The following is a 72089-nucleotide window of genomic DNA, read 5'->3' on the forward strand; positions in this document are numbered from 1 at the left end:
GCGAAAGAAGGAAAACCAACACTGAAAATTTGCGAGGGAATAGAGATACGATAGTGTAAAGGGACAAAACAAGAAAAGAAGTAATGGAACACGGAGGAATGGATGCAAGGGAATAGGAAGAGAAAAGAGATGAATCATGGGACGAAGGAGAAAGGAAGGAAGAAAATAGGACAAGAAAGGAGAAAGACAGAAGGAGACTGAGACAGAGGGCAAACCAAAATAAAGAAAGAAATGTAAGAGAATAGAGAGCATAGGCTGCAAAGATATAGATAAAAGATACAAATTAAAATGCAGTGAAACATGAAAGACTAGAGAGAGAGAGAGAGAGAGAGAGAGAGAGAGAGAGAGAGAGAGAGAGAGAGAGAGAGAGAGAGAGAGAGAGAGAGAGAGAGAGAGAGAGAGAGAGAGAGAGAGAGAGAGAGAGAGAGAGAAGGGAACTTCAATAACAAAGAAAAGTAAGGAAACCACAGTGCCAATGGGAATAGGGATTATCCGTAGTTGGCAAAACGACTTCATATCAGGGCGCCTCCAAGCACACACACACACACACACACACAGCCATATCCATGCGCCCTGAGGGAAGGATGAGGGGGCCCCATTCCGCCACTTAAACGTGCGGCGAGTATAGTTACTTATAATTCGGTAGTTAAATCGTTAGTTTAATAGATAATTAAACAGTTATAGTTAATTTGTTAGATCGTTAGATGGTTAATTACTAGAAGTTAGTTAGTTGGTTAAGAAGGTAGTTAGGTAGGTAGCCACAAGGGAGTGGTAGTGGTGGTGGTGGTGCATGGTGGTGGTGACGGTGGTGGCGGTGTTGTTGTTGTTGTTGGTGGTGGTGGCGGTAGTGGCGGTGGCGGTGGCAGGGGTGGTAGTGGTGGAAGAGCATGGCAAGGAATTTTGGTATATGTATAATTGTATTGGTAGAGTCGGTTCCACGATAGCTGGCCCAGATTTTTCTTCAGGGTTGGACCCGCGGACTTGGCGTCATTGCTTGAGTGACGGTCTCCGCGCCGCTCATTGGCTGTTGTTACTAGATCTAAGCTGCGGCAATTTCGTTTGCCATGACATATCCTAATATCTTTCACTCTCTTCTACATCTTAAAATTAACATTATTGGTATATAAATGTAGGTATTCTTGTAATCGCTCTTTCTTATGGCTTTTTTTTTTTTTTTTTTTTTTTTACATCAGAGGACACGGCTCAAAGGCAACAAATAGGGTACAAAAAAAAGTCCGCTACTCGCCGCTCCCATAAAAGATAAAAGTAAAGCATAGCCAAAAGAGAGGTCAATTTCGGGTGGAGAGGTGTCTTGATACACTCTTCTTGAAAGAGGTCAAGTCATAGACAGGAGGATATACAGACGAAGAAAGATTGTTCCAGAGTTTATCAGTGAAGGGGATGAGAGAATAGAGGTGCTGGTTAACTCTTGCATAAGGGGTTTGGACAGTAAAGGGATGAGCATGAATAGAAAGTCGTGTGCAGCGAGGCCGCGGGAGGGAGGGGTCATGCAGTTAGCAAGTTCAGAAGAGCAGTCAGCCTGAAAATATCGATCCAAGATAGAAAGAGAGGTAACATGGCGGCGGAATTTAAGAGGTAAAAAACTATCAGTAAGAGGAGGAGAGCTGATGAGACTAAGGTCCTTAGACTCCACTCTGTCTAGGAGAGCTGTGTGAGTGGAGCCTCCCCACACGTGAGATGCATACTCCATACGAGGGCGGACAAGGCCCCTATAAATGGAAAGCATCTGTGTGGGGGAGAAGAACTGGCGGAGACGGTACAGATCGCCCAACCTAGAGGAAGCTGATTTAGTAGGAGAAGATATTATGAAATTTCCAGTTGAGATTTTGAGTTAAGGATAGACTGAGGTTGTTTAGTGTTGAAGAAGGTGATAGCTGAGTGTTGTCGAAGAATAGAGGAAAGGTGTTTGGAAGATTGTGTCGAGTGGATAGGAGGAGAAACTGTGTTTTTGAGGCGTTGAAGGACACCAGGTTCTTCTTGCCCCAATCGGAAATAATAGTAAGGGCTGAGGCTAAGCGTTCTGCTGCCTCCAGCCTGGAATCGTTTAATTCCTATTGTGTGGGTCTTCTATTAAAAAAAAAAACGTTGATTAATACAGAGTGGAGTCATCGGCGTAAGAATGGATAGGGCAGTTCGTTTTTGGAAAGAAGATCATTAATGAACAACAGACAGAGAGAAGGAGATTGGACAGAGCCCTGCGTGACACCACTGTTAATAGGTTTAGGGGAAGAACAGTGACTGTCTACCACAGCAGAAATAGAACGGTCAGAAAGGAAACTGGAGATAAAGGTACAGAGAGAAGGACAGAAGCCGTAGGAGGGTAGTTTGGAAAGCAGAGATTTGTGCCAGACCCTATCAAAGGCTTTTGGTATGTCCAGCGCAATAGCAAAGGTTTCACCGAAACGGCTAAGAGAATGATCAAGAGTCCGTTAGGAAGGCAAGGATATCACCAGTAGAACGTCCCTTGCGGAACCCATACTGGTGATCAGATAGATTAGAAGTGAAAAGGTGCTTTTGAATCTTCCGGTTAAAGATTGATTCAAAGGCTTTTATAGACAAGAAAGTAATGCTATAGGACGGTAGTTTGAGGGATTGGAACGGCCACTCTTCTTAAGCACAGGCTGTATGAAGGCGTACTTCCAGTAGGAAAGAAAGGTAGATGTTGACAGGCAGAGACGAAAGAATTTGACCAGGCAATGTGTCAGCACGGAAGCACAGTTTTTAAGGGCAATAGGAGGCACTCCATCAGGTCCATAGGCCTTCTGAGGATTGATGCCAGAGAGGGCATAGAAAACATAATTTTTAAGAATCTTAATAACAGGCATAAAGGAGTCAAAGGGGAGGGGGTGAGTAGGAGGAATATGGCCAGAATCGTCCAGAGTGGAGTTTTTAGAGAGAGTTTGAGAGAAGAGTTCAGCCTTAGAGATAGATGAGACGGGGGTGCTGTCGTCTGGAGTAAGGGGAGGAGGGAAAGATGAAAGAGTTAAGTTGGAGAAAATGTTTTTGGCTAGATGCCAAAAGTCCTGGGAAGAATTAGAAAGAGCAAGGTTTTGGCATTTTCCATTAATGAACGGGTTTTTGGTCAGTCGAAGAACATATATTACCCACAAATAATAAACAAATTTCAGGAATAATGAAAGGACGATGAAAGAAATGAGAAGGTTCTTGCCTTAGGCCAATGTTCACGTTATGACTCCGTAGCATCACTATGGGAGGAGGTGGTAATATGGACCACTTTTTTATTTCATGCGAAAACACCGATTTTCAAGGGAAAAATCTGTATTGGCAAATTTTATTCACTTAACACATTCAGAGTTATAGTGAGGAAAAACTAAATCATTCAAATGCTACAGCTTTTTATTCAAGAAGATCCAAAAATGCGTGTCGTAGAAAGTGGGGTGGTAATATAGAACAAGGGTGCTAATATGAAACAATTAGAAAATAACAAAATAATATATTCCTCTTTGTGAATACATAAATAAAACTTTTACAGTGAAAAGGGAAGTTTAAGAACAGAAGTCACGAATGGAAAAATCAGTTTCACAGCCACTATAGGCAATGCAAGACATTAGCCCGTCCCTGGCACGCCACACACTGAACCCGTAGTTCTCCTCATTTGGAATTTGTGATTATTTTTCATATGAGGTCTTTAAAGCCTCCTTGTATGGATAGGAAGTTAAGAGAGATGGTTTCAAAGCTTTGCGCCCTCTATTTGACACCTTATTTGCCTCAGGAACTGGAGACATGATGTGTGGGGAGGTGAACCCTGGAGATATGGAATGGCGGTAATATGGAACATGCTGGTCCATATTACCACCCAACGACATTTTCATAATTAGTTAGCAGAAATTCTAAACTAATTTGTTTTTCCTAAAAAACTAACTACGTCATTTTAACAAGTGATGGTATGACAAATCCGTACACTATATATCAGAGTCCATATTTATTAATTTATGTAGGAAAACAGTTTTCGAATCTTAACTTAAAAAAAAAAAAGTTTCACTGAGCAAGAATTAAATAATTGCCCCTCAGAGCGCCTAACCTCGAGCGAGTGCCTCAAAAAGCACTTTGGTGGCCTATGAGGAACTAATGTCATGTTTTAATTGTCAGTTACCAATTGACAGCAGCACGTAGTTTCTGAGATATGGCCTGTTTCATATTACCACCCTAGTCCATATTACCACCTTTTCCCCTACACATAATGACTAAGCCAGGACTAAAAATATACCTAGAACTCTTACAATAAATGAACGAACGTTATTGTGTAGACTGTAGCCTAGCCTTTCGTAGTAGTAAAAAGTAGTAAAAAAAAAGTATAGCCTCAACAGTCGCTTCATTCGCTGGAATTATCCGTTTATGTGCAGTTATGACTTAGTTTTGTTATGAATGTCTTTTCAGATTTATTTATAATAGTTCTAAAGGTACATACTTATCAATAAATATATTATTGCATTATTTTTTATTGGTGCAATCTGTTACCTTACTACTCAAAAAGGGTTTTGGTAGGAATGCAGTCAATTTTATGCTCATTTGAACAAGATAAAAATTGGCCAATGAGCGCGCAGTACCATCACCCATTCAATGATACCAAATCCGCGAGTCCACTCCTGAAGGAAAATCTCCGCTAGCTCTCGTGGAACCGACTATAGTAGCAGTGATAATTGGAGTAATTGTAGCAGTAGTGTAAGTTGTAGTATTAGTATAAGTAGTAGTACTAGATATAGTAGTAAAAGTAGAAATAATAGTAGTAGCAGTAGTAACAGTAGTAGTAGTAGTAGTATAGTAGTAATCATAGCAGCAATAGTAGCATCCACGTCAGTCCAGCAACCACTTTACACCCTCTAATCCACCTTGTAACATAAAGACGTTCATCCACTGCCTACCACCCACTCATTGCCTCACCTATCCATCATCTGTCCCATCATGCCAGTTACAGTCATACACCAATTCACTCACCCGACCTATCCACCCACCCATCCACCGTTTTCCACCTCCTCACCCCTCCACCTACCCTTCCACCCCCTCACTTACCAAACCTATTCACCCAAAGCACTCATACTATACTTTCCCCCCCTCCCCCCCCTCCTTCCCTGACTTGCCTGCCTACCTGCCTGCCTCGCTACATGTGTGCAAGCGTTCCTCACTAATCATCCCTCCTTACCTGGCCGAGGACTTTAATCATGCCGGCACCTTTGCTCAACGAGGATCAAACAGGTGCACTAATACGGGTTATTATGATGATTGACGAAGCACCGGCGCGCTAAACAACACCTACCACCCCGCTACCTCCACCGCCACCTGCGCCTCCGCCTACACCTTTCCTTAACCAGCCCTCCACCTCCACCTGCTCGTCCACCTCCTTCAGCTCTGTCCCAGTCCTTTCTCTATACATCACCTTTAGTTCCACCTCCTCCACTTATCATCCACTACCAAGCTTCACTTCATCTTTCTTCTATTTACGTTATTATTCCACAGCCTCCAACCTCCACCCATCCTCACCTCACCTTCACCCACCCTTCTTTCATATCCACTTAAACCTACACCTCCACTTCGCCCGCCCTTCCTCCACAACCTCCAATTTATCCACACTTTCTCCACTTACCACAATATTTCATTCACTTTACCTTCCTCCAACTCCACATCCACCCATCTACTTCCACCTCTTCCTCCACCTCACCCACACTACACCTTTATCCTCCTACACCTCAAGCTCCACTTCGCCCACTCCTCCACTTCTCCTCCTCTTCCTTAACCACTTAGAAGTTCGTCGCTATTCCTTTTTTTTCTCTCTCTTTTATTATCTCTCATTCATCTCTCTTTCTCTCTTGATCTTGACTTTTTTACGTTAATTTATTGCCTCACTAGGGTCAGTATTTAGTTTGGTGTCCTATTTTCTTTCTCCTTTGTTTCTCCTCGTAATCTTCTCGAGGTTTTTCTCCTTTCTTATGTTGTTTGTATCTTGCTCTTCATAATTCTCCTTCCGTGGCTTCTTTTTTTTATCCATCCGGCATGTGTCCCATCTTCGTCTGTATTATGTCTTTCCACTATATTCTGTCTTTACGTCTTTCCACATTTTTCGTTTTCCATATTATCCATCCACCTTCCTTCTTTCTCCTCTTATCCTTCCATTTATCTCTTCCTTTTTTTTCAGCAATTTTATTTTTATTTCTCCCTTCAACCTCCTCCTCCTTTATCATCTTCCAGATTTCCTCCTCTTCTTAAACATATACATTTTACCTTTGCTTATATTTTAGTCCTCATTTTCTTCCATTAGTTCAATCTTTACTCTCTCCTTTAATCCTCTTCTTCCATTTTTTATTCTTTCCTTTTCTTCTTACACCTTCATCGTGCAGCATATTTTTATCTTTGTACCGTTTTCGTCTCCCAACTTATTAATTCATATTTCCTTCCTTTTAGTTCTTCGGTTTTATATTTTTCATCTATCCTTATATTCTAATACTTGTCCTTCTCCATCCATTCTCTTTAAAAGTTTCTCTTCATCCATCTTGCCTTTTCTACTTATCTTCTTACATCTTCAATCCCTATCTTTCTTCTTTAATTTCGTCTGAAATAATTTTGTCTTTTTTTATCAATCGGTTTATCCTTTGTTTATCGTTCTCTGCTCCCATCCTGTCTTCTCGTATCCTCCTTGACTTAATCGCCTCCTTTCATTTCTTGCGTTTTTACTTTTTTTTTTGTCTGTTGCTACTGTCTTTTCGATACATTTTTTTTTTATCTTCCCCTCAGTTATTCTTTCGTCGTTTCTGTCATTCTTTTTTTTCTTCTCTTTCCGTTTCTCTATCAAGTCCTTTTCGCCCACCTCTCATTGCCTTTGTTCTAGTTGTTCATTGCATTATTTTCCCCCTTATTCTTCTGCCCCGTTTCTCTTCCTTTGCTTCCTTTTCAGATTCTTCTTTTTGTATTTACTTCGCCTCAGATTCAGTTTCCAGGAAGAACAGATAAAAAACATCGTCACCAGACTCGCAAAGATACTTAACAAGAGCGCTGAAAGACACACACACACTCTCTCTCTCTCTCTCTCTCTCTCTCTCTCTCTCTCTCTCTCTCTCTCTCTCTCTCTCTCTCTCTCTCTCTCTCTCTCTCTCTCTCTCTCTCTCTCTCTCTCTCTCTAAGGGATAATCAATTTTTTTTAGAATTCAACCTCGTTTTTAATTTGGTATGTGTGTGTGTGTGTGTGTGTGTGTGTGTGTGTGTGTGTGTGTGTGCCTACTTCCATGTATCCATGAGTAATTGTACTTTAAAAATTACAACAAAAACAACTGCATAGCTCCACACATCCATCACTGCACCCCCCACCCCCTTTTCCCTTCCTCCTGCAGTGTCAAAATTGGCACCATTGTGTGGCGTTGGCCCAGTGAATTGATGGCATACATTGTAATCGGTAATGTATTCCCTACCAACTACTACTACTACTACTACTACTACTACTACTACTACTACTACTACTACCACCACTACAGTGCAACCACTCAGCTAGATCCACAGCAGCTGCTCCGTTCACAGCCGGGTGGTAAGGACGCTGCTAACTGGCTGTCGGTTGGCGTGGTGTCTCACGTCTCCGCCAACCAACATACTCACGTGGGGTCAAAACATATTTATATATTTTTCTACAAAGGAAAAACAAATATTGTTTACAGCATTGCACTTAGCAGTAATTATACAATTAATACACAGCTTCCAAAACTCGCGAGGGTGAAAAACTGAGTAATCAAGGTACGTATGTATGTAAAATAAGACGAGATATTGAAGTATTTGTTGGAATATATTGCATCTTGATTATATATATATATATATATATATATATATATATATATATATATATATATATATATATATATATATATATATATATATATATATATATATAAAGTTCTTCGTCTCATCAGCTCTCCTCCTCTTACTGATAGGCTTCTACCTCTTAATTTGCGCCGCTATGTTGCCTCTCTTCTATCTTCTATAGTTATTTTCACACTGACTGCTCTTCTGAACTTGCTAACTGCATGCCTTCCCCCATTCCCGCGGCCCCGCTGCACACGAGTTTCTTCACATGCTCATCCCTACATTATCCAAATCCCTTACGCACGTGTTAAGCCGGCGTCACGCTGGACCAAATTTGGCGAGCACTAGCTGTTGCTGGCAGCTTTTGCTCGCGGGATGGCTTGCTCACGAGCTTTTTCTCCTACGTTTAGCTCACCGTTTGGACGGGGAGCTGCTCGGCGAGCCGCGAGCAGGCAGTCAAATGAGCTCTTCGGTGCACCGATAAGTGAATAATATATATTGCCTAGTGTATAGGATCCGTATACCCATGATATTAGAAAACTTATTCACATACTATGTTTGTAATATTGTATAATAATGTGAAAGGTAGTGTTGGTTATATTTTGGTTTCTGGATCCCTAACCTAGACAAAGACCGCCCAACTGAAATAAACACTCGCCATGGCCACCTTCGCTCCTAGTTCTAGAGTTTATTGGTCCTCCGGTATTGTGCATCCTTTGATATCTAGAGTCAGGGAACATCCCGAGTTGTACGACCACAGCCATCCACATTTCTTTAAGTTTACGCTGAAGGAAGTTAGATGGATTGTTGTGCACACCATGGGTCTCCCTTCCCTTCAACAGTGACCGAACTCAGACTCGTTTTTTCTTCTTCTGCGCTCGTTGAATAACAGCAAGTAATGCCGTCACAGCTACACATTTAGCCGTAAAGCGAAGCGTATATGTAGTAGGCGCCATGGCTGAGGCTTTGTTTACAATGTTGCCAGCCGCTCGTCAATCGGGTGTGTGAAGACACCAGGGACTTGTTCGAGAGCAAAAGCTGCCAGCAAGAGCTCGTGCTCGCCAGATTTGGGTCCAGTGTGAGCAAGTTTTAACCAGCATCTTCACTCTTTCATCTATCACGCTGGTAAACTCTGGAACAATCTTCCTTCATCTATATTTCCTCCTGCCTAGGACTTTAATTTTTTTCAAGAGGAGGGTATCAGGACACCTCTCCTCCCGAAATTGACCCCCTCTTTCGGCCACCTCTTTGGAATATTTTTTGGAGCAGCGAGTAGCAAGCTGTTTTTTTATTACTGTTTCCTTTTTTTGTGCCCTTGAGTTGTCTCCTTTTTTGTAATATATATATTTTTCTTCATACGACCTTAATCCTACTGTTTTGCAGGATCGGCCGCTCGAGTTATCTTTCGCCACCTGCTTCTATCCATTGTATCATCTTCTTGCAGTCCTAGTATATCCATGTCACACTTTATCACATCTCTCCATCTTATTCTTTGTCTTCCGATACTCCTTCTTCCCCTAACCCCCGCCATCGTTGCCTTCTTCACTGGTTCATCATCATCTCTCCTTTTCACGTGTCCAAAGTATCTCAGTCGTGCTTCTCTCGCCTTCTCCTTTATATTACATATTCCACACATTCTTCTTATATTTTTACTTTGTCTCCTCTCCAACAGTGAGATGCCAGCTATCCACCTCACCATCCTCATCTCCGCTCTCTCCAAAATGCCTTCTTCTTTCTTCCTTAAGGACCATGTTTCTGCACCATACAAAAGTACTGGTCTCTGCACACTTTTGTATATTTTCATTCTCAGTTTCAATGGTATTTTCTTATCTAAGGTCATCCTGCTCACTTCCCTCCATTTTTGCCATACATCTCTTACTCTTTGCCTCACTGCCTTCTCTGTCCCTCCTTCATCTGCAATTACTGATCCCAAATATTTAAATTCATTTGTCTGTTTCAATCTTCTGCCATCCTCCGATGTTACACTTATTTCTTCATGCCCTTCCCTACTGCTTACCATTACCTCCGTCTTTTGTGTGTTTACTTTCATTCCCTTTCTCTCCAGGTTACCTTTCCATATCAAATATATCTGCTGTAGATCGTCCTCTGTATCCCCAATGATGGCTATGTCGTCGGCGAATAACAACTCCCACAGGTCATCATTTTCCCTTATGTCCATTGTTATTGTGTCCAACACAGTAAGAAACAGAAAAGGACTCAAAGCTGATCCCTGATGGAGTCCTACTTCAACTAAGAAAGACTCTGCTTCTCCATACTTCGTCTGCACTGTTGTTTTAGCTCCCTCATACATCATCCTCATCAGTCTTATCAGATTTTCTGGCACTCCTCTCTTTCTCAAGCTCCAATACAATACTTTTCTAGGCACTCTATCATAATCTTTCTCCAAGTCCACAAAACACCAATACACTTTTTTGTTTCCTTCTAGATATTTTTCCTGTACCTGCCTTACAATAAATGCTGCATCCACAGTGCTCGATCCAGTCATGAATCCGAATTGTTGATTGTGAATTTTTACCAACTCTCTCAGTCTACCTTCTATCACTCTTTCTAGTATTTTCAGGACATGCTCCAACAACTTAATACCTCTGTAGTTTTCACAACTCAATATATCTCCCGTCTGCTTGTACAACTTAACTATTTTACTTTCTTTCCAATCTTCAGGCATTTTCTCTGTACTCCAGATATTTTCTAACAATGAGTATGTCCACTCCAGACCAAGTTCTTCTAATGCTTTAATCAGTTCTAGTGTTACCTCATATTTCCCTCCTGCCTTGTTAGTCTTTCCCTTTCTTATGGCTTTCTCCACCTCCTCTTTTTTTGTAATCTCTCTCTCTCTCTCTCTCTCTCTCTCTCTCTCTCTCTCTCTCTCTCTCTCTCTCTCTCTCTCTCTCTCTCTCTCTCTCTCTCTCTCTCTCTCGCTCTCTCTCTCTCTCTATATATATATATATATGTATACACATTTATATAAATATATATATATATATATATATATATATATATATATATATATATATATATATATATATATATATATATATATATATATATATATATATATATATATATATATATATATATATATATATATATATATATATATATATATATATATATATCTATATATATATATATATATATATATATATATATATATATATATATATATATATGCAACAAAATCACTTGGTAGCGCGTGATTTGTAAATATTTCCTGGTGACCACTGAGGAAGTCAAGGAAACACGAACATCCCGAGCGTTTTCGTGTATTACATCTTCAGAGGAAAGATACAGGACTGAAGAGTACATGGGCTTATATACAGAAAGAACATTGGTCTGGTTCTTATATGGTAACTCCGCTTAATACTTTAGTTTCCTATTTTTTATTTAATTAATGGTACAAAATCTATTGGTATATTTTGTATAGTTTTAGTACATTATTTTTCACAGGAAACTTGACAATAGTAGAATAATACTTATAAAATAATCATTAGAATATCACAAGGTAAGATATTAAATTATTAAAGTATATAGACAGGACAATCAGTTCGTCATCTGACAACCCAGAAATATTGGCGTAGAAATCTTTTAGGGACAAGTGAGGTCAGATGGTGATCCCAGGTGTGTCTATTTGTTCGTGTGTGTGTGTGTGTGTGTGTGTCACTGAGCGACTATTTTCCTCCACACTCGGAACATATCACTGTTTTAGTAAATAAAAATCAGTTTAACGGTTTTATGTAAAAAAGATTAACGTAGTGATCAATGTAGATTCTACAAAACATACATATGAAACATATAAAACATACAAAACATACAACCTTGATTAGTCTGCGCCCAATCTTATCCCACTGTTATCTGCACAAGGGAATCATTTCATCGTTTCCCTGTTTCGTTTTTGTATTTGATTTGTATTTGTATGTTTTATGTATGCTTTTGTATAATCTACATTGATCACAAAGTTAATGTACTCACATAAACCGTTAATTGATATTTGATTTACTAAAATTGTAATATGTTCCGAATGTGGAAGAAAATAATCCCTCAGTGACACACAGAGGGAGGCGGTGGCTAAGGGGTCAGAGTAACGGCCCCGTGTTCAGGAGGACGCGAGTTCAATCCCCCCCCCCGGTGCCACCCAGCTGGGATGTTTCAGCCGCCGCCGAGTGGCTCAAAACACTACCCACATGCTGTCCAGAAGACCACCTATCAACCCGGACTCTAGATTCTAGGATCAAAGATGAGCTCTGGGAGGGCAGCATGAGCCAGTGCAAGATGGCGCCACTATAAACACTCGCCTGCGCCAGAACGGGCTGGGCCGACCATCAGGACCCACCGGAAAGAAGCCTTGGATCGACCATCAGGATCCACCGGGAAGAAGCCTACCGGCGCAATAGGTTGCAATAACCCCCCACACACACACACAAGAATGCACAGGGTGCAGGAATGTGTGCATGGCGCCGTGAGTGTGTGTGGGTGTGTGTGGGTGTGTGTGTGTGTGTGTCTGTATGCAGACGATCTTTCACTGGGTCAACAATCCACATGCCGGGCCAACCGTCTAGTAATTATAATTTACAATTCAAACTGTGCCTATGTGTCCCCACTCAGTCCTTCATTTAGTTATTCAGTGACCTAGAGCAGCTAGTTCAGCACCCTACACGTATTCCCAACCGTATTGGAGACCGGCCCAACATACTAGATCTCTTCCTTACCTCTAACCCTTCTGCTTACTCTGTCAAATTGTTCTCTCCGTTGGGCTCCTCCGATCACAACCTTATTTATGTACCCTGTTCTATTGCTCCTGTACACCCTCTGGACCCACCGAAGAGGCGACGCTTCTGGCATTTTGCTTCAGCTCGGTGGGACGACCTGAGGATGTACTTTTCCGATTTCCCGTGGAATGATTACTGCTTCCAGGATAGAGACCCTTCTGTGTGTGCCCAGCGCATCACAGAAGTGATTGTCTCAGGAATGGAGGCATACATTCAACATACTTTCTCTACTCCCCATGATAAAAAACCTTGGTTTAATCACGCTTGTTCTCGTGCTGTCAAAGATAGAGAGGCAGCTCACAAAAGGTACCAGAGCCTTCGAACTCCCGCTAACCATGATCTTTACATTTCCGCCCGGAATCGTGCCAAATCTATTCTTCGACTTACCAAAAACTCCTTTATCCATAGCAAATGTCAACACCTTGCTTTCTCTAACTCTCCCCATGACTTCTGGCACTTTGCCAAAAATATCTCCTTCAATTTCACTTCTTCCTCTTTTTCGCCTCTTCTTAACCCAGACGGTAGCACTGCCGTCTCTTCTATCTCTAAGGCTGAATTCTTCGCTCAAACGTTCTGTAACAACCCCACTCTGGACGATTCTGGGCATATTCCTCCTACTTATCCCCCTTCCGACTCCTTTATGCCTGTTATTAAGATTCTTAGAAATTATGTTTTTTTATGCCCTCTCTGGCCTAAACTCTCAGAAGGCTTATGGACCAAATGGAGTGCCTCCTATTGTCCTTAAAAACTGTATTTCCGTGCTGACACCCTGCCTGGTCAAACTCTTTCGCCTCTGCCTATCAACATCTACCTCTCCTTCCTGTTGGGAGTACGCTTCCATGCAGCCTGTGCCTAAGAAGGGTGACCGTTCCAATCCCTCAAACTACCGCCCTATTGCCTTAATTTCCTGTCTATCTAAAGCTTTTGAATCAATCCTTAACCGGAAGATTCAAAAGCACCTTTCCACTTCTAACCTTCTATCTGATCGCCAGTATGGGTTCCGCAAGGGGCGTTCTACTCTTGGTCATCCTCTCTTAGCCGTTTCGGTGAAACTCTCTCAGTTGCGCTAGACATATCGAAAGCCTTCGATAGAGTCTGGCGCAAGTCTTTGCTTTTTAAACTGCCCTCCTTCGGATTCTATACTTCTTTCTGTTCCTTTATCTCCAGATTCCTTTCCGGCCGTTCTATCTCTGCTGTGGAAGACGGTCACTGCTCTTCCCCTAAACCTATTAACAGTGGTGTTCCACAGGGCTCTGTCCTATCACCCACTCTCTTCCTGTTATTCATCAATGATCATTTTTCCACAACAAACTGTCCTATCCACTCATGTTGATGACTCCACTCTGCATTATTCAACTTCTTTCAACAGAAGACCCTCTCAACAGGAATTACATAAGTCCAGGCTGGAAGCTGCAGAACGCTTAACCTCAGACCTTATTATCATTTCCGATTGGGGTAAAAGGAACATTGTGTCCTTCAATGCCCCCAAAACCCAATTTCTCCACCTATCAACTCGACACAATCTTCCAAACACCTATCCCCTATGCTTCAACAACACTAAACATCCTTGGTCAATCGTTAACTTAAAATCTTAACTGGAAACTTCACATCTCCTTTCTCACTAAATCAGCTTCCTCGAGGTTGGGCGTTCTGTATCGTCTCCGCCAATTCTTCTCCCCCGCACAGTTGCTATCCATATACAGGGCCATTGTCCGCCCTCGTATGGAATATGCATCTCACGTGTGGGGGGGCTCCACTCACACAGCTCTCTTGGACAGAGTGGAGTCTAAGGCTCTTCGTTTCATCAGCTCTCCTCCTCTTACTGATAGTCTTCTACCTCTTAATTTCCGCCATGTTGCCTCTCTTGCTATCTTCTATCGATATTTTCACGCTGACTGCTCTTCTGAACTAGCTAACTGCATGCCTTCCCCCCTCCCGCGGCCCCGCTGCACGCGACTTTCTACTCATGCTCATCCCTGTACTGTCCAAACCCCTTATGCAAGAGTTAACCAGCATCTTCACTCTTTCATCCCTCACGCTGGTAAACTTTGGAACAATCTTCCTTCTTCTGTATGTCCTCCTGCCTACGACTTGAACTCTTTCAAGAGAAGGGTATCTGGACACCTCTCCTCCTGAAATTGACCTCTCTTTCGGCCACCTCTTTGGAATCTTTTTGGGAGCAGCGTGTAGCGGGCTTTTTTTTTATTATTGTTTACTTTTTTGTGCCCTTGAGCTGTATCCTCTGTTGTAAAAAAAAAGTAGGTCAGCCATTTAGCCATCCATCTGCGATTCCAATCGCCATCCCTCTCCGTCCGTACAATCATCCACCCAAGCATCAATCTAGTCAGCAAGGGATCCAGCCAACCAGCCAACCACACGTCCACCCAGCCAAACGACAGTCATCCAATGATTCAGTCAGCCAATCAATCAATCAGCCAGTCAACCAGTCATCCAATAAATCAGCCAGCCAATCAACCAGCCACCAATTTACTCATTCCGAGTCAACAAATTCCTAAACCAGTCAATCGCTAGCTCATGCAGCCACTTAGTCAGTCATTCACTTATTTCTTGGGTCAGTTTCAAGTACCTCCTTTTCGAGGGCCACATGCCACAACCTCCTACAGAGACTCATCTCCCGGCAAACACCTAATCTTGCTAAAACATCACTTCATCACAGCATCACACAGCCAAAGGAGAAGGAGGAGGAGAAGTAGGAGGCGGAGGAGGATATCAGTGTCCGCCTGGTATGATGGAGAATATCTTGGCATTGCAAAGGAGACCTTGGGGGGAGACAGAAAAATGAGGAAGTGAAGGAGAAAAAAAAGAAGATTAATTGACCGTCCTGACTGGCAGCTTCAATTACAGGTGGTGGTGGTGGGAGGGGTGGGCGTCAAAATAATATAAATGAAAAATATATTAATAGATACATTTGAAAACGGGTGTGGGAGTGAGTGGGTGGGCAAGTGAGTAGGAAAGTGAGTGAGTGAGTGCGTGTGTGTGAGTTTGGGAGCGTGCGTGCGTGCGTGCGTGCGTGCGTGCGTGCGTGTGTGTGTGTGTGTGTGTGTGTGTGTGTGTGTGTGTGTGTGTGTGTGTGAGTGAGTGAGTGAGTGATACGACCAACACATGTAGAGAGATAGAGTCAAACAGAAAATGGACAGAAAGGCTTATAAACATGATGTTGAAACGTAGCACACACACACACACACACACACACACACACACACACACAAGGTCTATAATCTACACACCGACTTGTCCACACACAAACAGACGGACTCTCATAACGAGAGCGAAATACCATTAGAGTCAACAACCCAGACAGAGGGAGGGACGGACAGACAACACAGACGCAGACAAACGAATGAAAAGACATAACTATGAGACAGGCAGACAAACGAATGAAAAGACATAACTATGAGACAGGCAGACAAACAGCAAGCTGGCGGACACAGGACCCTTAGTTAATGAACCAGGGCAAGTACAGGATGCAAGCTTCCTAACATAATTAAAAGGCGAGAAGAGAGCGAGCGCCCTGCAAATTGATATTTAGCTGTCAAGTGACGAACTAATTAAGAGCGAGACAGACCAACCAGTTGGATGAGGAAATAGAAGAAGCATATCAATAAACCCATTATGAAGGGAATAGAGCATGCGTTGATAGTTAGTGACTTCATGACTAACTGCCTCGAGGGGCGGGCTGACTAACTGGCAGAGTAACGGTATACAAGACTGACGATGAAAGTGACTGACAGACTGACTAACGGGCTGAAAGTGAGTAACCGAATAGAATAGAAGAGTGGGATCAGTGAACCAACCGGAAAAAAAGTGTCAAATGGAAGAAAACATTAATATATGAGAGAGAGAGAGAGAGAGCGAGAGAGATGAGAGAGAGAGAGAGAGAGAGAGAGAGAGAGAGAGAGAGAGAGAGAGAGAGAGAGAGAGAGAGAGAGAGAGAGAGAGAGAGAATTACATATAATTACATAGACAATCAGATCACACAGACCCCATGGTCCAGACTAGGTGGTCTGTCCTTAAACCTAAGTGATTTTACATTAATCAGATGGCTCCAAAACGTTGCTTTTTTACTCTAGTTAATATTAAGTTCAAGGAAGTGACGGTCGAGCTTGTTTTTAAAGGAGTCAGTCGTGTTATACTGGACCACTGATGGTGGGAGCTTATTCCATTCTCGCACTACAACGTTGGTGAAGAAAAATTTGGTGCAGTCTGAATTTACTTGTCTACATTTGAGTTTTGTGCCATTGTTCCTCGTTCGCAAAGTGTCATCGATCATAAACAATTTTGTTTTGTCTACATTCGTAAAACCATTAAGTATTTTAAAACATTCGATTAGTTTTCCTCGGAGACGACGTTTCTCAAGAGAGAACACGTTAAGGGTGGAAAGCCTTTCTTCGTAGGATTTGTTGCGCAAGGAAGGGATCATTTTTGTTGCTCGACGCTGAACACCTAGTTTAGCAATGTCCTTTGCATGGTGGGGAGACCAAAACTGTACCGCATATTCCAAGTGGGGTCTGACTAAACTATTTTAGAGCGGAAGTATTACATCTTTATTCTTGAATAAAAAGTTTCTTTTAATGAAGCCCAACATTCTGTTCGCTTTATTTGCTGCATCGATGCATTGATGTGAGAATTTGAGGTTTGACGTGATTTTGACCCCCAGGTCCTCAACACATTGAACGCTTGTGAGTTTAACGCCGCGCATTTCGTAATCGAACTTCTTATTTTTTGTTCCAACTTGAAGGACCTGGCACTTGTCTACGTTAAAGGGCATCTCCCATTTATCCGACCAAGCTGAAATTTTGTGCAAATCCTCCTGGAGAATTTGCCTGTCTTCGTCAGTTAGAACCGAGTTACCAATCTTTGTGTCGTCTGCAAATTTACTAATGCGATTATTGAGTCCAACATCCACATCGTTGATGTAAATAATGAAGAGCACTGGGCCAAGAACCGAGCCCTGAGGGACGCCACTAGTGACCGGCGCCCACTCTGAGTTAAATCCGTCAATCACAACTCTTTGTTGTCTGTTGCTCAACCAATTCGCGATCCATTGGTTTACTTGACCGTCAATACCGATTTGCTTTAATTTATAAAGTAATTTATGATGTGGGATTTTAACAAACGCTTTCTGGAAATCAAGAAAAACTACGTCCAATGATTTGGTTACGGCATAAACTGAGAAGAGATCGTTATAAAAGGTCAGTAGGTTTGACAGGCAGGATCTTTTGTTACGGAAACCACGTTGTGAATCCCCAATTAATGAATGGCTTTCGAGGTAACTCACAATTTTGTCTCTAATTATGCTCTCGAGTAGCTTACCTACAATTGAAGTTAGACTAATGGGTCTGTAGTTACCTGGTATTTTTTTGTCTCCTTTCTTAAAAATCGGTGTCACGTTAGCCTTTTTCCAATCCGAAGGGACGATGCCTTGTCGCAAGGACATATTGAATACGGTAGTGAGGGAGGAGAGTATTTCGCTCTTTGTTTCTTTAAGCAGTTTAGGATATGCTTTGTCGGGTCCGGGACTTTTATTTGTTTTAAGTGAATGGAGAGCTTTAAGGACTTCATCGGTTGTTATTTCAAAATTAGGCAATGCATGCTCGAGATTTACAATGGTACTGGTGTTGGTGGTGTTGGTTGGTGGTGGGGGGAAGACTGTTAGTATTAAACACCGAGGAAAAGTAATTGTTTAAGAGGTTTGCAATGTGTTGGCTGTCAGTCACTAGTGCACCGTCGCTGTTTGTTAAAGGTCCAATACCACTTTTGATCGCCTTTCTGTTGTTTATGTAACTGAAGAAAGATTTCGGATTATTTTTACAGTTGGCTGCAATATTTTCTTCATATCTACACTTTGCCTGACATATTAGTCTTTTTATTCGTCGCCTGGCATCATTATAAAGTCTAATATTTTTGGGCGTGCTTTGTTCTTTCATTAACCTGTAAAACAATTTGCTCTCATTGACTGATTGTTTAATTTCGCTATTAAACCACGGTAGGCTTTTATTAGTGTTAATTCGCTTCTGGCACAAGGGGACGAATGTGTTCTGCTGAGTGAGTAAGTGATTTTTAAAGCTTAGCCAGGCTTCCTCTACGTTGCCGTCATCTGATAGTTGTATTTCTGTTAGTTTTTTGTCGGATTTCTACGAAGTTAGCTCTTTTGAAATTGGGCACCTTTACTTTATTTTCAATCACTGATGATTGAGCTCTAATGTCGACGCGTACTAATTTATGATCGCAAGAACCGAGGTGTTCTCCTACCGTGACATTACTGACTAGGTTATCTTGGGTCGTTATAGCAAGGTCGAGTATATTATTTTGTCGAGTTGGCTCAGAAACCATTTGGCTTAGATAATTTTCTTCTAGAAATTCGATCATTCTATGTGACTCGCCTTCTGTACCTGACAGTGTCGCCCAGTCGATATGGGGGAGGTTAAAGTCTCCTAATATCAGTGAGTCGTTGTTATTAAGTGACTGCCTTAAGACGCTGTACATTTCAAGGTCGTCATCGAGTGATTGCCCGGGAGGTCTGTAGGTGACAGATATATTTAAATTGACTTTTGCAATGTTTACTCGCACGCACAAATGTTCAACATTACTGTTTCTTGGTGTTTTGTTAGTGGGTTGCAAATAGCTTTTGACAAAAAGGGCGACGCCACCGCCTCTACGGTTTACACGATCTTTGTTGAAGAGTCTGTAGCCATCTTTGTTGTATTCGGAACTTAAATCAATATTTGTGGTGTCGATAAATGTTTCGGTAATAGCAATTATGTCAAAATTTTCTGTTAGAGCAAGTCATATCAGTTCTTCAAACTTGTTTCTTAGGCTACGCGCATTGAAACTGAGGATTTTTAAGTTATCTATAGGCTTGGTAATAGAGGTGGTGGTACTTGCGGGATCACGGTTACGGGTTTGTTGTGATGCACGGCGTCTATTTACACGGGCGGGGTGGAGGGACGTGGCGGAGACTCGTTTTTTGATCGGATGTCACGTACTGCGTCTTTGACGAGCCTTCCGAATCTGGCTGCCCCGATGGGAGACAGGTGCAATCCGTCCCTGTGGAAGAGCTCTCCTTGTCCACTTCAAGCTCCCTACAAAGAGTCTGTAAGCGGTTGTTTAGGCTGAAGACCTCACTGAAAAAGTTGCTCTCCGCCCAAGTCCGAGGTAGAACTCCTGAAATCAAAATGTTAGGGGATTTAGACTTATACTGCTGGATGAGCCTACGGTACTTGTCCAGGAGCTCCTCAGACCGGGTCGTGGTGATGTCGTTCGTACCTGTGTGAATAACAAACAGTGAATCATTAGTAGCCTGGGGGGACATCTCTTCAAGAGCAGCAGTTATATCGTCGATCCCAGCACCAGGATAGCAATTGTTCCGTCTTCGACGAGGAACTCTGCCGCAGAACTCAACGACCTGCTGGCGAATCATGGAGTCTTCCACCAGGAAGGTGCTCTCCTGCTCGTCCTCCTCCTCCAGAATGGCAAACCTGTTGAAGCAATGAACAGGATAAATCGCTTGTCTGGCTGGTTTGGCTCCTCCATTCACGACGGTGAAGCCATCATGGGCGTTGCCACTAACATCCTCCCGCTGCGTGGTGTTGTCCGCTGGTGTCGACGGTACCGCTGAGGGCAAGGGGGCGGTTGGAGAAGGATTTGGCACCACAGCAACGTTAGCCTGGATGAATTCCTGCAAGGAGGCAACAGTGCGAGAAAGCTCTATTATTTTATTCTGACCTGCTTCCATCTTCTCTTCTTGCTCCTGCAGTCTTGTCTCGAAATGCTGCCTGGTGAGAGAAAGCTCTATTATTTTATTCTGACCTGCTTCCATCTTCTCTTCCTGCTCCTGCAGTCTTGTCTCGAGGTGCTGCCTGGAGAGACATAGTCGACAGACAACAGAACGCCCTGTAAAAAAAGTGAGCTGAGAAGCTACCGTTACAAGTACTGCACTTCTTAGGCGCCATCTTAGCTGAAATGAAAGAGATAAAAACACAGAGTGAAGGGGACTAGGAAAGGGGGTGAGGTGTGTGAGAGGTAGTTTAGTAATGGAGGAAAAGTGAGAGAGAGGAGGAGTAGGAAGGGATGTGAGGTGAGTAAAGAGGGGGAAAGAGAAGCGGTGAGTGAGGTGTGTGAGATCAAGGAGGGTTAGGAAATAGGTGAGGTGAGTGAGAGGGGGTTTGGGAAAGGAGGTAAAGTGGGAGAGAGGAGGAGTAGGAAGGGATGTGAGGTGAGTGAGGTGTGTGAGATCAAGGAGGGTTAGGAAAGCGGCGAGATGATGTGGGTGAAGGGATGGGTAAATAGGCTGTGAGGTGAGATGAGTGAGGGGGGGGCTTAAAATATGTGGAGGTGAGGGAGGAGTAGGAAGGGCTAATCCTCTAGGGGATTTGTAGTGAGGAGGAGCAGAATGGAGGTGAGGTGAGCAAGGGTGGGGGGGCTTAGGTGAGGTGAGGGAAAGGGGGGTAGGAAGGGTTAATCCTCTAGGGGATTTAAAGAAGGTGTAGTGAAGAGTAGCAGATTGAATCCTCAGGGAATTCAAAGGGTGAGTTGTCGACACACCCAAATGACGCGTGAAACACTCGGGAACACAATGACACACTCGAAACACACGAAACACTCAGAAACTCAAGCATAAGCACGATTAAACACCCTCAAGTCACTCGCAAAAACACCGGAAACACAACAGCACACTCAAAACACTCTGAAACCCACGTAGAACACTCGGAAACAGCCAAATCACACGCAAAAGCACTGGAAACACAACACACTTGAAACACTCTGAAACCCACGCAGAACACTCGGAAACAGCCAAATCACACGCAAAAACACCGGAAACACAACAGCACACTCAAAACACTCTGAAACCCACGTAGTACACTCGGAAACAGCCAAATCACACGCAAAAACACTGGAAAACAACACACTTGAAACACTCTGAAACCCACGCAGAACACTCGGAAACAGCCAAATCACACGCAAAAACACCGGAAACACAACACACTTGAAACACTCTGAAACCCACGCAGAACACTCGGAAGCAGCCAAATCACACGCAAAAACACCGGAAACACAAATCACAGAGGCAACCACAGGCAGACACACTCGCAGAAACCACAAACGAACACACTTTAAACATGTGTCAGGACATCACAGGCAACACACAAAGTCCACAAGCGAGAACACACAAACACACGTGAAAGCTAACGCAAAGCCAAATAGCAGAAGAAAACACAGTTTTGCCAAGGCGTGCAGCGCGGGTAAGCTAGGCTGTGGTGTGCAGCGGGGAGGACACGTCCGTCTCTCAGGAGAGGTCAGGAGTGAATGAAGAGAGAGCGAGAGAGAGAGAGAGAGAGAGAGAGAGAGAGAGAGAGAGAGAGAGAGAAACAATCCATTACCACTATACCCCCATCATCACCCAATCACTTCCCTGTACTCCATCTTCACCCTCCTTTCCCTTAACCACTCTTCCTCGTTCACCACTCCCATTAACGCATCACCAGCCTCCCCCATTATCACACAAGTACCACGGCAACAGTTATCACCATTCTCCATCACCACCACCACCACCGCCGCCGCCATTACCACTTCATCTCCCTTACCGCCAAAACCCTCCTCCATTAATCACACCTGATAGTCGCGAACAGCCCATCAAGTACCTTCCTTTTCCACACATACGTTCTATCTGTCTCGTCTCGTCTCGTCTCGTCTCGTCTCGTCTCTCTCTCTCTCTCTCTCTCTCTCAGATTCTAGAGTTACTCGCTTTACTTTAATCTTCAGCTTCCTTTTCTTCCCTCATTTACTATTTTCACTAACATTTTTCTCTCGTAAACCCTGTACGTTTTCAGAATCTTTCCTCCTCCTATTCTTTCTCTTTCTCCTCCTTAAAAGCTATACATTCATAAGTTTTCTGTATCCGTCTACAATACCTCCTACCCTCCATTCCACCCCCTATCACCAACACTACCTTTATCTTCCTCCCTCTCTCTCCTTCCTACCCATAGCATCCCCAAAACTCGCTAACTACCTTCCCTTTATCTTTCACCCTCCATTTCCCGTTGCCAGGACTCTCAATCAGTCTTAAACAGGCAATGCAACCATCAGACATCACAGCCCATTTTCTTTTTACTTTTTACTTTTTCTGTAGCGTGGAAAAATGACTTAGATCGCTCTTTATCAACCCTCATCCACTTCATCTCCATTCACGACTTTCAGCACCTTTCCCATTAGCACCCATCTTAGCAAGGCTCTTTTATCTTTACATGTCCCCTACTTTCCTAGTACCTCCACTCCCTTCCCTCAAGCTGTCTCTCAAGGCAAAATTTGTCTATGGGAAACAGACAGCTAAAGGCGTGGAAAAGAGAGAGAGAGAGAGAGAGAGAGAGAGAGAGAGAGAGAGAGAGAGAGAGAGAGAGAGAGAGAGAGAGAGAGAGAGGTAATAATGCAGGTCAGCACTCAACAGACATACAGATATACAGGCAGACAAACAGACAGACAACTAGACATACCAACGAAGACAGAGGCAAACGAAAAGATAGACAAAAACAGGCAGGCAAAGCAGAAAGAGGGAAAAAAATAAAGTTGATAAACATTGAAGACCAAGATAAATAAAAATAAATTAAAACCAATATTAAAAAAAAAAACATGGCAGGGCAGATTCATATGTGTAGAAAAAGAATAAACGATAATAATAAAGAAATCTAAAGAGCAAGGGGCAAAAACGAAGGGAGAGATATATACGAAACTGTCCTGCCTTCCGTACACTGAAGGGGGGAAAGAGAACAAAAGTAGAAAAAGAAAAAATAATTAATAATAATAATAATAATAATAATAATAATAATAATAATAATAATAATAATAATAATAATAGCATAAAAAAATAATGATAGGAGTGAGGGGACGCCAGACTGGGGAGTATTTATTTTATATTACGTTGGAAGCCCGCCTCCTCCTCTGCACCATTTCCCTCCCATGATAAAGAAGTTGCAAAGTTAAAAGGCGAATAAAAGTTGCAGGAAATGAAAAGGAAAAAGAGAGGGAGAGGAGTGAGAGGAAAGGGGAAGAAAAGCAAGAAAGAATAGAGAAGGGAAGGTTAGAAGGAGAGAGAGAGAGAGAGAGAGAGAGAGAGAGAGAGAGAGAGAGAGAGAGAGAGAGAAAATTAAAGACGAGATCAGCAAAGCAAAAACACGCACTGGCGCAAGAAACACACGCAAAATCAAACAAAGAGAGTGTGGGAGACAAAATACATTGGAGGGAAAAAAGAGAGAAATACGAGACGCAGAAACAGAGTACACGAGATAAAATAAAAATAAAAACACGGAGAAAATGAGAAAAGGATCAAATAACCCCCCCCAAAAAAATACATGATATACACACACACACACACACACACACACACACACACACACACACACTCATTATGTACAGAGACGACTATAATGATGGACAAATATTAAAGCATCACACACCTGGGTCTCTAAATTAATGAGCGAGACTGAGCAGCCCCACACAGAGGTAGGCTATACAGGTGAGTTGTTATTAGTCCCGGGCAGTCCGTCTTTCCCTCACTAACCACAAGGAAACACGACCTGTATAGACACTCTGCTCCGTTTTTGCTTCTCATTACGCAACGCTTCCTTCCAGTCTAAACGTTAGTCTTTCTTCATTCCCCTTGAGTTCGATCTTTTCTATTCTCAAGTGCGCTTGATTCCCTATTCCTTGAACAATGTTCATCATTAGTAATTATTTTTGCAGGTTTCCTCCTCTCTAATTACTTTTTTTCTTTGTTCTTATTTTTTTGGGGCATCGAGTCTTTTTTGTCTTTTTTTTTCTTTATTCCTCTTCACTCTCGCTTCCCTTTTTGCTGGATATATCGTTTTCATTTTGGTATTACTAGATAGTTTTATCTTCGCACCGTTCTTTCTATCTTGCTTTCTATATTGCTTTAAGTTTTCAATTTCCTTTTTTTTCCCCTTTTTTTTTCGCCGTCACAATTATCTGCCTCCTCCTTTTCCTCCCCCTCTTCCTCCTCACGTTCCGGCGCTACTCTCCTAACAACAGTCAAGACTCGTTCCGGAGTGAACAATATTAAAGCAGGAAGGCTCGTTATGAGCACACTCTTTCTATTACCTTCTACTTTTAGACTTATGTGTGGCTATGTCCTCCTCCATACCTCCTGCTCCTCCTCCCCCTCTCTCTTTCTCCTCCTCCTCCTTTTCTTCTCCTTCTGCTTCTCTTCCTCCTATTGCAGAATGTCGCTCACCTTTGTGTACTTATAGTGTTATTTGCTCTTGTTTTTTTTGTGATTTAAGTTTGTCATTTTTTCTCTTATATTTTTTCTTATTTTTCTCTTTTTTTTTCTTCTTTCCGCACTCGTCTTTGCTCTTGGACCTCCTTATATTTCTCCTTTTTTCTTGTTTGTTTGTTATGTCCATGTTTTCACTCTACTTGTTATTGTTTTTTGTTTTTTTTCGTTCTTTCCTTTCTTCTCTTCCCTCACCTCCGCAATTAAACCATCCACTTCTTTATTTCGTTTCTGCTTCATTCACTACCATTCCTATTTACCTATCAGCGCCAACCACCACCACCACCACCACTACCACCTCCACCACCAATATCAACAACAGCACCAGAACTAACATAATACCCACCCCACCACCGCCACCGCCACTACTATTACCATCACCGTCAACGAAACTAACATCATCACCACCAATAACACCCCCACCACCACTACAACAACATCTCCACCATCACCACCACCACCACCACCGCAAACCAGCTGAATACCTCTGCACGGTGCGTGATTATAATAATGCACGTCGTGAAGGTGCCATTGGGGCCTTAGGTAGGTAAGCATTGGTTCGTGTGCGCGGAGGAAAAACAGAGAAAGGAAGATAAACCCTGAAGAGGAGGAGAAGGAGGAAGAAGACAACTAAAGGTAATAAGACTTCAGGCGACCGCAACACACGCGATGCCACAAAAAAGCTAGACGGAATATTTTTCCAATTTATTTATGATTTTCTTTTCTTCCTTCTCAATTTGGCTCCTTCAGTCTTGCGCAGTGCATGTCTTTGTAGGTCAAATTGTGACGTTTGGATGAGGAGGAGTAGGATGAGGAGGAGGAGAAGGAAGACATAGGAATACATAGGAAGAACAGACACCAGAAGACCTGGCGGTCTATGGCGAGGGTGTCTGTCTACTACCGCTACTACTAGTAATCTACGTGTGGTAGGACAGGATAAAATAGATGAAGACTTCTCCCCACCCACCTCTCCCTCCGGCAACGTGGCGGCAGGAAATAGTTAGAAGAGAACACCGTGTGCCTTTACGGAAGTAAAGGACATGGACATTTTACAGTAAAGAGAGAAATAAGAGGAAATTACAACCCTTAACTTACGCTACTGGTGACCTAAGCTGTGGGGGAAAATAATGTCTTCAGGTTGTAGTCGTGCTGCAGTCTGCCAGAAAATACGAAAAAGGGTCAGTAAAATATTATATCCCTGAAGTACATATCCAATGAAGACTTGAAGATATTAATACTCTGTGCGCAAAAAAAACTGGCGGTGGGAGTCTATTCCAGTGATCGACGACTCTATTATTGAAATTTAAAAAAAAAATATTATGAAAGCTAGTATTCTAAAAGCTAGTTTCTTTACATCAGCTTCGTAAGACTAGTTACTAGATTATAAGCTGGTAAAAATCCTTTTAATTGGACTTCTCACGATGGGGTGAGGTGTAGTTTCAGGGGTTACAGGTAGAGGCTTGATTCTCGTTTACCTTCGGTACGGGCGTACACTCCAGTACCCTATTAACCTTGCTGTTCCCACACCTCACTCATCAGAGTCGTCTTCTCCAATCAATCCTTTGATATCCTTTTTCAATTTTGCTTCGACTCTCATTCGACCAGCTTCACTCCAATGTACTCCGTCACCAGCTAGTTCTTCTACAAATTGCAGGTTGTTGAAATGAATGTTGCGTACATTTATTTTTTTCTTTACTCTTTTGTTAACTTACGCTACTTGTAATCTAAGCTGTGGGGAAAATAATGTCTTCAGATTGTAGTCGTACTGAGGTCTGCCTGAAACATACGAAAAAGGGTCAGTAAAATCTTATATCCCTGAAGTACTTGTCCAATGAAGACTTGAAGCTATGAATATTATGTGCGCTAACAACTGACGGTGGGAGTTTATCCTAGTAATCGAGGACTCTATTATTGAAATAACTTCTGCGCGCCAGTGTGTTACATCGGTTGCCCTTTAACTTCATACCGTTGCTGCGTGTTATTGTGCTGGTGTCTCTCTGAAATAGACTATCTGGGTTAATGTTTTCGAATCTATTAAGGATTTTGAACATTTCAATTAAGTCCCTTCTTACCCTTCGCTTTATTAAAAGGAAAACATATCTAAACGCTTTAAACGCTCGTCATACGGCAAGTTACGGAGCGCTGGAAATTGCCTGGTTGCTCGTTGCTGTATCTTTTCTAGCAAAGCTTGATCTTTGATATAATTCGGTGACCAGAACTGAACGGCGTATTCTAGGTGTGGTCTTACAAATGCTGAATATAATCTCTTCATAAGTTCGGGTGATTTATAATCAAAGTTTCTTGAGATTAATCCTAACATCATATTGGCTTTTTTACTCACCGCAGAACATTGATCACTCATTTTAAGAGTGTTTCTGATAATGACACCAAGATATTTTTTTTTTTTTTACTTCGCTGAGCTCATGTCCTTGAATCTGATATTTAAAGTTAGGATTTTTTTCACCTATATGCATTACTTTACATTTATCGACGTTGAAACAGATTTACCTTTTTTCGCTCCAATCGGCAAGTCTTACTAAGTCTAATTGAATATTCTCGAAGTTTTTCTTGTTCGTTACCGTACCTCCTAATTTGGTGTCGTCAGGGAATTTGGCTACTTTTGATAGAATATCAGTCTCTAAATCGTTCACGTAAATTATGAATAGTGTTGGCCCCAGGACCGAACCATGGGGCACGCCACTGGTTACGGGTAGCCAATCGGATGCTTCACCATTAAGGACTACACGCTGTTCTCTGTCTGTGAGCCAGTCATGAATCCACGCGCACAGATACCGTGGGAACGCAGTTTTGAAATAAGCCTAACGTGGGGAACTTTATCAAACGCTTTCTGAAAGTCTAGGTAAATTACGTCATATGGGGCTCGGGGGTCCCAATATGAATAAACGTCGTTGAAGAAAGTTAATAAGTTGGTAAGGCAAGATCGATTACTACGAAATCCGTGCTGATTATCAGTAATCAAATCATTTGTTTCGAGGGAAGTGATCACGTTATCCCTGATTATTTTTTTGAGTAGTTTAATTAGGACAGACTTAAGGCTGATAGGATGATAATTACTGGTTTGTTTTTTATCTTTTTTTTTTTTTAAAGCTCAGGGTAATATTGTTTTTTTTCTACTCAAGGGGCACGCTGCCTGTGCTAATGACTTGTTGAAAATTAACATTATGGGCAATTCTAGCTGTTGACTACATTCTCTTAATTAACCCGGTAGCAGCGACGGGCCAGATTTGTGGCTTTACCGTGTACCAGCGACGGGCCAAATTTCTGCCATGATATAAACCCCCCAAAATGGATGATGCATAAACTGATCACACATGCGTTGATATATATTATGAAATGGTTTGTGTGAGTGATGATTCTTTCTCATTATTTTACCTAGAGGGGCCTTTAACCTAACCTAACCTAATCTAACCTAAGAAACATGACCCCCGCAGCTACCGGGTTAACACGCGAGGAGATAAATTGTCTGGACCCGGAGATTTATTTGGATCTATTTTTGGCAGGTACGCACGTACATCACTGATATCAATTTTGGTCAACGCAAGCTAATGTTCTTCAGGGCCTTGAAAAATATTTATCGGGACGGGAATCGATGTCATGTACTCTTTTGTGAGTACGCTACTAAAGCTTGAATTTAGAACCGACGCCATGCCTTTATCATCACTAATGGTGTCCCCTTTTCTAATAGTGGGCCGATATTATTTTAACATTTTTTGTTTGTTTCTTATGTAATTGAAAAATAGCCTGGGATTTTTCTTAGCCTCAAGTGATATTTTATTAAGGTAAGCCTAATATCCTGTCCGGTCCCCAGCCCACTCTGCACCTTCACCTTTAGGCTGATGGAGTGATTATGGCTTACGGTGCCGAGAGGGGCTTCGTCTTCGCAGACATCGCTAACCACCCCCTCCTCCCGGCCCCCCTTTGCTTTCCTTCCCGGGAAAGGGAGGCAGAGCATGGTGACTGTTGGCGCCCAGACCAACCCGCTTCCCCTTCTCCGCTCTCTGTTTATGAGCGATGGGTTGAGGCCGGTGTTTTCGTGCCTGTTGGGACTTCGCCGATCCCTCCCTGCTCTTTGCTGGTGTGAGGGATGAAGCGCGACGCTTCAAAGGACACAAAGGAATAACAAGCAACAGCAGACCTGCTGGTCCTTACGAGGCTGTTTTTGCCACCCTACACTAACTACCTACAAAGTTGGAAGATGAAGGACAGCAAAGGCGAAGGCTCCTCCCCACCCCCCATCCCTCCAGCCAAAGCTGGCAGGAAAGGAAAAAGAACCATGCAGCATGGAAAAACTGCATGGAAATTATGTAGGAAAGAGGAAAGAACTACCATTACTGCTACCACTAACCGGGCGATAAAAGCGAACAAGGACACCAGTATTCGAAAGAACTTAACGTTATTACGACAATGAGTAATATCTCATTTGTTGGTTGGATTCAAAATACTTGTCTAATCTATTATTGAAGGCCGTAACTGTTGTACTATCAACGGCATCACAGGGTAGAGAGTTCCAAACATTAACAACTCGATTGAAGAAGAAGGGTTTAGCTTCGTGCGACGAGAATCTTTTACCACTTATCTTCAAATTGTGATTTCTTTTTGTTCTATTTGATCGATCAATGTAAAGTAATCTTCCGCATTAATATCACTGAATCCTTTAAACATTTTAAACATTTCTATTAGATCGCCTCGCATTCTTTGTTTTGATAGGCTGAATAAATTTACTTCTTTAAGCCTTTGTTCATATGAAAAAATTCTCAACCTAGGAATCATCTTTGTTACTCTTCGTTGAACCCGTTCCAACTTTTCTATGTCTTTTCTGTAACAGGGAGACCAAAACTGTACACAATACTCTAGACGGGGTCGAACCAACGAATTATACAGTTTTAATATTACTTTTTCCGATTTATTATTAAAGAATCGTCCAATGAAGCCAACCAATTTGTTTGCAGTTTTAACTACCTATGCTGACCGGGCTTTAAATCGCTTGATATAGTGATGCCAAGATCCTTTTCTTTATTTCCTGCAGAAAGTTGTTGGCCATTCATTACGCACCGAACGCGATTGTTATTTTTTCCGACGTGCAACACTTTACATTTGTCAACGTTAAATTTCATTTGCCATTGATTGGCCTAACGTGCAAGTCGATCTAGATCTGATTGTAAATCTTCTTCGTCGAGTGTCGCAGTTACTTTACTTGCAATTTTTGTGTCATCAGCAAATTTTGATACTTTGCAAGTGAGCCCATCATCGATATCATTAACATAAATTAAGAAGAGCATGGGGCCAAACACTAATCCTTGAGGTACGCCGCTTCTGACATCGAGCCAGTTAGATGTAACACCGTTTAGAACTACTCTCTGTTTCTGCTCAGAGAGCCAGTCCACAAGCCAATTGTGAATGTTACCCGAGATACCGTGCGCCAATAGTTTGTTGGGCAATCGTTGGTGGGGGACCTTGTCAAATGCCTTTTGAAAATCCAGATATATGATATCTACTGATCTGCTTTCATCGAACACCTCAAAAATATAATGAAAAAAAATCAAGTAAGTTAGTTAAACACGAACGTTTACTACGGAAGCCATGTTGCGAATTATTTATTATATTATTTTCTTCGAAGAATTTCACCATATTGTCGCGAATGATAGTCTCCATTAACTTACAAACAATCGATGTCAGGCTAATTGGTCGATAGTTTCCTGGATGAGACTTGTCCCCCTTTTTGAAAATTGGTGTGACATTTGCAAGTTTCCAATCCGACGGAACTTTTCCAGCTGTTAAAGATTTATTGAATATGATGGAGAGCGGTTGACAAATTTGATGTTTGAGTTCTTTTAGAACCCTAGGGGTAATTTTGTCTGGACCAGGAGCTTTGCTTACTTTAATCTTTTTAATTGTGCTTAAAATGTCACTTTCTACGATGAGCACGCCACTTAACATCTTTTCAGTCCTTCTAACCTCCGGCGGTTGAGGTGATAAACAATCTTCGTCGGTAAATACATATGCGAAAAAGTTATTTAGGATTGTAGCCATTTCATTTTCATCGTTCGTGTGGTTACCATTATCATTAGCAGGCGGCCCCTTCATCTATCCACGCTGGTCATCAACACGCTACATAAGGTAAGCCCACTTCTCTCCCAGTGCGACATGAAAGTTTTTTTTTAGCTCCTAGCCGGCCTCCCACGGCGCCAAGTCAGAGTCGTCGCTTCTCAGCACCTCTTCCCGGCCCGTCCTAGCCCTCCTTCCCAGGTTGGAGCGGTGCATGGGTTATATGGGGCACGGACCTCCCTCCCCCTTCCCCTTATTTCGCCGGTTGAAGGCATGGAGCTGGGGTCAGCCCTTCGTGCCTTATAGACCCGCCGCATGACAGCTACGTCTCTTCTGGTCGGGGTGAAGGATGGAGTGACGTTTTCGTGACCCTTCGTCACTCCATGCGGGTCTTCTACGTCTTCTCCTGGTAAGTCAACAGCCCTTCCTGTGTGACATAGCGAGGGGGGAGGGCCCTTGGGCTCCTACCTCCTGGCCCTTCACCTCCCCTTCCACTCGGCCTCGCCCTGAACACTTGGTTCTGCTCCAGCCAGCTCTGCTCTCACTGGGTTACCTCGGAACTGTGGGCTTGTTTATTCTGGGTGCCCTTACCTCACTCCTCTCCACGCCCGGACTCCCGTTACTGCCGTGACCCTGACGCTCCTTTTCCTCCTGCGCCTCCCTCGTCCATCACGTCTACACCACTTCAAGGACGAAGCTGTGCTGCCTCGTCACTGCCACTTAGAGGACGGGACGCTAGGAAGGAAGAAGCCGTGCAAAGGACCATCGCTGAGTCCGGCATGCTGAAGCCTTCGTGTTGGAGACTTCAGTGTGTTTGTGAGGCTGTTGTGGGTTTGTTTACTTTATTAAAAGTAAAATGGTGGCTAACCATTTATATTTGTTTTGTGTTCTCCCTTCCGATTGCAGCACCCAACTCTGGAACCTTGACACGTGTATACCCACCCCCTCCTCCCTCCCTCCTCCGTCTCCCTGTCCTCCCCATCTCTCTCTCTCTCTCTCTCTCTCTCTCTCTCTCTCTCTCCCTCTCTCACACACACACACACACACACACACACACACACATGCATTATACATATGGAATTCAGCCACGCACATGTTACTTTTCTTTAGTGCAGATAATCAACCCCTTATGGAAAATACGGTGTATACATACATCAGAGAAACTGTATTAACTCAGTGAAAATATCCTATAATGAACACAACTGAGTGCTGGGGATCGAACCCGTGCCTCCTGAGTAGAAGTCAGGGCAGCAAACCAACTACGCCACCGATGAGCTAAGAGGTCACCGCGCCAGAAGCCACTTCTGCGGCCAATACTTGACGTCCCAGCCCTGCACTGTGGACACGAAGGTGAAGGTGACCTTTCTGCTCATCGGTGGCGTAGTTGGCTTGCTGCCCTGACTTCTACTCAGAAGGCACGGGTTCGATTCCCCGGCACTCAGTGGTGTTCATTATGGAATATTTTCACGGTGTTAATACAGTTTATCTAATGTATATATACACCGTATGTGCCTAAGGGGTTGATTAAAAGCGTCTCCGGCAACCACGAGTGTGAGCGGGGTCACCTTCACTCTTCATGTCCACAATGGGGGCGGAGGCGTGAAGTATAGGTCGCAGAAGTGGAATCTGGCGCAGTGACCAATTTAAAAAAAAAAAAAAAAAAAACGCGAAACCCGGCAAGGAACGCCACGTAAATAATCAAAGGACCACCAACCAATCCCACCATGACCATATAAACGCGTGTTATGTAAATGCCCGTAGCATTCTAAAAAAAATTGGAGGCGATCATTTGCGGAAAAATGGTAAAGTATTTTGTAGATAACAGACTAATTAAAGATTCGCAACATGGTTTTTGAAACAAGCGTTCCTGTTTGACTAACTTCCTCGATTTCTTTAACTACATATTTAATGTATACGATGAAAGTTAATTAGTAGACATCAACAGTGGCGTTCCACAAGGCTCTGTCCTATCACCCACTCTCTTCCTGTTATTCATCAATGATCTTCTTTCCATAACAAACTGGCCTGTCCACTCATACGCCGACGACTCCACTCTGCATTATTCAACTTCTTTCAATAGAAGACTCTCTCAACAGGACGTACACGACTCTAGACTGGAGGCTGCAGAACGCTTAACCTCAGACCTTGCTATCATTTCCGATTGGGGCAGAAGGAACCTTGTGTCCTTCAATGCCTCAAAAACTCAATTTCTCCACCTATCAACTCGACACAATCTTCCAAACACCTATCCCCTATTCTTCGACAACACTCAACTGTCACCGTCTTCAACACTAAACATCCTCGGTCTATCCTTAACTCAAAATCTCCACTGAAAACTTCATATCTCCTCTCTCGCTAAATCAGCTTCCTCGAGGTTGGGCGTTCTGTATCGTCTCCGCCAGTTCTTCTCCCCCGCGCAGTTGCTATCCATATACAGGGGCCTTGTCCGCCCTCGTATGGAGTATGCATCCATCTCACGTGTGGGGAGGCTCCACTCACACAGCTCTTCTGGACAGATTGGAGTCTAAGGCTCTTCGTCTCATCAGCTCTTCTTCTCCTACTGATAGTCTTCTACCTCTTAAATACCGCCGCGATGTTGCCTCTCTTTCTATCTTCTATCGATATTTCCACGCTGACTGCTCTTCTGAACATGCTAACTGCATGCCTCTCCCCCTCCCGCGGCCCCGCTCCACACGACTTTCTTCTCATGCTCATCCCTATACTGTCCTAAGAGTTAACCAGCATCTTCACTCTTTCATCCCTCACGCTGGTAAACTCTGGAACAATCTTCCTTCATCTGTATTTCCTCCCGCCTACGACTTGAACTCTTTCAAAAGGAGGGTATCAGGACACCTCTTCTCCCGAAATTGACCTTTCTTTCGGCCACCTCTTTTGATTCTTTTTTGATAGCAGCGAGTAGCGGGCTTTTTTTTATTATTATTGTTTTTATTTTGTGCCCTTGAGCTGTCTCCTTTGTTGTAAAAAAAAAAAAAAGTAAACAGACGGAACTAGATAAGATGATAGACGAACTGTTTTCTCCTTCACAACGGGAAAACAGCTGTCTGAAGGGCCTAACCCGCAAGTATCCTGATGTGTTTGCTCTGAAACACGAGCCCCTCACTATTACTCCCTATTATGTTCACACTTTAAGGCAAAAAAATGACAAGCCTATATATAAAAAGCTCTACCCAATACCAGTAAAATATCATAAAGAGATAGAGACTCAGCTCAAGGACCAAGAGGCCCAGGGTATTATACGCCCTAGTGCGTCGCCCTACAGTGCACCCCTAGTCCCTGTTGCCAAAAAAGATGGCGGGGTCAGACTTTGTCTCGACTTCCGCGGTTTGAACGATGAATTGATTGATGACAGACATCCCCTCTCTAACATTAACCTCATTTTGCAACAGTTAGGGGAAAGTAACGTGTTTACCTCGCTTGATTTCCGCCAGGGCTACCATCAAGTCCCACTGGCAGGGGAATCCAAACACTTGACAGCCTTCACGACACCTTATGGCCTCTATGAATTTACTACAGTCCCCTTTGGATTAAAAACAGCACCTGCAGCCTACCAGAGGATTATGAATCAAGTCCTCATAGGTCTAACAGGAAGAATTGTACGTGTGTATCTTGATGATTTGATAGTACAAGGGAAAGACATGGACCATCACCTAAAGAACCTTCATGCCGTCTTAGACAGGCTACAGAAGGCTCACCTGTCCTTAAGACTAGATAAGTGTTCCTTTTTCAAAGAGCAAGTAGATTACCTGGGTCACATTGTTAGCGCATCTGGCTTGAAGCCACAGCCCTCAAAGGTGCAGGCGGTGCAGCAACTCACCCTCCAAAATCAGTTAAAGAACTACAAGGATTTCTGGGATTGTTTAATTTCTATAGGAAATTCATTAAAGATTTTGCAAAGATAGCATCCCTACTCAATGATTTATTAAAAGGAAGGAAAGTAACCAAGAATGATAGGACACCTCTGGAGTGGAATGGGGAGGCATTACAAGCATTTGTCACCTTAAAGAACAGTCTAACGACTGACATTGTTTTAACTTTTCCGGATTTCCGAAAGCCATTCCATCTCACCACAGATGCGTCAGATAAGGCAGTAGGTGGTGTGTTACAACAAAAGGATGAAAATGGCAGTCTGCGTCCCATAGCATATTTTAGTAGAACCTTAAATGGAGCAGAACGTAACTACTCAGCGGTAGAGAGAGAAGCTTTAGCAGTCATGTATGGCCTCAGTACTAACCGGCCCCTTATTTTGGGCTATAGGATCCACATCCTGTCGGACCATCGACCACTGACTTGGCTGTTAAAAAGCACGCTGGCAGACGCTTCTAGGAGAATCTGACTTTAGTATTGATTATCTCCTAGGCTCCAGCAATATGGTAGCGGATTTTCTGTCGAGAATTAAAAATCAGGAGAGCGACGTGATAGAAGGCGAATTGGATGCTCGGATTATGTCTGTTACCCTTACAGGTGGACAAGACATGTCTGTCGCCTCTCCGGAGGGACGTGACAAGCAGGATAAGTTTCTCCATTGCAGTCTTGACGGACTCATGGAGCACCAGGATCGCGATCCTGAACTGAAAGAACTGAAGCATGCTCTTGAACAGAACGCCGGCAGTAACGTAAATGTTAACCTAAACGTAGATGAGAGAGATGAGACAAAGGTTGCAGAGAGGAGCAATGTAACGTTAAATGCAGCTAAGAGGCACTTCAAAAAAACTGCCTCTTAGTGAAGTGTGTGTAGAGAACGACACTCTCTACCGCGATGTTTGCGATGAATACAACAAGCAGAAAAGATTGGTTATCATCCCACCAAGCTACATTCCTAACGCGCTGGCTTTAGCGCATTCCATGCTACCTGCAGGGCATGGAGGCACGAAAGTTACGTTGGCACGCTGTCGCAAGTTTGCGTACTGGCCGGGAATGAAGGCGGACGTGGAGCAATATGTCAGATCTTGTCCTGTCTGTTGTCATTTTAAGAAGAAGGGATCCCCGCCAGCTCCACTTATGAGATATCCAGAGGTTGGCCAACCGTTTGACAGAGTCCATATGGACATTGTCGGACCTTTGTCTGTTTCAGACAAAGGCTACAGGTATGTACTGACAGTGATAGACGTCCTGTCACGCTTCTTGGTGACAACCCCCCTTAGTACGAAGGCAGCCAAGGAAGTGGCAGCTGCGTTCTACAAGAACGTAGTCTGTGTACACAGCATCCCGCCGATTCTAGTCACGGACCAAGGGAAGGAGTTCGTCAACACTCTCTTACGAGAGTTGACTCAGTTGCTACAGATTGATCATCTAAGGACAACTCCTTATCACCCGTCTGTAAACGGTGTGATAGAACGGCCTAATGGCACCTTAATAAGTATCTTGAGAACTTTGTGCGAAGACAATCGCGGTATCTGGGACCAAATGCTTCCGGTTGCAACACACGCCTACAACACTGCCTACCATCGTGTTCTGAGAGATTCACCATTTTTCTTACTTTTCTCCCGTGACCCAAATGTTCCTTTCGAAATGCTTGAGAACAGACACCAACCTTGTTATGATGTCGACAGCTACAAAGCATTCACCTCTAGTGTAGCACAGAGAACCTATAAATTATATCAGACAAACATAGATATAGGATGGCAGGAATCAGAAAGAATGTTCAAAAAATCCAAAGTCAAGCAGGTACAAGTAGGTGATAGGGTCTATTTGAAGCATGTTTGTGCAAAGGGCGAACCAAAAAAGGTCCAGCCCTTGTTTAATGGTCCTTTTAGGGTGATAGAGAAAATTATCCCTGTAGTCTTGCGGCTGCGTCATGTTAGAGGTGATAAAATCAAGACGGTTCACACAAACAATGTTCAGGTCGTTCACGAAGACTCCCTTGGCTTCCTTGACTCTCCTAATGTCAGACGTGTATACACTCTCCCTGATCAGGCCTAAGTAGATAACCCACTACCCAAGACTTCCACCCCCGAGGAGCTGCCTTTGTCATTTTCAGCTCTTTCCGAGCTCTCCTCCCGGCTCCTGTGTCCTCAGATGCTTCCGAGCCCCCCTCACCGGTTCCCGTGCCACCAGTCCCACCAGCGACCTCAGCTCCTTCAGTCCCCCGTTCCGGACGCTCCTTACGCGCCAATGCAGTGCCCCCCTCTCTCCCCAATGTCATGGAACGCCCTCTTGAGTATCGCCAACGACCAACGAACTGATGCCCCTGTAATTACAGATCCTGGGTGTTGCCCTCTCCCTGCCTTCCATTGATCCCTCCCGGGAGCAACCCATTCGTCCCGGCCTCGTCTTCTCCCCCGTCTTTAAGATGCTGTTGACAGGACGTTACTATGTCGTCCCCGTCGTCATCAAGACAGACGACATCCAACGTCCTCTCATCAACGTGGTAAATCTGACAGCGGAAGTTTCGTGGTCGATTGAACATATGAATCAATCGTTACCTACTGTTGGTCTGCTCAGGCGCACCCTAGACTCTTTTCACACTGAGTTTGAGAAATTATTCAAAGATCTCAACAGCTTCCTGTCGGGTATGAGTGGTAGAGATGGGAGCCCGTTTCGAACTCGCCAGAGGCGAGGGGCCGTGGATTTCCTTGGCTCGTTTGCGAACCTCCTTTTCGGTACGGCCACTCAGGCCCAAATAGATGTAATACACGGGAAACTTTCCCAGCTCTACACTCTGTCCACAGACGAGAGACGTCAGCTTAACCTCCATCAGGAAGTCCTCAACGCAACAGTTCGGGACCTCCGTCACGTTCACTCTGCCATCTCCAGTCTAGAGTCTGCCTCGGCTTTGGCTTCGGCCATTATCCGTCAATTCTCATTGCAAACCTTGCAAATTGAGGGGGAAATGCGTATTTTGGAGACTATCCTTCTCATTCAGTTAGCGCTTAGTGACCTGAATCATGATACTTTGAATCTCAAGCTTGGCCTTCAGCAGCTGTCTCAGACGCAAGTTTCCCCTATCCTCCTTCCCAATGATGTACTATTTCGTGTGCTCAGAAATGCGTCACTTCAATACCCAGGCTTGCTTTTTCCAGCAGCACATGAATATTTAGCATTGTATAGAGATGTCTCTAGGGTTACTTCTAAAGGTGCGATTTCCTCAGGTACCCTTCATTTCTACTGTAGAGGAAAGCGTATCCATTGTGCTATTAGTTATGTTTAGGAATATTTAGGAAATAAGTGATAATAATTCTGTAACAGTTTGTTTTATTATTTTTGAGAAGAATTTCGCAGTGTTATACAAGTGTCGACGTCAGTAACCAACCGTGAGAGAAAGCCTGAAGACTTATTAAGTCTCGTGAAGCCAGTCGCTGGTTTTAACAATATGTTTGCCTCTTTGTAGTGTTAAAGTAGTATTAAGATAGATTAAAATAAATATAAGAAAAGCGACAGCGTTTCATCACCCCAACTTACGAACTCCTTTAATTACTCCTAAAGTAACAGAATCTTAAGTCAATTGTCGCAGTGCAGGCAGTGTGTTATTTCCTTTTTGTGTCCCATAGCAGGTTCCAACACTTTGCACCTTTGTCCAGCAGGTTATTTCATCACTGGCCGGACTTGTGCCTTGTAGAGGATGTTCAGGTTGTCAACGTCAAGGAGCTTCATGCGTCTCTCTCTCTCTCTCTCTCTCTCTCTCTCTCTCTCTCTCTCTCTCTCTCTCTCTCTCTCTCTCTCTCTCTCTCTCTCTCTCTCTCTCTCTCTCTCTCTCTCTCTCTCTCTCTCTCTCTCTCTCTCTCTCTCTCTCTCTCTTACTTTAGCTTCCTTTTCTTCCTCTCATCCTTCCATCTCTCATCCATCTTCCCTGGCACACCATCCTCACAGGTGACGTGGACGAACAGAACCCTACAGGAACTTAACGACTCAAGGCTGGAGGCTGCAGAACGCTTAGCCTCAGACCTTACTATTATTTCCGATTGGGGCAAGAAGAACCTGGTGTCCTTCAACGCCTCAAAAACACAGTTTCTCCACCTATCCACTCGACACAATCTTCCAAACAACTATCTCCTATTCTTTGACAACACCCAGCTATCACCTTCCTCAACACTAAACATCTCAACTGGAAACTTCATATCTCATCTCTTACTAAATCAGCTTCCTCGAGGCTGGGCGTTCTGTACCGTCTCCGCCAGTTCTTCTCCCCTGCACATTTGCTGTCCATATACAGGAGCCTTGTCCGCCCTCGTATGGAGTATGCATCTCATGTGTGGGGGGGCTCCACTCACACAGCTCTTCTGGACAGAGTGGAGGCAAAGGCTCTTCGTCTCATCAGCTCTCCTCCTCATACTGATAGTCTTCTACCTCTTAAATTCCGCCGCAATGTTGCCTCTCTTTCTATCTTCTATCGATATTTCCACACTGACTGCTCTTCTGAACTTGCTAACTGCATGCCTCCCCCCCTCCCGCGGCCCCGCTGCACTCGACTTTCTACTCATGCCCATCCCTATACTGTCCAAACCCCTTATGCAAGAGTTAACCAGCATCTTCACTCTTTCATCCCTCACGCTGGTAAACTCTGGAACAATCTTCCTTCATCTGTATTTCCTCCTGCCTACGACTTGAACTCTTTCAAGAGGAGGGTACCAGGACACCTCTCCTTTCGTATTTGATCTTGCTTTCGGCCACCTCTTTTGTTTCTTTTTTAGGAGCAGCGAGTAGCGGGCTTTTTTTTATTATTGTTTTCTTTTTTTGTGTGCCCTTGAGCTGCCTCCTTTGTTGTAAAGTACTTTCACAAGTACTGTTCTTTCCCTCCAGAGCACTTACGTCCCGAACCATACCTTCAAGGTCAAGCCTCGTGACCAGCCCTGGTTTGGGTACGAGTGTAGGATGGCTGCCGATGCTGAGGGCAGAGCATGGTGAAGCTTTAAAGAACATCCAACCTACATAAACAAGCTACTCCATAAAGAAGAGTGTGCCAACATGCGAAGAGTGCAGCGTTTGGCTCAATAACTGTGGGAGGACGACTTGAAGTCACGACTCTCTTGCCGCTCTGTGGGTAGCAAGGATTGGTGGACTGCCCTTAAGGACCAACATCGGTCACACCTCGGAGGAATATCCTATTAATGCTGGCGTCCCACAGGGAAGTGTCCTTGGACCACTTTTGTGGAACGTGTATATTAACGATCTCCTCCACCTCATCCCTGAAGCAAACGCCTACGCGGATGACTGTACCCTCACATTCCCTTGCGACGGTACAGATCACTGTGCAACCGTTACCTTTATCAACCAGATTCTACAGACCATCTCATCGTGGGGACATCGTTGGCAGGTTGACCTGACACACGACAAGACACAGGTCATGCTGGTCTCCAGGCGACGCTGCCCCCCCAGCCATCCCCACTCCCCCATACTTCTACAAGGGCAGGTGCTGCCCTTGCAACAGTCTATTACTGTCCTCGGCGTGGAGGCGAACAACAGCCTGTCCTTCACCAGCCACGTCAGGAAGACTGCCTTCATGGCAGCAGGACGGCCAAACGGCATCAAGCGTGTCCCCCACCTCGATGCGAAGGGAGTGTCGAACCTTTATGCTACCCAGGTTCGCTCCCTCATGGAATACGCCCCCCTGACATGGTCATCCTGCCCTCCTTCATACCTGGGTCTTCTCGACAAGGTACAACACCGCACCCAACGGCTCATTCCTCAAAGGGCCCCCCCAAACCAGCAGCAACCCACTCCGCTACATCCTCTTCAGTATAGACGAGCCGTGGCTGGCCTGTGTACCATGTACAGGTACACAAGCAGGCTGCTCCGCATCTCGCAACTCTCCGGCAACAGTGGGCAACTCCAGCTCACCAGAACAGAGACCTTCCTCCGCTCTTTCGTGCCCCGGTACACCAGACTCAAGAACTGCCTGATACGACACACTGACATTCACATATCAACTACGCTTCACACTTTAAAAAAAGAAGTGAACTCCTGGTTATTGTCCAATGTACATCACTGACTTTGTCACTGTACTGCTCATTCTCCTGTAACACAACTACAGATGGTTATGCGGAACCTTACCGGTAACTTTTAATTGTATAATGCCAATTACATGTTATCATGTAATCTCATATAACCACGTAATCAAGTAATAACATGTAATCATGCTTAGTAAATAAAGAGAGAGAGAGAGAGAGAGAGAGAGAGAGAGAGAGAGAGAGAGAGAGAGAGAGAGAGAGAGAGAGAGAGAGAGAGAGAGAGAGAGAGACGAGACGAGACAGAAAGATTGAGCGAGCGGATATTGGGACGGTACTTAATGGGCCGTGAGTGACCATCAGGTATGATTAGTGGAGGAGGATTTTGAGTAATGAGGTGGCGGCGGTGAAGGTGGTGGTGATCGTGATGAAAAAGGGTGATCACTCCTTGCCTGAGGTGCGGTGTGGTAATGGTGGCTGCTGGTGATGAAATATGGGAGTGGTGAAGGAGGAGGAATAGGTAAGGGCTATGAGGGAGAGGATCGGGAGTAGGTAATGAGTAGCTGGTGGTGGTGGTGGTTGTGTGTGTGTGTGGGTGGGGGGGAGGTGAAATTTAGGGTGCTGGTAGTAATTTATTCTCTCTCTCTCTCTCTCTCTCTCTCTCTCTCTCTCTCTCTCTCTTTCTCTCATTTCAGTGTGTTCTTTTTTCATCTGACACTTTTTTCCTGTTGGTTCATTCATCCCACTCTTCCATTCGGTCTTTCAATTTGTCAGTCCACGAATCAGTCAGTCAGTCACTACTTTCATAATGTATTTATGTTAACCTACTCTTCCCCCTCCCCGCCCGCATCCAGCCGGTGGGTCTGTCTCGCTCTGTCATTAGTTCACGTCACTTAACACTCAAGGATCAATTTGCACGCCGTTCGCTCTCTTCTCCTCGCCTTATAATTGTGTTACGAAACTTTCATTCCTCACTAGCGCTGTTTTATTAATTAATGGTCCTGTGTTTCCAGTCTGGCTCTCCGTCTATCTGTTTAGCTCTTATGTCCGTCAGTCTCTCATCGGTTTGTTTCCTTGTCTGGCTGTGTGTGTTGTCTGTCCGCCCCTTTGTCTGTTTGCCTCTCTGTCTGGCTGGCTCATATTTTTCGGTCGTTTCATCCGTCTCTCTGTGTGTTGTCTGACCGCCCTTCCGTCTGTCTGGATGCTTTACTAAATGGTATTTCTGGCGGTCTCATTCACTCACGTTTTTTCAAATATCTCGACTAATATATTTCTCACCTATATTTTCCCTCTACCCCCCCCTCCCACCAACTCTAATTGGGAATGCGAGGTATTACGGTCTTATATTTCTTCCCTTGAATAGTGCACATTTACCTGAGTGATGCATTGTTTTGTGATTGACATGAGTATCAACTACAAACCATGTCGTGCTATGAAAATGATTACGTAACGGTAGAGTAATGGTCTATTGATTTTTGAGTGGAAATAGATAGGGCTCTCTGCCCGAAGGTTTGCCATCTGACACCAGTTAGGTGCGCCTATTTTGAAATGATTTAGAGAACATTATCTCTCTCTCTCTCTCTCTCCTCGTTTCTGACTATCTTTTGTTTATTCGCCTCTTCATCATACTGATTGTCATCGTTGTCATTATGTTTTCCTCTTCGTCCTTCTTAACTCCAATTATTTCACACTTAATTAATTTATTATTTTCATTAATAAAATTTCTGTCCCTTTTCTACCGTAAGTTTTTTTCCTCCTCCTCCTCCTCCTCCTCCTCTTCCTCTTCCTCTTCATCTTCCTCCTCCTCCGCCTCCTCCGCCTCCTCCTCCTCCTCCTCCTACTCTTCCTCCTACCTCCCCTCCTCCTCCTCCTCCTCCTCCTCCTCCTCCTCCTCCTCCTCTCCTTTCCTATTTTTTTCTCCATTTCCCTCTCCATTTTTTTCCCTCCACCATCTTTTGAAAATCTTCTTCCTTTCAGTTTCGTTGCTCTCTTTCAGAAGCGTAATATTTTTTTATATGTCCTTCTGTTCCCTCTTTCGTCTTCCTCTCTTACTCCTTCCTAAGATCTCAAGTTCTCCTCTTTTCCGTTTTTCTTTTCTTTACTATTATTCTGTCCTTTATTTTTCGTCTCACCTACCCCTCCTCCTCCTCCTCCTTCCTCTTTCTCTTTCACGAGGTACAGGTCAACTCTCAAGAAAAGATAAGGCAATGTCTGGTTCTCACCTCACCATTCTGCTCCTCCTCCTCCTCCTCCTCCTCTTCCTCCTCGTCTTCCTCTTCCTCCTCCTCTTAACCCCCTCCTTCTTCTCCTTCTCCTATTGTTGGGTGATGCTGTGATGAAATGATGGTTTAGGGAGATTAGGTGTTGGCTGGGAATGAGTCTTTTGGGGACTGTCACATGGGGCTCTCGGAAAGGAGGTATTCGTGGCTACTATAGGAGAGAGAGAGAGAGAGAGAGAGAGAGAGAGAGAGAGAGAGAGAGAGAGAGAGAGAGAGAGAGAGAGAGAGAGAGAGAGAGAGAGAGAGAGAGAGAGAGAGAGAGAGAGAGAGAGAGAGAGAGAGAGAGAGAGAGAGAGAGAGAGAGAGAGAGAGAGAGAGAGAGAGAGAGAGAGAGAGAGAGAGAGAGAGAGAGAGAGAGAGAGAGAGAGAGAGAGAGAGAGAGAGAGAGAGAGAGAGATCGGTCGCGGTTGTGATGGAAGGGTTTGATGTTAGGCCTGATTGTTTTTTCTTCCGAGACGAAAAATGAAAAGAAAAATTTATGTAAAAAAAAATGACGGGTATGTATGGATGAAAGCCGATGATTGGGTTTATTGACGGTTATAGAGAATGATGGAAGACTGTGTGATGGGAATTATGTGGACTGGGGAAGGGGGACAGGGGTGAAGGGGCTGTTTGGAAAGAGTGATGAGAAATGGAAGGTGAAGGTTGATTTAACGACAGTGAAAGGGAATAGGGTGTTAAGCGTCAGGAGTATAGAGTGTATAGTGTGGCAAAAATATAAGACACCCGGGGAGAAGAGTAAAAGGATGACATAGATGCTGGAAATGGAATGAATAGATTATGAGAGGCAAAGATAAGTTGAGGGAGATATTTAACGAATAAGAAGGGCTGATGCGAGGGAAGAAAAAAGAAAATGGTCATAAAAAATGAGGAAATAAATAACCGTATTAAAAAGAGAGTTGAAGTTGAGGAGGTAATAGCAAGATTTTTATGGAGAAAAATGTTCGGTGTGGTATGGAGTGGTGAGAGTGAAAAGAATGTTTTATGGTTATGGAAAGTAGAAAGTGGTGTAAGAAACAGGATTTAGTGTTCCAGTCTGTGTGTGTGTGTGTGTGTGTGTGTAAGTGTGTAAGTGCGTGTGTAATAATGATAATAATAATAATAATAATAATAATAATAATAATAATAATAGTAATAATAATAATAATAATAATAATAATAATAATAATAATAACAATAATAATAAACGGTTTATTGCATGGGGTACAAGGCAGCCCTAGAGCTGAAAATATACATCAAAGGAAGATGAAATGAAATGAATGAAACAAATGAACAAAGGAAAATATAAATAGTTATAATAATAACAACAAAAGGTGTGTGTGTAATTCACCTCTTGGTCTGCTGCGGGTCTCTCTCGAGACAGCCAGCCGTTCCCCTACGGAAGAGCACAGAGCTCGTAGTACCGATCTTTGGGTAGGACTGAGACCACTCACACACAACACACCGCGACAACGAGGTCACAACTCCTTGCCTGACGTCGCGTACCTACTCACTGCTAGTTGAACAGGGGCTACATGTGAAAGAAGATAAACCCAACTTATCTTCGCCCGGCCGGGGAATTGAACCCCGGTCCTTCTGGTTGTGAGCTACCGGGCCGTGTGTGTGTGTGTGTGTGTGTGTGTGTGTGTGTGTGTGTGTGTGTGTGTGTGTGTGTGTGTGTGTGTAAGGAAAATGGCGTCGTGGTGCTGCCTGACCATGACGCCGCGGATGTGAGGAGGAAAACACTCATGCTTCAGATGAGTGAGCCTCGGCGGCCATCATTACCACCACCATCACTCACCTCCACCACCACCATCATCACCATAATCACTTCCACCACCATCACCATCACCTCCGCCATCACCACCTCCACCACTGTCACCGCCATTGCGACCCCCATCACCACCACCCCTACAACCTCTGACATCACCACTATCACTATCAATACCACGACTATCACTACCACTTCCTCTGTCATCACCACAACCATCACCACCACTACCAAAGTCAGTAACAACAATAATGGCAGCAACACGATCACTACCCACGAGCACCACCACCATAAAATCGACAACAACAACAACAACAACAACAACAACAAGAGCAACAACGACATCTGATGTATCCTTACCTCTTCACTTCACTTTTCGTACTCACCTTTCCTCGGGGCTTCCATTGCTTCCTCCCCTTCCCTCCTCCTTCCTTCCTCCATTACGCGAAACTGAAAATGTAGGCCAAAAAAAAAAAATGGAAGTGGGGGTACCGTTTTTTCTTCTTACGTTGGCTGCCCGAGACGTCTAGTGGAGGCGGACGGAGGGAGAGTTCGAGGGAGATTAAAAGGAGAAAAGGAGAGGGAAGGATGAAAGGACAAAGTACAGTAAAGAGGTTATCTAAGAGGAAGAGGAAAGGGGATGGGGGAGAGAGGGAGGGAGAGAGAAAGAATGACTCAGAGGGTGTTGGACCTTAGAACAGGGGGAGATGAAAGATGAGAAGTGGTGGAAGAGAAGAATAAAAAAAAAAGACGAAAAAGAAGAGGAACAAAAGTCAGATATTAAAGATTGAATTAAGGAACGTTGAAGTGTGTTTGGCAGGAATAAAGAGAGGAAGTAAGGCAACAGGAGGGAAGAAGGAATGAAGAAGAATGGGATGAATAAGAATGATGGAAGTAGTGGTGGGAGTGCTGGTGTGGTGGTGGTTGTGTGGTGGTGGTGGAATTGGTGGTAGTGGTGGTGGTGGAGGAGATTTGAGTAGTAAACCATTTGTCCCCGACCATGTGTGTGTTGGGGTGTTGGGTGAATGGATAGGGCGAGGGGTGGGTAAGTTGTTGGGTGGTGGTGAGTAGGGTGAGGGTGGGTGGAGGGATGGTTGTGATGTGGGTGCTGGTGTTGGGTAGGGTGAGGGTGGATGAAGGGTTGTTCGGGGTGGTTGCGTGATACAGGCGGATTGGATAGCCCCAGGGCAGGTACAAATGAATGAATAGGTGTGTTTGTTTGTGTGTGTGTGTGTGTGTGTGTGTGTGTGTGTGTGTGTGTGTGTGTGTGTGTGTGTGTGTGTGTGTGTGTGTGTGTGTATCCTCTCTCTCTCTCTCTCTCTCTCTCTCTCTCTCTCTCTCTCTCTCTCTCTCTCTCTCTCTCTCTCTCTCTCTCTCTCTCTCTCTCTCATTTGCCTCCTTGTATTGCTGTCTATTTTACATTAGAAAAACTGCAATAATGCAGTGAGAAATCTCGAAATGTACACCACTGAGCGGCGGAACTGATCCCGAGCCTTTTGTGTAGAAGTGAGGGCAGCAAACCCGCTGAGCCACCGATTATCTATAAGGTCACCGTGCCAGTGGCCACATCTGCGGCACTGTGCCTGACGACCCAGCCCTACACTGAGGGCATAAGGGTAAAGGCGACACCTACACACTCGTGGTAGTTGGAAACGCTTTAATCAAACCAGAATAGCACACACGGTGTTATAAACATTAGAGAAACTGCAATATCGCAGCGAAAAAGTGTTGTGTCAGATATAGTGCCGCAGATGTGGCCTCTGGCACGGTGACCTCTCAGCTCATTTACGGTTCAATTGGTTTCCTGCCCTGACTCACGCCCGGAAGGCCCGGGTTGGATCTTCGGCACTCAGTGGTGAGCATTACGAGCTTGCTGTCTATTTTTAATTAACTCAATTCGTCTCTATCTATATATTAATGCATCTCTCCTCTTCTCGTCTCCTTCCTCTCCTCTCTTCCCTCCTTTTTTCTCTCCTCTCCTCTCTTCTCCTCTGCTCTCTTCTCTCCTCTTCTCTCCTCCCCTCTCCTCCCCTCTCCTCTCCTCTCTTTTCCTCTCCTCTCCTCTCTTCTCCACACCACCCTTTACCCTATCCTGCTTCATCTCTCCGCACCCACACCTCATCCTCTACCTCCCGTCGCCCTTCCCTCGCCCTCTCCCCCGGCCTCATTGCGTGGTGGATGAGGCCGTCAACCGCTCTGTTCCCTGATAAATGGAAATCATTACGGGAAATTATAGCGCCCGGCTTCCTGTTTTTTTTCCTCTTTATTTATTTATTTCAGCCGCCACGTCAGTCACAATGTGGAAGCGATTTCGCACCAGCAGTTGACAACCCGCAGCGACAAAACTAATAGATCGCCAGCTTGCTCCTCTCTCCCTTTCCCTTCAAATCGTCCCCTCCACCTCTGGTTTAATTTTGCGCCATTTTAAAATGATGGTTGCTGTTGCTGGCCGGTGGGTTTGGGTGGGTTGAAACTGCGTATATATGTGAAAACGTGGTGTCCGGTGTATGTTTGGGGTTGGGGGTCTAGTGGGTTGAAGCGGAGGGGGTGAGTTGTGGAATATTTTTTTTTGGGGGGGGCGTTGGATGGTTTCTTAGGATGTGTGTGTGAAGGAAGTGATTGGGGCACAGTACTAATCAAGGTTTGAGGGGTTTGTGTGGGGTTGTTTTGGGGGTTGTGAAGGGCGTTTGTAAAACGGGATTGATGCAAAATATTAGGATTGGGGGCTGAGTAAACGGTGTGTGAAAGGAGTGATTAGGCAAAGTATTGTGGATGACTGAGGTTTGGTTATTGGTTATTAAATGGTGGAGGTGTTGACCATGCATGAATGTTAAAAACACTGAGGTCAAGCGGGGGTTGTGTATCGAGGGGTTGTGGAGGAGTGGTTGGTGTCTGTGTTAATGAGGTTCCTTTGTTTGCTGATGAAGGTGAGGTTGAAAGGAGGTGAGTGGGAGGGGAGGAATAATGTTGGTCGGTGGCTGTAGCTGCTTAGTAGGGTTCGTGATGGTGACAGTGGAAACGCAAAAAGGAAGATTTTAGAATGATAGAAAATGGAAAGGAGTTTAAGGGGCAAGGGTTATAATGAGGAAAGAAACGATGGCAAGTATCGAAAAAGAGAGGGCTGAAAGTAATGTAAATAGGCGGGGACACGAGAAGGAAGAGTTGAAAGCGTTAGGAATGGGAGGGGAGACAAAGATAGGGCGTTGAAAGTGATAGGGATAAAAGAGGAGACGAAGCAAGGGATGAAAATGATAGGGAGTCAGGAGAAGATAGTGGTACTTATAAGCACTGGGTAAAGTAGAGTAGATAAATAAAAGGTTGAAAGAATAAGAGAGGAGAGGCAAAGGAGAGATGTTAATAGGAAAAAAGAAAGGAACGTAGAGAGGAGGGAGAGAGAGAACGTCGGGAAGGCGAAGTGGGCAGGTTGAAAGGGACGGGAGTGGGTGAGCAGGCAAAATTATATGAAAGATAGAAAATTTCGAGGGAAGGGGGTTGACTGTAATGGTGGAAGGGGGGGGGGACGAAAAAGGGGAAGAGAGGGGGTGTAAAGATAAAGAATAGGTGCATTATTATGAATTTTAATCTTTGGCCATCACGTTGAATAATTACGATGAAGCCAACTATCATTATCATAACTTTGGCTGCCATACATAAATACATCGTTTAGCGTGCGTTTCGGCATAGTGGTGGTGGCAGTGGCTGCAGTAGTAGTAGTAATGGTAATAGTAGTAGTAGTAATAGTAGTAGTAGTAGGAGGAGGAGGAGAAGGAAGAGGTAGGAAGACACCTACCGAACGGGCGTGAGCTACTCCCGGTGAGGATATATGGGAAGCGAGGAGGGTGCTGAAGCCCTACAAAGACCCTTCCCATGTCCTCACTAACCGTTTAGTCCAGGCTACAGGAAGGTGGACCTTGCATTTCGATATATATAATGTTTTTTTGTTGAACCTAGTCAATTCGTGGGTGCTGAATCCAAATCCGATGTATGCCAGACTGTAAATGTTGAGCATTTTTTTCTAGAGGTGAAAATTCAAAATGGCCGACGAGAAATTAAGTTTTTCGTCAATAACTCTAAAAATATTAGCTTAAGACCCTATATATGTATTGAACATGAATATAAATATGGGTACTGCGGATTTATTGGTGTCAAAATTATGGCTCTATCTTACGTAGTCTCTGTGATATGGACTTTTCATTATTTTATTTTCACGAATCAAAACCAACACAGTATCATGCAGGTAGCTCGGCATTGAGAGAGATAATTTTGTAATTCTAGTCACACAGAGTCAAGTTGTTTGGTACAAATTTGGGTAATAAATTCTGCGATATATATATATATATATATATATATATATATATATATATATATATATATATATATATATATATATATATATATATATATATATATATATATATATATATATATATATATATAATAGAAATAACAACATTGGAAGAGAAATTGTATGTAATGGCTCAAGGAAAGAAAGTACATGGCTTAACCAAGTAAACATTATTGACTGTACATGACGTGCAAGCAGAACATTGGTTTGCTTACATTCAAATAAAAATAATACTATCAAAAATACACGTATTATAATTGTTGAGAAAGTCACATGGATAATTTTTGGCACATTCAACAAAGAGAGAACGATGATTTAATGAAGTGTCAGTGATGGAAACTTTATAGAGAGTTTGTTCGCAGAAGTCCTACTCATCTTCGTCCTCCTCCTCTCCACTAAGCTCTTCCGGTGACACACTCTTCACAACGTTCTCACAGTTTCCTTTTGCATTTGCAGAATTCTGTGCATGCAAGACTGAACTTAGAGCAGTTGCACAGTGCTGATCTGCAGCCCGACTTGCAACCACAGCTGATGATATGTAGTACCTCGTTAGGTATCACAGCCTGACCATCAGGAAGATGTACAGGCTGAAGAGAATATCTCTTCTCCCAGCCAAACTCAAGGGGTCTAACTCAGGAGGCGAAAACATGCCAGCAGAATTCCACAGAACAGCCTGATAGTGGGCACGAGCACAGTGTAACTTGAATGCCGGCATAGTAGGAGGCAAACTGCTCAGTTTTGGAGGTGAATGTCTCTTTCCTGCTATCTGTCGTGTGAAGATATTAGTTCTTATGGTATTGAGAGAATCACAGGACTGTTGTCTGTATAGATGGCACACATAAGGCAGACAGGAGTTGACAACTTCATCCAGGGAGTTGATGGATTTCCAAGCTCAATGGGGTTAGCGAATGATTGCAGTTGCTTTAGAGCTGTTGTCTTGCCTATTCCTGAAAAGGAAGATACAGAGTCACATCCAGTTAACGCATGCATTGCCAAGAGATTGGGCATGACCTTTGCATGTTTCTTTACAACTTCATTTATATGTATGACAGTTCGGTTCTTGGTGCAGGATTCCATGTAAAGTTGTACTGTGCTTGGCATATTGTTGGTCTTTGCATGGAGATGGTGGGCCAGGATAACAAGGACATCTGTGTCGTCAGACACCACCTTAATAGAAGAATGACCAGCCAGAGCCTCATTGATCGTGTGATGGGCCATAAGGACGTCAGCTTCTTCGTGTGTCAGTGGTGGAAGCTGAGCATCAGAGCCCAAGTCGATGGGACGGGGATCAGGTCCTGTTGTGATGATCTTCTTACCCTCAGGAACTTTAACTGCTCTCAAAGCATTCACTATCATTCCTATGATCTGCACTTTGTTGGCTATGACATTCAGTGTAACACTTTGCCTGGGAAGTGGGGAATCAGGTGCAAGTTGATACACTCTGCTAATACCATTTGCTCGTTGAACACGGCACTGTGATTTAATGCTTGTCCCATAGTACCTGTCGAATACGATGTGGAGAATTTTTGCTGGACTCGCATATCAAACAAATATTCTCCATGACTGATCTGAAAGAAAAGAACAAAACATACAACATGCAATACCCAACACCCGCCAAAATGTTCATGCATACATTTATCTCCAGGTGAATTGTAATTCATACAGATATCTATTCATACATACAGCAAAGCTCTATATCGTGTTCTATTGCACATAGAGCTATGAAATTGATACCAAAATGTCCGCAATATACAAGTTTGTATTTGAGTTTAATACATACTTGGGTCGTATCTATAATATTTTCGGAGTTATACGCAAAAAAACATATTTGTGGGTATATTTTCGGCTATAAAAAAAATTGCTCAACATTTACAGTCTGGCATACATCGGATTTGGACTCAGCACCCTCGAATTGACTAGGATCAACCAAAAAACATTATATATATCGAAATGCAAGGTTTTACTACAGAGCCTATGGGGCTGAAGCCTGGACTAGTTTCACTTTTGTCTCATCAACACCAGACAGCAGTTCAGCATGCTCTCTAAAGACAGTTCCTCTCTCTTTCTACACCACACTACATTCACACAACACACACACCTTTTCCCAAAATTCAAAATTCAAAATGGCGAAAAACAACACTGCCTCGGAGTCCCCGCCTGGGGGGGGGGGGGACCATAAATTCCCCCAGGGAGGACTCCCCTTCTGGCTGCCGACTTGAGAGGTGTCCTGATAACTCCTCGAAACTCCTCCTTATTAATTTCTGCAACATTCGTGGTCTTCGTTATAATTTTCATTCTGTGGAACACCATCTCTCCTCCTCTAAGCCTCATCTTCTCTTCCTCACCGAAACACAGGTTTCTGAGGCTACTGACAGCAACCTCTACTCTGTTCCCTCCTACTATCTCTATCCTAAATTTCAATCCAAAGCTGGATGTTGCGCCTACGTGCGCAACGACATCACTTGCTCTCGTGCCCACGACCTTGACTCTTCTGAATTTTCCACCATCTGGCTAAGACTTCATTGTCATTCTATTACTAAATACATCTGTGCTGTTTATCTCTCACCTAACTCTACTAATTATGTAAAATTCTTTGACTATTTGAATTCTAAAGAGGAGCACATCTTGACTCACTCTCCTTTCGCTGAAATCTCCATCTTGGGAGATTTCAATGTTCATCACCAGCTTTAGCTTTCATCCTCTTTCACTGACCAGCCTGGTGAACAAGCCTACAACTTTGCTCTCCTCAACGACCTAGAGCAGTTGGTTCAGCACCCTACACTTATTCCCGACCGTCTTGGAGACAGGCCCAACATTCTAGACCTCTTCCTTACCTCTAATCCTTCTGCTTACTCTGTCAAACTGTTATCTTCGTTGGGCTCCTCCGATCATAATCTTATTTCTGTTTCCTGTCCTATCGCTCCTGTACATCCTCTGGACCCACCGAAGAGGCGATGCTCCTGGCATTTTGCTTCAGCTCGGTGGGACGACCTGAGGATGTACTTTTCCGATTTCCCGTGGAATGATTACTGCTTCCAGGAGAGAGACCACTCTGTGTGTGCCCAGCGCATCTCAGAGGTGATTGTCTCTGGAATGGAGGCATACATTCCACGTTCTTTCTCTACTCCTCATGCTAAAAAGCCTTGGTTTAATCATGCTTGTTCTCATGCTATTAAAGATAGAGAGGCAGCTCACAAAAGGTTCCAGAGCCTTCGAACTCCCGCTAGCTATGACCTTTACATTTCAGCCCGGAATCGTGCCAAATCTATTCTTCGACTTACCAAAACTTCTTTTATCAATAGAAAATGTCAACACCTTGCTTCTTCTAATTCTTCCTGTGACTTCTGGCATCTAGTCAAAGATATCTCCTCCAGTTTCACTTCTTCCTCTTTCCCTCCTCTCCTTAACCCTGACGGCAGCACTGCCGTCTCATCTGTCTCTAAGGCTGAACTCTTCGCTCAAACTTTCTGTAAGAACTCCACCTTGGACGATTCTGGGCATATTCCTCCTACTCATCCCCCCTCTGACTCCTTTATGCCTGTTATTAAGATTCTTCTAAATGATGTTTTCTATGCCCTCTCTGGCCTCAACTCTCAGAAGGCTTATGGACCTAATGGAGTGCCTCCTATTGTCTGTGCTTCCGTGCTGACACCCTGCCTGGTCAAACTATTTCGTCTCTGCCTATCAACATCTATCTTTCCTTCCTGCTGGAAGTATGCCTTTGTACAGCCTGTGCCTAAGATGGGTGAGTTCCAATCCCTCAAACTACCGCCCTATAGCTTTACTTTCCTGTCTATCTAAAGCGTTTGAATCAATCCTTAACCGGAAGATTCAACAACACCTTTCCACTTCTAAACTTCTATCTGATCGCCAGTATGGGTTCCGCAAGGGGCGTTCTACTGGCGATCTTCTTGCTCTCTTAACTGACTCTTGGTCGTCCTCTTAACCGTTTCGGTGAAACTTTCTGTTGTGCTAGACATATCGAAAGCCTTCGATGGAGTCTGGCACAAGACTTTGCGTTCTAAACTGCCCTCTTTCGTATTCTACCCCTTTATCACCAGTTTCCTTTCCGGCCGTTCTATCTCTGCGGTGGTAGACGATCACTGTTCTTCCCCGAAACCTATCAACAGTGGTGTTCCATAGGGCTCTGTCCTATCACCCACTCTCTTCCTGTTATTCATCAATGATCTTCTTTCCATAACAAACTGTCCTACCCACTCATACGCCGACGACTCCACTCTGCATTATTCAACTTCTTTCAATAGAAGACCCTCTCAACAGGAAGTACACGACTCCAGACTGGAGGCTGCAGAACGCTTAACCTCAGACCTTGCTATCATTTCCGATTGGGGTAGAAGGAACCTTGTGTCCTTCAATGCCTCAAAAACTCAATTTCTCCACCTATCAACTCGACTCAATCTTTCAAACACCTATCCAATATTCTTCAACAACACTCAGGTATCACCATCTTCAACACTAAACATCCTCGGTCTATCCTTTACTCAAAATCTCAACTGGAAACTTCACATCTCCTCTCTCGCTAAATCAGCTTCCTCGGGGTTGGGCGTTCTGTATCGTCTCCGCCAGTTCTTCTCCCCCGCGCAGTTGCTATCCATATACAGGGGTCTTGTACGTCCTCGTACGTGTCTCACGTGGGGCTCCACCCACACAGCTCTTCTGGACAGAGTGGAGGCTAAGGCTCTTCGTCTCATCAGCTCTCCTCCTCCTACTGATAGTCTTCTACCTCTTAAATTCCGCCGCGATGTTGCCTCTCTTTCTATCGATATTTCCACGCTGACTGCTCTTCTGCATGCCTCCCCCCCTCCCGCGGCCCCGCTGCACACGACTTTCTACTCATGCTCATCCCTATACTGTCCAAACCCCTTATGCAAGAGTTAACCAGCATCTTCACTCTTTCATCCCTCACGCTGGTAAACTCTGGAACAATCTTCCTTCATCTGTATTTCCTCCTGCCTACGACTTGAATTCATTCAAGAGAAGGGTATCAGGACACCTCTCCTCCCGAAATTGACCTCTCTTTAGGCCACCTCTTTTGATTCTTTTTTAGGAGGAGCGAGTAGCAGGCTTTTTTTTATTATTGTTTCCTTTTTTTGTGCCCTTGAGCTGCCTCCTTTGTTGTGAAAAAAAAAAAATAGTAGTAGTGCATGTGTTTGTTGGCGAAGTATTGTTTCCAAACATTACTGATACATACGAGAGCCGCTTTTCGTCCCTTCGAATCAAACCATAACTTCTTCGATTAATGTGCCATTGTAGAAGTTTTATTGTGTGTGCAGGCATGACAGTTGTGATTTGAACAAAAAGGGGGGGGGGGGGAAGTTGCGAGGGCAGAGTAACCATCCCAGAGAAAAAAAGACTCAAAAAGTCCCATCCAACTTAAAATTTTCCATTTCTCTCTTCATATTCCTTCCTTTCTAATCCATAGAAGGCAAAAAAGAAAAGTTATAAAGTAGTGGTTAACTCATTCTCATTCTCTCTCTCTCTCTCTCTCTCTCTCTCTCTCTCTCTCTCTCTCTCTCTCTCTCTCTCTCTCTCTCTCTCTCTCTCTCTCTCTCTCTTTATTTAAATATAGGCACATGTATAATATTTACATACCCAAAGGTGCACTGTCGTGTGCTGCCTATTCAAAGGGAAGAATAAAGTCTATACAAAAAATAACTACATAAACTATAAAAAATATATATACTATAAAAAAAAACATACAATACAGAATATATGTGAGCGCACTGCACACTACACTCGTGTCACTGCTCCACCACGAGTGTCAGTGGAGTGGGGAGTGAGCCCCTCCAGTGGTGGGCCGACAGTTTTATTTTTTGGGTGTTCATCTCCCGGATGTTTGGTACACAGGCCGTGAACATGTTCCACATCCGGCAGACTCTTCCCGAAAAGGTGCGCTGGTGCTGGCTGGTACGGGGACACGGCACCTCCACTGCGTCACCACGGGATAGCACCGTTCTCGTGTCCCGCGTGGTGACTCTCGGAGGTTGGCGTAAGCCCACCAGATGTGGCACTCCTTGCACTTGTGCCTTATGAAACACCACAAGAGCAGCTACGTCCCTGCGGTGTTCCAAGGAGTCGACGGAGCTGAGAGTTTCCTGCCCGGTTGGGGGGTCTGCCGCATCCACCAGTCGCAGTGCCCGTCTCTGGATGGCGTCGAGTCTCCCGCTGTGCGAGGCAGCACAAGACATCCAAGAGAGGGCAGCGTACTCCAGGTAAGGCCGTATCTGGGCCTTGTAGAGCAACAGCCTCCCTTTTTTGTCGAGGAAGCTGGCCACTCTCTCTCTCTCTCTCTCTCTCTCTCTCTCTCTCTCTCTCTCTCTCTCTCTCTCTCTCTCTCTCTCTCTCTCTCTCTCTATCTGATTGTGTGCGTGTGTGTGGTGGTGGTGTTGGGGGGGGGGGGGGGGCGTGTGCGCGCTCTTGCAATCGTGCGTACGCGCAGGTGGGTGCTTGAATATGAACGTGCATGGAGAATCCGTAGTCTCGCTGAAATATTTCGCTTCGACGCGAAAATTGGTTGGCACACAAGTTTTGGGACGTTCCGTTATTTTAAACTTTTCCTCCGTCTCTCCTTGGCTTGCCTCCAGACACTTCACTTCACCCTTTCCCTTCCCTGACTCCCTTCCTTTTTCATCTCTTTCTGATGTTTTACCTCTTTTTATTTATTTTTCTCAGACCTTCACTCTCCCTCCCCATTTTGTCACTTCTTTCCTTACTTATTTACATAGTTTGCCTTTCCTCCAAATACTTTCATTCATCCCTTCCTTCCCCTTCCAATAATTTCCTCGTGACACTCTCTTCCCATTGTCCCTTCTTTGCTTTGGTCCAGACATTTATGTTGCTCTCCTCACCATCTTTCCTCTCGAGTCCCTTCCTTTATCTTTTATTTTCTTAGCCTCTCTTCTTTGCTCAGTCCTCCGGTACTTTCTTCCTTCGCTTTCTCCCCCTAACTTTCTTCACTTACTCTCACGAGTCTTCCTTCTCTCTTTCTTTTCCCTTATTAGGCATCAGTTGGTTAATTATTTATCTTCCCTCCACTCTTTCATTTTCCTTTCTATATTTTCCTTCCTTCATTTTTTTCCCACTCAACCTATCCCTATTTCCTTCCCGGTGATTTTTTCATTTCCTCTCCCTACTTTCAGGTATTTCCTCTTCTGTCTGACCTTTTCCCTTCTCTTCCTCTTAAACATCATCTTTCTCTGTCCTTGCATGCCTTTTCCTCCTGCCCTCCCCCACTCGATAACTTCCTCTCCTCCTTTCGTCCCTCTCTCCTCTTCCCTCCTCCCCTCACGCATCCAAGGCCCTGCCAATCCCCTCGTCTGACAGTTTGTAAAATTCAGGCAAAGTGTTTGCTCATCCCACCAATACGAACATCAGTCGCTCCTTTTTACGGTGCTTTCCGAAGCGATAAAATCCTAAAGAGTACTACTTGAGAGGCTCCCACGATGCTGCTGATACTTATTCCGTTCCTCTCCTCCCCCCGTCTCCGTTTCAATCTTTTCTCGCCAATCTGTTTTCTTATATCCTTCCTTCCTCCGTCCTTCTCATCCCTCTACATCTCTCCATCACCACCTGTTACTCGTTCACTTCGTTCCTTTTCATTCTTCCTTACCTCACTTTCCTCTTAAATCCGCTCTTTGCTCTACTCTTCTCCCTCCACCCATCCCTCACTCGCTACATCTCCTTGCGACTTTTATCACCACCTGCTTCTCATTCATTTCCTTCCTTCCTTTCTTATTTTCACTCATCATTTCCATTTGACTTTATTTTCCTTTCTCACCACCTCTCACCCATGGACTATCTTCATCTCCCGCTGCATCTGTTAGTCTGTCCACACAGTTTTTCTATTCATTCCTTTCTTCCTTTCCTTCCTTCCTTTGTTTCTTCATTCTTTCCACTCCACTTCTGTCTAATCTCTCTCTCTCTCTTTCCGTCCCCTCCATCCGCCCCTCTCCTGATGCATCTCCCGGCCTCTGTGCATTGCTAGCGAGTATGTATCGACAACAACAACAGCGGCAGCAGTATTTAAAACGCAGACATTTATTGCTGTGTGAAATACATATCAGAGTGTTCCCATGTAATAATTTTATACAATATATATTCCTTTAGTTGTATGAATGCGTGAGTGTTTTTTTTTTTTTTTGTGTGTGTGTGTGTGTACAGTCCGTCGGGTCGTCTGCCTGACTGTCAGTCACTTGTCTTTCCGACTCTCCGCTTGCTTGTGTTGTCTGCCTGTCTGTCTGTCTTTCTGAGTCTGTCAGTGAATAATATTTTCTTTCCCATGTGCTGCCTTATCTGACAGGTAATTAAAAATGAGTTTATCTGGCGTGTTTTGTGCGTCCTCCTGTCACTCAGTACTTGCATACAAACAACACCCGCAGAAGCAGCTCTGTCAACAGCAGAAATGATAATAATTGTCATAATATAAATTGGGACCACTACAACTACCGCGACTATTATTGCTACTCCTCCTCCTCCTCCTCCTACTACTACTACTACTATTACTACTACTACTACTACTACTACTACTACTACTACTACTACTACATTAAAGATACCTCCACCCATGTTTATTTTCCCGACATATAATCATGGAGGGCTCCGTAGCTTGGAGGTCATTAGCCCCAACTCTGTGCGCTAATGACTATGGCATCCAACCATATCACTAATACTGCTTAGCACTAAATCTATACATAATACTTTAGCATCTATTGCGTCTATATCTCCCTTCCCTTCCCTACTCATATCACTCCCGACCCATCCTAATGTCACTCTCCACCACTGTGGCCTCATAGTCCATATTGGAGATGAGGGCTTTTGGGCCAGAGTGTCTGGTGCCCGAGAGGCGACACCTCATCCTGGCGACAACGTGGCTCCTTGGCTGATGCTTCTTTTCTGAGATCAGTTCCGTGAGTGGTGAGTAGAAGCATCTGGCCCTGGGACCCATCCCGCCGGATGTGGTGAAGACTAGTGGGATGAAGCTGCCCTGATCCACATGCTGGATTTTTTCACCGTATGCACTTGTCTTATCCTGCTCATTACTTTGGTGGGCGGCTTCCAGGGGCAGCTCACGGTAACAGACAGCGATCGGGTTGAATATACAGATGTCCATGAATGCCCTCTGTCCGCGCACCCAGAATCCGCGGGCACTTACATCAACCCGTGTCTCATGTGAAGTATTGGCCGTCCTGTATCTATGGTGTTCGCCGTCCAGAGGGAGCAGTACCGGCTCGGAAGTGACGTTTTGGCATACTTCCCCGAGCATGTTGGCTGTCAGATCCCTCATCTCATCGTGTCGATACAGACGAAGCCTCCCTTCTTGCATGTCATAGTGTGAGTTACATCATTTGGTGATCCACATGCACAGAGAACAGGCAGCCACTCGATCGGCCAGCCATATCTCAGAGCAGCGGCGTCGACAAATTCTTGTTTGTTGAAGCCTTTTGCTCAGATTGGTAGTGACGCTAGCCAGTTAAAGGCGCCCGCCTACTGTGCTGTGTGGATTTTTCTACACATTTCTGTGGACAGGTTGTGTGTTAGTCGGTCCAGCTCATCCTTTTGGGCCTGGTGTCTTTCTTCTGAGATTCTTCTTTTAATTTATCTAATTTCATTGTGGTCTATTTCGCCGTCTGCCTCCTGCACGATGATCCGGTTGGTGAGGGATCCGGTAAGGCTGATGGAGTTTCGGTTCTCCTTATCAGCCAGCTTCTCACGGTTGGTGAACCCCATTCCGTCCAGTCTTGGAGGAAGTGCTACTATATCCCTCTCTTCCTCCCTCAGAGGATGAGATCTCAACAGCGTCTGTAAGAATACATTCTTGACGCCCGGATGAGTGGTCTGATGCCGGGGATGGTGCGCATCAGGAACGTCCACCGATGTTGGATGTCATGGGTGTTTTTTTTTTTTTTTTTTTTTTTTTTTTACAGCAAAGGAGACAGCTCAAGGGCACAAAAAAAGCAAACATTAATAAAAAAAAAGCCCGCTACTCGCTGCTCCTAAAAAGAATCCAAAGAGGTGGCCGAAAGATAGGTCAGTTTCGGGAGGAGAGGTGTCCTGATACCCTCCTCTTGAAAGAGTTCAAGTCGTAGGCAGGAGGAAATACAGATGAAGGAAGATTGTTCCAGAGTTTACCAGCGTGAGGGATGAAAGAGTGAAGATGCTGGTTAACTCTTGCATAAGGGGTTTGGACAGTATAGGGATGAGCATGAGTAGAAAGTCGAGTGCAGCGGGGCCGCGGGAGGGGGGGAGGCATGCAGTTAGCAAGTTCAGAAGAGCAGTCAGCGTGGAAATATCGATAGAAGATAGAAAGAGAGGCAACATTGCGGCGGAATTTAAGAGGTAGAAGACTATCAGTATGAGGAGGAGAGCTGATGAGACGAAGAGCCTTTGCCTCCACTCGGTCCAGAAGAGCTGTGTGGGTGGAGCCCCCCCACACATGAGATGCATACTCCATACGAGGGCGGACAAGGCCCCTGTATATGGACAGCAACTGTGCAGGGGAGAAGAACTGGCGGAGACGGTACAGAACGCCCAGCCTCGAGGAAGCTGATTTAGTAAGATATGATATATGAAGTTTCCAGTTGAGATTTTGAGTTAAGGATAGACCGAGGATGTTTAGTGTTGAGGAAGGTGATAGCTGGGTGTTGTCAAAGAATAGGGATAGTTGTTTGGAAGATTGTGTCGAGTGGATAGGTGGAGAAACTGTGTTTTGAGGCGTTGAAGGACACCAGGTTCTTCTTGCCCCAATCGGAAATAGTAAGGTCTGAGGCTAAGCGTTCTGCAGCCTCCAGCCTTGAGTCGTTAAGTTCCTGAAGGGTGGGTCTTCTATTAAAGAAGTTGAATAATGCAGAGTGGAATCATCGGCGTAGGAATGGATAGGACAGTTCGTTTTGGAAAGAAGATCATCAATGAACAACAGAAAAGAGTGGGAGATAGGACAGAACCCTGTGGGACACCACTGTTAATAGATTTAGGGAAGAACAGTGACCGTCTACCACGGCAGAAATAGAACGGTCAGAAAGGAAACTGGAGATAAAGGTACAGAGAAGGATAGAAACCGTAGGAGGGTAGTTTAGAAAGCAAGATTTGTGCCAGACCCTATCAAAAGCTTTTGATATGTCCAGCGCAATAGCAAAAGTTTCACCGAAACGGCTAAGAGAGGATGACCAAGAGTCAGTTAAGAAGGCTAGGAGATCACCAGTAGAACGCCCTTGCGGAACCCATACTGGCGATCAGATAGAAGGTCAAGTGGAAAGGTGCTTTTGAATCTTACGGTTAAGGATTGATTCAAAAGCTTTAGATAGACAAGAAAGTAAAGCAATAGGACGGTAGTTTGAGGGATTGGAGCGGTCACCCTTCTTAGGTACAGGCTGTGTGAAGGCATACTTCCAGCAAGAAGGAAAGGTAGATGTTGACAGGCAGAGGCGAAAGAGTTTGACCAGGCAGGGTGACAGTACGGAGGCACAGTTTTTAAGGACAATAGGAGGCACTCCATCAGGTCCATAAGCCTTCTGAGGATTGAGGCCAGAGGGCATAGAAAACATCATTTTGAAGAATCTTTATAACAGGCATAAAGGAGTCAGAGGGGGATGAGTAGGAGGAATATGCCCAGAATCGTCCAGAGTGGAGTTTTAGAAAAGTTTGAGATAATAGTTCAGCCTTAGAGATAGGTGAGACGGCAGTGTTGCCGTCAGGGCTGAGGAGTGGAGGGAAAGATGAAGATGTGAAGTTGGAGGAGATGTTTTTGGCTAGATGCCAGAAGTCACGGGAAGAGTTAGAGAAAGCAAGGTTTTGACATTTTCTATTAATGAAAGAATTTTTGGTTAGTCGGAGAATAGATTTGGCACGATTTCGGGCAGAAATGTAAAGTTCATAATTAGCATTAGTTTGAAGGCTCTGGTATCTTTTGTGAGCTACCTCTCTATCATTGACAGCACGAGAACAAGCGTGATTAAACCAAGGCTTTTTAGCGTGAGGAGTAGAGAAAGAACGAGGAATGTATGCCTCCATTCCAGAGACAATCACCTCTGTGATGTGCTGAGCACACACAGAGGGGTCTCTATCCTGGAAGCAATAATCATTCCACGGGAAATCGGAAAAGTACATCCTCAGGTCGTCCCACCGAGCTGAAGCAAAATGCCAGAAGCATCGCCTCTTCGGTGGGTCCAGAGGATGTACAGGAGCGATAGGACAGGATAGGTACGCTGAATAGGTAGCGTGTGGCTCAGTCTTGGCAATGGCAGACAAAACTTCTATTTCCTTCACCCGTCCACCTCCTTTGTCTCCTATGTACGTTCTCCTTACACACCTCTGTCCCGATCAATGTACCTAAGTGTCGTTGTCCGTCCTTTATCACAATGACTCCACTTCCACTAAAAGTTTCTGCGGCACGGTCATAATATTCAGGTTTGATAATAAGGACAGACTTGGTGGCGTTAGGGATGTATCCTATTTCAAGGCCGGCGGCGTTCACAAGTTCCCACCACCCTTTTAAATCTGAGATTTTACCAGCACCTGAGAGATCATCCGCATCGGCCATGCACCTGTCTCACCCGTGTTTGTGCGTACGCGATTTCATTTTGGAGAACTGTTAGGCCCAGGGCGTTCATAGCCATGGCTACTGGGTCATTTTGTGTTGTTCCCTTAGAAGGCTTAGACGATTTTAACACTCACTTTTCCACTGGTTATTTGTGTATAAGCCGGTCGGGTATGTACGGGTATTTTCAACATACATAGCTAAGCTAGGGCACTTGGTTTTAAAGTTGTGTATCATAGTCTTTCTATTTATTGTGTTGAAGGCGTTCTTGACGTCAACAAGAAGCACTGCTTCGCACTCCACGTGGTCAAATATCTCCCGCATGGCATGGACGACTGCTTCTCCTCCTACCCCTACTATTAATACTAATACTTCTACTGCTTCTAGAACAATCACTAAACCCCCTAACTACTTCCACCGCAGCCTCCCTCGAAAAGAATTATCTTGACAAAGCGTTGTGTGTGAATTCTGAATGAAATATGAGCTACTTGATCGCCTTTGATAGCTCCACGATTCCCCGTCTGATCGAGAGGTTGTGAATGGGTGTAAAGGGATGTGACGGAAAGGCGTGGGTAAGGGGAGGAATTGTAGCAGCAAGGGTGTGTGGCGAAGGAAGGAAAAAAGGTGGAAAAGGGAAGGAATGGGGGCAGGTAAGGAGAGGTGCATAAAATGGAAAAAGAGAGTGGAAGAGGTGCTACTGGTAGGGAGGGAAAAATTATATAGTCAATAGAAGAGAGAAGAGAATGCGAAAGGAAGCAGAAATTATAGGAATGGAATTGTGAGATCAATGACAAAGGAGCTTGGCTAAAGAAGAAAGTAAAGAGAAGGGGGAGATACGAGTAAGGAAGGAAAGGTGAGAGGGAGGGAGTAAAAGTAATAAGAATATATAGAAATGGCGGATGAAACCGTTTTAAGAGATCGAATGACAAGGAAATGACCGAGGTCAGCAGAAGAAGAATGGGTAGAGAAGAGAAATGAGTTAGGAATGAAATCTGAATAGTCAGTGAGGGTAGGAAGTGGAAATGAATGGGTAATATGTTATTGATACGAGGGAAAGGGTGCATGTCAAGGGAGAGAGTGGACGGACTCAGGGAGGGTTACTAGAATGATTAGATTAAACGCTCGAGAGTGAGAAGGAATTTGGTAAAAGGATAGAAAGTAAAGAGAAACAAGAAACGTGGAATGGGGAATTGGTTTGAAGGGAAAATAAGACGAATAAAATGAGTTGAAAATGGAGGGTGAGAAAGAAAAGGATAAAATAGGGAAACAGAGAGAAAAGAAGAAAAATTGAGTAAAGGGAGGTAGCGATGTAAGCGGATAGGAAAAGAGAGAAAATTAGATTATAAGTATGGGAAATAATGAACTAAAGAAGAATATGAGGGGGCGGGGCAATTAATTGATTGTGCAAAAATAGATAATGAATGGTAGTTAATCGTTTTCACCCAGATATGTACACACACACACACACACACACACACACACACACACACACGCTGCTCCGCAGCTCAATGGTTAAAGGCTCTGCGCTGCCAGGCTTCACGGCCTGGCAGGCGGAGGTTCGAGCCCCGTTCAGGCCGGGATATTTCTACTGACAAGGAATGGTTACTGACCCCCCTTGAGGGGGATAGGGTGTGTGAAGAACCTGACATAACCCAGTGATCGACTATAATGAGCTTGCTTCTGTCGGGAGGGTACTTGTTGGCAATTGCGAGTCCAACTCGTAATCCGGCCGAGGGTGAATTACACACACACATACACACAAACATACACACACTCAGGAATGTACGCACAGGCAATAAGTCAGTAGTAGTATTTTTTTTAAAACATTAATTGTTGCAAAGTGGTTGTGTGTGTGTGTGTGTGTGTGTGTGTGTGTGTGTGTGTGTGAGAGAGAGAGAGAGAGAGAGAGAGAGAGAGAGAGAGAGAGAGAGAGAGAGAGAGAGAGAGAGAGAGAGAGAGAGAGAGAGAGAGAGAGTCCCTTTATGGAGCATTTTTAACCTTTCATATCTGTCTGTCTGCCAGTCAGTGTTGGTCAATAATGTGTGTTTTGTCGCAGTGCCGCGCCGTGAATTCTGGCATGTAATTAAGTGAGTGTGCCTTTGTGATCTAGTGGTTGGCTTGTCTGTGCCTGACTACGACTCAGCGGACGTTTGAATCTCGGCCCGAGCGATCGCCGTGCGGCTCACCCAGCTGTTCATCCTCCTTTTCATGATGGTTGAAAAGTTGGTAGCTGGGAAAATCTGGCGAAGATAACTGTGGGAACATCTGATCTCACATTGGCCAGTGTCCCGGGGCAATTGTATTTTACCTACCACAGGCTCAAAAGGCCAACTGTTCGGAGATGAACACCGCAGCCACATATTAATTACATTATTAATATGTAGGAGACGAGGGAAAAGGAAGGGGAAATGAGAGGTAGGAATGAAAATGGGAGGAGGAAAGGGAGGATGTAGTGGCAGAAAATGAGTGGGAGAGAGGGAAAGGGAGGATATAATCAAAGGTAGTGGCAGAAAACGAATGGGGGAGAGGAAAGGGAAGATAAAGTAGCAGAAAGCGAATGGGGGAAAGGAAAAGGGAAGACAGTAGAAAACGAAAAGGGGACGAGGTAAAGGAGGATATAGTGGCAGACAGCGAATGGGGAGAGGGAATAGATGATATAAAAAAGCGGGCAAAGTGACAGAAAGCGAATGAGGGAAAGGAAAAGGGAGGATATATAGATTATATGATATAATGGCTCGTCTTTTACGCTCGCCAAACTCCCAATATTACCTCGCTGTTCAGGACAACAGCCCTTTGCTGCACTTCTTTCTTCACCTCTCCTCAGTCCAGGTGCCTCAGATTATATGTATATACATTATAATGTTTAGGCAAGTTGCGGATAATCCAATATTACTTCACACCTGACAATACTTTGCATGGGATATTGAAGGTGAAGCCGTTGGCTTATGCCTGCACGTCAAGCTCCTGACTAGTGTTCGGTTTTCCTTTTCGGCGTCAAGTCTCGGCATCATGCCCGCGGTGCTGCTCGCGTGACTTGGTGGGGCCAAAATCAAAGTGACTTTGGGTGGGGCCTCAGCTGATTCCTGGAGGTGGCTTTGGTGTGAAATAAACACGGAAATCCAGTTTCACATAGATGAATGGCGGCGAGTGGCACCGGCGGCGTGAGAGCCTTGCTTCCCGCCACAGGAAATGTTTAAAGGCGAGAAACAGCGGTACTGTGATGACCCACCTCGACCAAAGCTCCGCCAGGCTGTGAGGTCATCTCTGAGGCTGCGACTGGTGTGCTGTGGTAACCCTCCACGACCACTGCTCCACCGGGATATGAGGTGATCCCTGTGGTTACCAGGTGCTGGCAATCCCCCCCCCCCCCCCTAGCTTCCTCCTCTAATCCTCCTTTAAGAAAGGGAAATGTGTAGCGTTGTAATTTTTAACACGTAATTTACATTAAATATTTCAAGTGATTTCGAATTTTGCTAGCTTTCATAGACGTTGTTCATTGTCAGCAGAGAGCGCTCTGATCACATCAAATAAAAGCGCTATTTGAAGGATAACATACCCTGAAGTGTGATGTGTCCCAAGAAAAAAAAATCGAGGTTTACAATATTTGACGTAATATACAGCACATTTTTATTCTAGGTGTTGTACATAACATTATAATCCTGGTGCCAGTCACTCTGGTAGTTGCAAAGTCTGTGGTGTGGCACTTTCTACAGTATAAACGATGTAGACGATTGAATACATAGGAATACATAGGAAGAACAGACACCAGAAGACCTATCGGTCTATGGCGAGGATGTCTGTTTACTATCGCTACTACTAGTAATCTACGTGTGGTAGGACAGGACAGAAAAGATGAGGGCTCCTCCCCACCCACCTCTCCCTCCGGCAACGTGCCGGCAGGAAATAATTAGAAGAGAACACCATGTACCTTTAAGGAAGAAAGGGACATGGAAATTTTACAGTAAAGAAAGAAATAAGAGGAAATTAATACCCTTAACTTACACTACTGGTAACCTAAGCTGTGGGGGAAAATGACTTCATTACATAAGAACATAAAAACACAGAAACACAAGGAGAATGGAAGAGGACGAGTGGCCTGCACAGGGCAGCCTCAGGATCCCCCCTAATACTCAAGATGGGTGAGGTGTAGTTTTACCGTTTTACCGTTGGTACCAGGCACGGCACCAGTAACCTTTCTCCTTACTGCACCCACCCCTCACTCCACCTGTCATGCGGACATTAACTGTTGCTTTACCCTATTGTTAACTTACGCTACTTGCAATCTAGGTTGTGGGGGAGAATAACATGAATTTAGGTTGACATCTTGCTGCAATCTGTCTGAAAACATGCGAAGAAGGGTCAGTATAATCTTATATCTCTGAAGTACTTATCTAATGAAGACTTGAAGCTATTGATACTCTGTGCGCTAACTACTGACGGTGGGAGTCTATTCCAGTGATCGACGACTCTATTATTGAAAAAACTTTTGCGCACCAATGTGTTACATCGGTTTCCTTTTAACTTCATACCGTTGCTGCGTGTTATTGTGTTGGTGTCTCTCTGAAATAGACTATCTGGGTTAATGTTGTCGAATCATTAAGGATTTTGAACACTTCAATTAAGTCCCCTCTTATCCTTCGCTTTTTTAGGGAAAACATATCTAGACGCTTTAAACGCTCGTCATATGGCAAGTTTCGGAGCGCTGGAATTTGTTTGGTTGCTCGTCGCTGTATCCTTTCTAGCAAAACTTGATCTTTGATATAGTTCGGTGACCAGAACTGAACGGCGTATTATAGGTGTGGTCTTACAAGCGCTAAATATAATCTCTTCATAAGTTCGGGTGATTTATAATCAAAGTTTCTTGAGATTAACCCTAACATCATATTAGCTTTTTTACTCGCTGCAGAACATTGATCACTCATTTTAAGAGTGTTACTAAAAATGACACAAAGATCTTTTTCTTGTTTTACTTCGCTGAGCTCATGTCCTTGAATCTGATATATAAAGTTAGGATTTTTTTCACCTATGTGCATTATTTTACATTTATCTACGTTAAAACTCATTTGCCATTTTTCGCTCCAGTCGGCAAGTCTTATTAAGTCTGATTAAATCTTTTCGCAACTTTGACTGTTCATTACCGTACCTCCTAATTTGGTGTCGTCGGCGAATTTGGCTACTTTTGATAGAATATCAGTTTCTAAGTCGTTCACGTAAATTATGAATAGTGTTGGCCCCAGAACCGAACCTTGGGTTAATAGGTTGGTAAGGCAAGACCGATTACTACGAAATCCGTGCTGACTATCAGTTATCAAATCATTTGTTTCAAGGAAAGTGATCATTTTATCCCTGATCATTTTTTCGAATAGTTTAATTAGGACAGACGTAAGGCTGATAGGACGATAATTACTGGCTTGTTTTTTATCTCCTTTTTTAAAGATCGGAGTAATATTGGATTTTTTCCACTCGAGAGGCACACTGGCCTGTGCTAATGACTTGTTGAATATTAATGTTATGGGTAATTCTAGCTGTTGACTACATTCTCTCAACACGCGAGGAGATAAATTGTCGGGGCCCGGAGATTTATTTGGATCTATTTTCTGCAGGTACGCACGCACTTCGCTGATATCAATTTCTTCAGGGAGTTGACAAATTTTCTTCGGGGCTGGAATCGAGGTCATGTTCTCTTTTGTAAATACGCTACTAAAGGTTGAATTTAGGACCGACACCATGCCTTTATCATCACTAATCGTATTGCCACTTAATAGTAGTTGGCCGGTATTATTTTTAACAGTTTTTTTGTTTCTTATGTAACTGAAAAATAACCTGGGATTTTTCTTATCATCGAGTGATATTTTCATCTTATATTCGCGTTTCTGTTTTCTGATTTTCCTTTCGCACTCTCTCTTGACATTGGTGTAATTAGTATGATCCTGTGAATTATGTGACAGTTTATATTTTTTATACAGTTTTCTTTTTTCGACGATGATTTTTTGTAGGTAATTATTCATCCACAACGGTTTTGGATTATCAGTCCTTCGTGGCTTGAGTGCAATGAACTTATTTACACTCGCAGTGATTTGTGCAGTAAAACGATTATACATTTCTTCAACGCTGACGTTGTTGAGCAAATGATTCCAATTTACTGAAGCCAGTTCTCTTTTTAGGTCCATAAAATCTGCTTTATTATAATTAGGTATTAAGAGCGAGTTTGCTCGTGCTTTTATTTCAATATTTAAAACGCATCTGATTATATTGTGGTCACTGCTTGCAAATGGCTCGCCTACCTCACACGCGGTTATGAGGTGGCTGTCGGTCGTGAAGACTAAATCCAGAATGTTATTTCCTCGCGTCGGCGCGGTAACTGTTTGATAAAGAAATGTATCTTGCGCAAAATTTAATAATCTAGTTCCTTCCCTGTCGGCAGATAGTGCAGACCAGTTAACAGAGGGATTATTGAAGTCGCCGCATATTATTGCATTTCTGTTTCTGACAAGTTTAGTTATCTCTGCGTAGAGATTTCCATCAATGTCTTCATTTGATTTAGGAGGTCGGTAAATTACGCCCAGAACATACTTTTCATTATGGATCGTCGCTTGTACATACAATGAATCATAAGCCTCTGTTTCGGTTGTGTTAAGCTGAATGACTTCTAAATTACTTTTAGCATATATTATTACACCTCCACCTTTTTTGTGTAGACGACACTTAGCAAAAGCGTTGTAACCATTGATAGCTACTTCACTTAACTGATGCTTGTCACGCGTATTTAGCCATGTTTTTGTGATCAAAATGAAGTCGGGTTTTTCAATAATTGCATGAATTATCAAGTGGCTACGCTTCTGAATAATGCTACGGGCATTTACATAGAAGATGTTTAATTTATTCGCCGAGTGTGCGCCATATATCAACTGTCGATTCACTGGAATAGTGCGTCAGACCCGATCATCTACAACTACCTCTACCTCACCACCCACCTGTGTGGCTGTTGACCTGACCGCTACCTCAGTATCCCCCACCTGGGGGACTGGCGACCTGACCGCTACCTCATTGCCCCTCACCTGTGTGGCTGTTGACCTGACCGCTACCTCAGTATCCCCCACCTGGGGGTCCAACGACCTGACGTCCTCCTCAGCACTACACAGCTGTACTTCCTCACCTGAGACCTGAGACTCCTACCTCTGTGGACCTCACCGTCTGACAGAAGACTCCTCCCACTCCCACCCAAGCCGGAAGTTTCCACACCTCGTTCCCGCTGCACCTGACTTTTCTTTAACTCTTTCAAAACTTCTTCATCCAACACTGGGCCCAGCCTTGCCTTGCCTACACAATTTAGGTGAAGTCCATCGTTAGCAAACAAGTAACTGTCATGAATAAAAGGATCCCAGACGTCCACACACATGACTCCCTCACGACTACACAGATCCCTGACTCGTTCGTTAATCACCAGCATTCTACTGAGAATGAGGGAACTAACATCATGCCGAGAGAGCAATCCACACACAACGTAACGCCGCCTGCTGTCCCCCAACTTCCCGACAAACTTCCTGTAATTATCTAGAACCTCCTCTGACCTACCTTTAACTACATTGTTTGTTCCGACCAGGTAAACAAACACTGTCTCCTCTGAGGTAGTGACGACTAAGTCGTCAACCTTCTCAGCTACATGCTCAGTTCTACGTCCAAGAAAAACTACATGCCTCCGCCTCGCACCCTTCCTACAAAACTCCTAGCCCTGCTGTCTAACTAAACCATCGCCGACAAGAACGATGCTAGGATCGCTCTCAACTTGGTCTCCTAACACCTGGAACCTGTTCCTCGTCACGACACCACTGTAACTAACATCTGCTGCTACAGCCCTACTCCCTTTTCTAACCAGCTGGAAGGAATCTAAGGTACCTACCATCTTCTCTACCGCACCTACTCTATCTTCCAACCTCTCTACCTTTTCAACTACCTTAAACTCACTCTCCCCGACACTTGCTACATCCAAACCTAACACACCCTCCAGAAACTGTACCTTGCTATCTATTGCCTCTAACTTAACACTTACCTTGTATTCAGTTTCACAGAAAAAACATAGTGTAATCGCTATTTTCCTGGTTGAGGAAGTCCTTCGTGAACTCCCTCCTGCAAGTCAAACAGGGGAACCGTGCGGCTGGCGGCATTTGACCTGACTCTGCGAACGGGTCGGGAGAGAGCTACCACACGTCCGCTCAGTACGGCTGGCAGAGTGCGAGTGTTAATCGTCTGCACAGTTTTGTGAGGAGGCTGGTGTTATTACACGTACCAGTCGTGTACTTTGCTAGGTGACCCGGCTCTTCAGCCACCTCTGTGAACCAACACTGCTGCTGACACACCTTCACGCTGGCAATGCTGCCTCACCTCAGGGGCACACTAACAGCCTCGCCTTCTTCCCACCTCAGCGACCCTCACCCAGCACCTCATCTCATGTGTGGACAGACGCGCCGCGGCTTTAAACATTCTTCTCTCACTTACACTTGGTGTTCCTTTCCTCTTCGTGGAATGCCTTGTGGCTCTTATGAATTTGTCATCATGTTGCACGAACCCCAAAACGACAATTAACAAGAATATGTAAGACTTTAAAAGGACTACAAAAAGGAAGTCCGTCAACATGTGGAAAATCCTGAAAACATATCACCCATCATCTGCCATCCCCATCCATAAATCTATCTAACCATCAGTTAAAACTTTGAAACGTTTATAGTCTATACGTTCAACTATATGACCGTTTAGTTTATTCTATTTTTCCACTTCTCTATTTGTAAACCAGTGTTTGCTGATCTCCGTAAAGCTAAATATCTATCATGTACCCATCGCTGTAGGTCATTTATTGTATGTACAAGTGCTCCGATGAAGCCCGTCAGCCTCCCTCCATATCAAAGCGGCGGGTCGCCACCGTGTGATGACATCCGTCTCGCCGCGGGCCGCAAAATGTCCAGCCATCAGTCGTACTTCTCTTTGTGTTGGTGGCGGGCTCGGTATGAAATGTTTTTCTTGTCAAAATGCTTGCAATATACCGATTCAGAGCCACAGTACTGCGACGCACGCCTCGTGCATGCTACCACACTCCAGCCCTTCAGATGATCATGATGAACGGCAGCACGTGTAGCAGGGAGCGGCTGTGAAGTGTTGTCTCTTGTCGGTTATACTCTATGTGTCTCTGTACGCGAAGCCCTCTGTCTTGTGTCTGTTCATGCCTGTAAACATCTGCCTCCCTCCCTGTCTTTTTTTATGTGCTCGCATGCATGTCAGTCTGTCTGTTTGCGCCTATGTAACCCAGTCCCATCTGTGTTTACCTGTCTGTCTGTTCGTTTGTTTCTCTCTCTCTCTCTCTCTCTCTCTCTCTCTCTCTCTCTCTCTCTCTCTCTCTCTCTCTCTCTCTCTCTCTCTCTCTCTCTCTCTCTCTCTCACACACACACACACACACCTTTTCCCAACAGGCCTCATTTTCTTCTCATCCACCTGTCTATTCTTTTCTCCCCTCTTCCTCCCCTTCCCCCTTCGTCCTTGGATTCCTTGTACAGACACTTTTGGTCCCTCTCCTTTTTTTCTTCCTTGTCTTCTCTCTTTCTCTCTGGTCTTGCGCCCTCCGCTGCCCCCTTTGTCAGCTACTTCCTTTGCGTCTCCCTTGCCCTCCTGCTTCTTCTTTTCTTCTCTCCCTCCTGAGACATGCACTCCACCGAAAAGACGTCCTCAAGCCCTTCCTGCTCTTACTGTCTTCCTACCTCTGTCTCCTTTTTTTTTTTACAGCAGTTTTATTTTTGCGTTTGCCTATACCTATTCGCTCTAATCTTATAGTCTCGCACTCCCACATACGCATTTCCTCAGTTGTCCTCCCTCCGCCCCTCCCCCTCTCCCTCTCCCTCTTCTTCCCTTCCCCCTAAGAATAGTTATCCCAGGGTTCTCCAGGAAGGCCCCTTTTTTCCCCCCGTTGTTATGCCTCTCCGTGTTTTTCCTGTTATCCTCTCCCTGCCTGCTCTAAACTCGCTCCCTTTATCTCACTCCACCCTTCGTCTTTCTTCCTTACTTAATTACTTCAATTCCTTCTTCCTCTGTATATCCCTCTGTCCCTGACGGTCTCCTCCTCTCTCTCTCCCCTCCCTCTCCTTCTCCCTCCTCTCCCCCCTCCTCCCCCACTCCCTCTGACCCCTTCTCCCTTCCTTTCCCCTTCCCCTCCCCCTCTGCTCCCCTGTTGTCGTCGGGTGTGTCAATAGCGTTAGTAGCGTCACAGATGAGACGGGGTGGCTCTTGTGTGTAT

This window comes from Eriocheir sinensis, chromosome 7 (assembly GCF_024679095.1).
Source record: "Eriocheir sinensis breed Jianghai 21 chromosome 7, ASM2467909v1, whole genome shotgun sequence".
In the NCBI taxonomy this organism is placed as follows: Eukaryota; Metazoa; Arthropoda; class Malacostraca; order Decapoda; family Varunidae; genus Eriocheir; species Eriocheir sinensis.